Source organism: Gopherus evgoodei, chromosome 1 (assembly GCF_007399415.2).
Source record: "Gopherus evgoodei ecotype Sinaloan lineage chromosome 1, rGopEvg1_v1.p, whole genome shotgun sequence".
Lineage (NCBI taxonomy): Eukaryota > Metazoa > Chordata > Testudines > Testudinidae > Gopherus > Gopherus evgoodei.
The window spans coordinates 91,096,700-91,168,788 of record NC_044322.1 but is presented as its reverse complement, the minus strand read 5'-3'; positions in this window follow the sequence as shown (position 1 = coordinate 91,168,788).

Here is a 72,089-nt window from a genome sequence, read left to right as displayed (position 1 = left end):
GGTACTTTTAAGAACCTTCTCCTGCAACTTTTTTTTTTAACAAAGTGTGCTAGACATGCATCACAAGATTAAGTTACAGCGTAGCACATCTACAGACAAGAAAGTTCTGTGATGATTTTTTTTTCTCAATACTGGCTATGAGAAAAAGGAAATAGGAACAACTAGGGATAGGTGAACTGTTTTGATATGAAACAGTCCTGAACTCTTGCCAGTTTTGTAAACCCTGAATTGTTTCAATGTGCTTTTTATTTCCTATTGCGGTTTCCATCTGGGACCAGATCCAGAAGTGACAAAAATTATCATCAGAAAAGCTGTTCTTCTAGTATTTCCGCCAAGAACGGAAACAAAACTGCTAGAAAATTTAAAATATAACAAATTTACATCACATCCCCAGCCTTATTTTGGTGGGAGATGTTGAAGGAGTTCTGGTAAAGTTTAGATAAACGTTCAAACATTAGGATGTTTACTGTAACCAAATGAGTATGTGATACATTCTGCACCACAATCTGCTAGCTTAAAATATTGCACATGTGCAGCGTGCCATTAATTTCAGTAGGACTGTGCATGGACGCAGGGGTCCCATTGTGCTTCTATCATCTCTAGCTCAATGTGTGAACCAAGGGCTGGCAGGTTATCTTAATCCTCTCCCAGCTTTAACTGATGCATTTTCCAATGCCAAGACTCAGATCAGGTCTCTTAGTTTTCAGGGTCTAATACAAAGTCGATTATTTCTTCCAAGAGCAACATGACATATTAAAACAAATCCAAAATGAGCACAATTTTAAAATGAGTTTTAGTTGCTCAAGCATTGTCTTCATGGGGAAACAAATTGGATGCATAAAAATCACTGCAGGATGGATAAAAATCAATGTTTTTCTAAATTAAAACATAACATTTTTTAATTTAAAACTGATATTTATATAACAAATACAAAAGGAGTTTTTTAAAAACCTATTTAAAATTAAAATTGAAATTGATCTATGTTAAGGTCTAAGCTTATCATGATCTATTAAAATAATTGAAATTAAATAAAAAAGTAATATAATATAGTACATATTTGTTACCAAGTTTTAAAGAGAGACAAATCACTGAACTAGTGGAAGTCATTAGTTAAGAACTTGGAACCAGGTTTTGTTGAAATGCTAAGACATTAGTAGCCTCTCCTGCAGGTGAGGAGAGAATTTTTTTTTCTGTTCAGTTTATTCAATCCTTTCAGCTCAATGACTAATTCATTAAAAAGTTAAGAAACTGAGTAGAGTTGAAAAATCAGGAAAGTTGTTTTTCTGTTCCAATCTGTGAATAAAAATGTTGTGCGAAAGCATTAAATTGACTAATTCTAAAATACTGAAGGACATGTAGATCAGAAATAATCATTTCAATTCACTAATAATAATTAGTTAATTCCTTTGTTTAATAAATCAATTCATTTTAAATGCAAAACATGTTTTGATAAACTTTTTTTCTTATGTATCCAGCACATTTAAGGTAATTTTATTACAAAGAAGAACTGCTTTTGTAAATTTTAATTCAATTTGACTTTTCATCTAGATAAAACTTGACAAAAATCACAAGGGAAAAAAATTATCATCTAGTAAATAAGGAATGCATCATTCACTGTTTTCTAACATAATACAAATCTAAAATTGAAGCATCTGCATAAATGTATTCTTAAGTGATATAATTACTTACATTATGTTTATAAAGATGTGTTTATGATCCTGGTTAGCCAAAAAAAAAAACAGCACCAAATTTAGTGTAAAGGCTATATTTAGTTCCACATCAACATGTTTTCATGGTTACTGACCAATCAGAATAAACCTTTATTTAGGAAAATAATTAAAAAGTACAAATGCAATACACAATTAAAAACAATGATTTAAATCAAGGTTTCCTGCTTGCTGATTTAAATAATCATTAATACTGATGATTTAAACCAATTCATCCGCTATTCTGCAATAGCTGCTTCTTTGAACCCTTTCATTCTGCAGTGAGAGTGCTTTGTCCGGTGTAGCTCAATCCACTTTGGAAGTGGATTAAGCTAAACTACAGAAAGGGCACGTCTACACTACCACTTAAACTGATACAATTTACATTGCTCAGGGGTGTGTAACTGCCACCCCGTCTGTGCAACGCAAGTTACAGAAGCCTAAACACTGTCTATACCAGCGCTATGTCAGTGGGAGATGCTTTCACCTCAACATAGCTTCCTCCCCTAATTGAGGTGGAGTAATTATGCCAACAGGAGAGCTCACTTCCATGGGCATACAGCATATTCACCAAACACATTACAACGGCGCAGCTGCAGCTGCTCCGATGTAGCACTTTTAGTGTAGCCTAGCCCTTAGTATGGAGTGAGAGTCCACTGGGCAGCTGATGTAGAATAGATTTACATTGACACCCTAGTTAGTTTCAAAATAGCTTGCCTGTATTGATAAGTCATCAGTAACAAAAATGTAGTTATCTATCTCATTATTTATAACATTCATACCCATAAAAACAAGGCGATAAGTAGTAAATGAAGGACATGAAAGTTAAAGGCATGAGCAGGAAAACATTTAGCAGAAAGGTGAGACCTGACAGGCTGGAGAGGGGGGAATGATGATAATTAACTTCTTTCTCATTCTTATATTTAATATTCCCATTAGTTATTATTGTCACTTTACTATTGTATTGTGGTGTTGTAAAAATTTTTTATTTTGATAAAGTTTTGTGTGAGATTAGAGTTTACACTTGTAAATCTACTGTATCAGTGGAGGAGAGCAACCTGCTTAATAACATAGGAAGCTCTCAGGCCTGCTGGAAGGGATGGCTTAGGAAAACAGGGCAATTACCAATTTAATACCTCTTTGACTTTTTGTGCCAGCCAAAGTAAAAGGTCTTTTCGCTGAAGGAGAGAAAGCACTAAGTGATGCAGCCCCAAGCACATATAGAGTGGCTGCTTTGCATGCCCATTTGCACTTCTGCCTAATATATACACAAAATCGCAGCTAAATTTCATATTAGGAATTTTTTGCAGGTGCATGCAAAATAGCACATATGCAATTTTCTCATTAGCATGATTAACCATTCCTGTTTGCATTTACTATTTGTCTGGTACTCTGCCACAACGTCAGTGCAGAGGTTTTGCGTAACAGGGGACTGTACACTGATAGACTATAACTCCTTCTGGTTCTCATTTGATTCTCATTCCCGGAGAGGAACATGAGTACAGTCAAAACATAAGACAGATTGGGATAAGTATATTGTCAAGTAATTCTCTCATATTTTTTGTTGGTGAAATATATGGTGTGTGTTTTGTGTTATTCTGATAAACTACCTCCTAAATATGACATTCAGAAATTACTTTGTATAGTTGGGAACATAAGGATGGTGCCAGATCCCTGGATCCATCTCTGGTGCACACCTGTTGCCAGGCTCCTCTGGATAATGACTGTATCCACCATATACTACAGTGTATACATACAGTGGTTCCATTCTATGCATCCAAAGAAGTGAGCTGTAGCTCACGAAAGCTCATGCTGAAATAAATTTGTTAGTCTCTAAGGTGCCACAAGTACTCCTGTTCTTTTTACAGTGTATGTGTCTCTCAAGATCATCTGCTAATTTCTCACAGGGATTCAGGGTCGCTTGTGCCTTTCACTTGCACCTCTGCCAGACTTGCACTAGTGAGAAATAGACTCAGCTTATCTATAGTGTATAAATCCTGTTCTGGGGATAGAGTTTATATGGACTCCATTCATAGGAGGACCCATGACTCTCTGCCTCCTTTTCTCCATAATCTCAAAGCTTAAAGTTGACCCCAGTGTAAGATGGGAGTATGCTGCTTTTGTGGTGTAAAGAAGCCACCAGCTGCTGTCAAGAGACTGCTTATTTATCGTCTGTGTGTAATATGGCTGGTCTATAGAATCCATGCAGGGCAAGTGGTGTGGATTGGTCTCTTGGGGAGAGCATTGCAGGGTGCAATTTCTAGCACAAATGTTTGGGGCTACATTTCCCATTTATACTCACAGCCATCCCTTAAAAAACTTAATGCAAAGCTCATTTTCCAGGCCTAACTCACAACAAATTTATTTTAGTTGTAAATTTTGCTGGATGGAAACATGGTAGAACCCAGTTGTGCTGCTTTATTGTGTACACAAGTTGCTAGGACTGTGCTTTCTGCTCACTGTCATAGTCTTGTAGCTTAATATAAATGATTTGCTTTGCTTTTCCTTTTAAACTTAGTTTTCCTCCTTTTCCCTCTGTTGCTGTTGCTACAACTGTTTTTATTGTTGGGTGGTGGTGGTTAGTTTTTTGTTTGGCTAGAATTGCAACACTTCAGTTGAACTACATTCTTGACGATTATGTGCTTGTCTTTAGCATCTATAGCATCTTTTGGCACCACAAGGATAGTTTACAATTTTGCTGTGAAACACACACAGAGCTGTTCTCTGGAATATCTCCCCTGCAGTTCCAAAGCCTCTCTAGAGGCAGCATCCATTATAGCTGCAATCTCTACTGCTTTCTTAAATAGGAGCTCAGCTTCTGACAGTAGATATTTTTGGCTATGTTCGTTCCCTAAGCCACAAATGAATCTATCTCACTGTGAGTCTTGTAAAGTGTTTCTGAAATGAAAATGATCCAATAATTTGTCTTGACTCTCCCCTTTCCTCTGATCATGCACACAGAATCCAAATATGTCTGCAACCAAAGGTTTTAGGATTAGGTGAATTTCTAAATTGTTTTATGGTATCAGTAATTTCCCCCTTCCCTGAACTTTTAGTTTGCAAAGCAAACTGTATTTGCCCCTTAAACACAGCCTGATAGCACATATTTCCTTTCTGACCAAATCCTGATGCTCTGATTCAGGTCTTAGGTAAAATTCTCATTGAAATTACCAAACATCTCTCCCTTAGCTTTCTCCTTTTCTCTAGTCATACTTAGGAAAAGGAAAGATTTCAGATATTAGCAAACATGTAGGAGCTATTTTAGGTTGTTTTCCAAAACCTTCTTTGAATGTTTTTTTTCCTTTTGCTCATGAATACCCTGGAGAACTGAAGAGAAATGTTTTTATTCTCCCATTAGACCCTTATTATAAGTCACTTGTGTTACTTGTGCTTTTCTTTATGAAATTTGAACCTCAGAGGGAACCTACATGGGTTTGTTTATTTCCTAGTGTTGCACCCAAACTACAGGTCTTGCATAGTTTGACTACGTATGTCATAAACAGATGGTTTAGGGTTAATGCCTCTTTTACCTGTAGAGGGTTAAAAAGTTCACCTAGCCTAGCTAACACCTGACCAGAGGAACCAATGGGGGAACAAGATGTTTCAAAAGGAAGGAGGGAAGTTTTTCCTTGTTTAGAGTTTCAGTTTTCAGCTGGAGTGAAAAAGATCAAGGAACCAGCCTCTTATCAGAATAGTAAGTTTTAGAAAGGAATAAATAGGTTTATGTTTATTTCTTTGTAATCTGTTTTATGCAATTAGAGGTAGAATCAAATTTGGTGTTTGGGTATTTTTTTGTGTAACTAAATTTGTGCCCAGGGGAACATCCTCTGTGTTTGAATCTGTTGTCTGTGAGAGTAGCTGGTATGCTAATCTCTTCCAGAGGGTTTTCTTTTACCTTTCTTTTGTTTAATTAAAATTCTTAATACCTGATTGATTTTTTTCCTTGTTTTTAGATGCAAGGGGTTGGATCTGGATCCACCAGGGAATTGGTGAAGGAGTCTCTCAAGGCTACCCAGGGAGGGGAAGGTTTTTGGGGGAAAGGGAGTGATCCAGACACTGAAAATTCTGGATGGTGGCAGCGATACCAGATCTAAGCTAATAATTAAACTTAGAAGTGTCCATGCAGGTCCCCACATGTGTACCCTAAAGTTAAGAGTGCGGAAGAAACCTTGACAATGTATCTTTCTTTAAGGCCTAAGAGAGACAAAGCAGGTGAGGTAATAACTTCTGTTGGTGAGAGAGAAGAATTTTCTTTTATTCAGGTCAGGGAAAGGTATGCAGAGTGTTACAGCTAAATACAAAGTGGATCAGATTGTTTAGCATAAGTAATCCACATATATTCTTAGGGTATGTCTACACTGCAGCTAGACACTTGTAGCTGGTTGAGGCGGATGACTAGGGCTTATGGGACTCAGGCTAAGGGGATGTTTAATTCTGGTGTAGACGTTGCTCTGGGACCCTGTGTCATAAACAGATAGTTAAGGGTTAATGTCTCTTTTACTTGTAAAGGGTTAACAAACAGGGAACCAAAAACACCTGACCAGAGGACCAATCAGGAAACAAAATACTTTCAAATCTCGGTGGAGGGAAGCCTTTGTTTGTGTTTTTTGGGTTTTGCATTGTTCTCTCTGGGTCCTGAAAGGGACTAGACGTGCAACCAGGTTTCTTGCCAATCTTTTGATTGTTTTCTGTATTTGCAAATGTGTAGTTTTCTGGAAGTATTTTAAATTGTATTTTGCGGGGGGGGGTCTTCTCTCTAGTGTCTATAAGTTGAAAGATCCTATAACTTTTACCATCTAAATTACAGAGACAACTTTTACTAGTCTGTTAGCACAATTCTGTTAGCATGAACTGCACACTGAACACACTTTTAGCATTTGTGGTCAAAATCTCACAAGATTTCAGCACTACTTAACCTGAATCCTAACCCTATTTAATCATCAATTCCAGATACAAATTTATCATTGTCTGTATCCAGATCCATATGGTTCCCCTTAAAACCATCTCCAATCAGATTTTATTAAAAGTTTTGCTTTTTAAGACCTGTTTGACTTTTTCCCCTTGTTGAGGCTCAGGGAATTGAATCTGTACTTAACAGGGAAAGAGAAGGGAGGGGAGAAGGGTGAAATCCCTTTGTTTTAGATTCACGGAGCTTGAATCTGACTATCTCTCCAGGATAGCCCAGGGAGGGAAAGCCTGAGAAGGAGAGAGAAGGGGGAGAACAAAACCTGATTTCTCTGTGTTGTGATTCCAGGAGTTTGAATCACGGTGATCTCCTACTGTACTCAGGGTGGAAAGATCTGGGAGGAAGAAAGGAGAAGGGGGGGGGAAATGGTTTATTCCCCTTTGTTGTAAGACTCAAGGAATTTGGGTCTTGGGGTCCCCAGGGAAGGTTTTTGGGGGGACCAGAGTGCCCCAAAACACTATAATTTTTTTGGGTGGTGACAGCGTATCAAATCTAAGCAGATAATTAAGCTTAGAGGAATTCATGCTGGTACCCCAACTTTTGGACTTGAAGGTTCAGATTGAGGATAGTATAACATGACACCCTGCAAAGGGTGAGGCTCCCAGACCTTGGGCTTCAGCCCAAGCCCAAATGTCTACACCACAATTAAACAGGCTCTTAGCCCAAGTCCCACAACCCCGAGTCAGCTAGCACTGGCCAGTTGTAGGTTTTTAATTGCAGTGTAAACATACCGTCAAAGATCATTCAAGATGAAGAAGCCTGTTAAGACCTTTGCAGTCATAGGACACAAAAAGGGGCTTAGTGGGTTTAGACAGACTAGTGAGAATATGACAATCTTTTTTCTATTATAAAGGGCCAATTTGTGGTTGTACCCTGTGCAGATGCATCGTAGGTGGAAGGAACAAGGAAAGGTGACTACAATTGCATCAAGGATTTTTCAGAGCTAGTTCTCCCATGTGGTGGAACTGGTGGCAGCAGAGGGTAGTTGGGGCTATAAGTCAGCAGAAAAAAGAAGCACATCCTGCACCTTAATAAGGATGATGTAAAACTGGTGTTTAGTGACAACAACAAATAATTTTGAGTCTGCTGTTGTACACTAGAGTTAGACTGCATCAGACCATGAGTTTAAGCTTCATGAGTGGCTTCTCTATAGATAATGATCTGACAATGGCTCTAGAATTCTTGAAATTTTGTCAGGAATATAGACTGACCTATATATTCTTTGTTATGTATTTACAACAAAGGAATGTCCAACCTCTAAAATCATTCCTAGGATGTGAATGCTTAATCCAGGCCAGGAGTTTATGTGTCTCTCTGTCAAAACTGTAGAATTTTGAGCTTCACTGATAGCCTTCTTCCTCCAATTAAGTCACTAAGACTGTTTGGTCATTGAACACACAGAAGATTATTGGAAGTAGTAGAACCCTACTCTCCTGATCTCAAGTCCAGTGCCATTTCCTACTGGACCTGTGGTGGCTGTATATTTGTGTGTTGACTGTAAATAAAAATTAGTCATATTACATTATTTAGATAAACTGGGCCCCAACTGTGGCAAAGAGTTCCGTGGCACCTTATAGAATAACAAACGTATTGGAGCACGAGCTTTCGAGGGTGAATACCCACTTCATCGGGCATGCATCCGACAAAGTGGGTATTCACCCATGAAAGCTCATGCTCCAAAACATTTGTTAGTCTATAAGGTGCCACAGAACTCTGCTGCTTTTACAGATTCAGATTAATATGGCTACCCCTCTGATATTGGGCCTCAAATGTACTTTTAACATTATCACTTTTCAGTGCAACGGATCAAATAGATAAAATCTGATTGGAGATGGTTTTAAGGGGAACCATATGGATCTGGATACAGACAATGATAAATTTGTATCTGGAATTGATGATTAAATAGGGTTAGGATTCAGGTTAAGTAGTGCTGAAATCTTGTGAGATTTTGACCACAAATGCTAAAAGTGTGTTCAGTGTGCAGTTCATGCTAACAGAATTGTGCTAACAGGCTAGTTCTAATGTTAGATACAACCTTAGATGGGCGAGGGTCTAGGGACTGAAATTTTAAACATCTCCCACTCTTAAAATTGAGTGGCAGAATGGGAACATGGAAGTGAACTTGGATTTAAGGTTTTGCTTTTGGCCTTTTTCCAGATAAAATATAAACCACAATTAGCGCAAAACAAGGAAATTGATTAAAGGAAAAATATTTCTAGAAGAATATTAATCAGTGAATTAGTAGCCATTTTCTAAAAGCTGAGTCTGTTATTAGGATGCAAAGAGCAGCAAGGAAATGTGCAAATTTTCTAGTCTTGTCTTCCTTGCTCCCTTATGAATAGGATTGAAGTAGTTCTGGTAAAGAATAACAAACCTATAATTATTTTTTTCTCCCAGTCCATTATATCATACAAACAACTTTATATCTTATACACCAAATCTTTCCTTTTATACAACACAAAAATGATCATTAATCACACTCATATCTTTTTTCATGTGAATCTAAACTTAGCCTTATTCTTCCATAGGACAGTTGTATGGATATTGAATTATTTTTGTGTATCAAGAGCAAGTTCACCATTCCTCCAGTAAAAACATGAAATTGTGCAGATGAGGGTAGGCAGGAGGGGAAGCAGTGTTTTCCTTTCCCTTTCTTTCAACCATGTGGTGCAGGGGAATGAAATTCTTTTACATATTATTATGCAGCAAAGTTCTGAATAGCTGCTACAGAGTGTGACACATGCAGTATAATTCCATCAGCATTTGGTAGGGGCTTGTGAGACAGGAGAAGACAAAAAAAGAGTAACCTTGTGGTTTGGTCAGAGCTGGGCTAGTTTTGACTTGATCTAGATCATATTTAACTTTGTCTTATCTCTAATTTTTCATTTATTGTGTGAGTTCCTCTCTAAGTCTAATAACCCTAAACATCCACGACTAAGCACATTCAATCACACATTGTGCTTTAAAGCTGCTTTCTGAAAACTCTTCCGCACATCCAGGTACAATAACGTCCTTTATAGAAAGTCCTACAGAATGTAATGTAAGCCAATAGAGTTTTATAGAAATGTATTATAGTTCAATATAAATTACTCTAAAAGCCACAGAATTTAATGGAGAATGATGTTTTCTGCAGGGATGAATCACTTTATAGAATCTCCTAAGAAGGATATACGATTCTGTTAAATTTTGTAGAATGATTAAAAGGTGATCATGCTTGTTTAAATTCTATAGGAATATTTTTTTCTGAAAAATTCTTGTTATTATAATAAGCAAAATAATCATTAATTAATGTTAGTTTGTTATAATTGTCCTATAGTAGCTCCAGGTCATGGCTGTTCCTCTCATTTTTTGATTTTACTTGATTAATTGCCCTCACAATATCTGAGTATCACCCTGGCAACAACACTCCATGCCCTCTACAGCTTATATGTTTCTTTCTTGGAATGTGTTGGCACTTACACTTGCAATGGAATTTCTTCTGTATGGGTACCATTGACTCATCCAGTAATACATACATCCTCTCAAAGTCCAACCTTGTTTCAGAGTGAGGCAGGTGATCTGACAACATCCAGAAATTTTAGTTTGGATGGAATCTGATTAGGCAATAAAGTATTATACTGTCTGGTAGAATGCAGGAAGTCTATATTTACAAAATAAATACAGAAGATAATGAATCTCATCTCTTCTCTTTTACTCACACACAGTGCGGTCAGTGAGACAGAACAGACAGACTTTTCTCCAGAAAGTGTTCCCATAACAAATGACATGTACAAAGGATCTAATCTGTTCTAGTGGTTTTTCATCATATTTTATTGTTGAAATATTTGCTGTGAGTCATATAGTAAGAAAATCTTTAATGTGATTACAGTGTTAGCATAACAATAATAAGTTGTGATTGAACTTTTCTAATAGAATAGAAAGTTAATAATATAATATGATATGATGGATAGTCACAATTGTTCACATCTTATTCAACATAGCCAATCTAAATAACTAGCTATTGAAAGGGCATCATATCATGACATATATATGGTAATGCTTGTCTTAAACCCTTAAGACATGGTATAATGATCATTCAGCTGCTTTGCACTTGCTAGAAGCTGTTTATTTTTTCTTAAACTACTGCTACCATGTCATCCAAAACAAGTGAGGACATTTATATTTAGGATCTATACATTATATTTTTGAAGTTTGAAAACATAATTTTGCAAAACAGTAGCTCTGAAAATACATATTGCTTCAGGCAGAGCCTCTGACCATAAAATACCTTTGAAAGCCTTGTTAAACTTGTAACCAAATTTCAGCCTTAAATTTCTTCAGTTATACTAATATAAAATATAGATTTTATCTAACAATATAAATGATTTGCCAACTTAAACAAACTAGAAATTCTTATGCAAACTTATACAATAAGTGATAATTCAGTATGAGTCTTCGATCTTGGCTTGATTTCTAACTCAGTGAAACCTGGCGTGACAGCTAAGTTTGAAGAAAATTAGTTTTAGTAGTTTTAAAGTTACTGTATTAATATTTAATGTCATCAAACATGAGCTCAAACCCAGAGCAATTTAAAATGGTGTGTGGGGAGGGGGCGTTAAAGCACTTGTGCTTTATATTCAGTCAGTTGTAACCAGTAGGCGTCCCATTGTTATGTGTGCCTCACAGTTCAGAATCAGAAAACAAATCTAATGTTAGCAATTTTGAGTAGACCTGTAAAATAATTTTTGGGACAATCTAACCCAAAAGAAACAATGTCCTTCTTGATGACACAGGTATGCACAGGGTTGTCCTAAAGGTTTTGGGGGCTTTGAAATGGTGGAGGTCCATTCAAATTTAATGACTCATTTTATAATAAATCAGATATAAAGAGATTCTGAAACTGACTTGAAGAGACCATCAGGTTTTGAGCTCTGATGTGTTTTAGAATCTCAGCCCATGCTCATGAAAGTTTGGTGAATGTAGGCTGAAAGTGTTCACGTATCAAGAAAATCAATTAGCCTCCTTCCCAGCCACTGATACACCTACCTTTTCACCCACTAATCCCCACAATTTGGCAGAGAGAGAGAGAGAGAGAGAGAGAGAGCTTCAATGCCAACAACTCAGTGTCTGCCTAATTCTTTCTAGGTTTCAAGTATCAGGGGTAGCTGTGTTAGTGGACCACAAGCTAAATATGAGTGAACAGTGTGATACTGTTGCAAAAAAAGCAAACATGATTCTGGGATGCATTAACAGGTGTGTTGTAAACAAGACACGAGAAGTCATTCTTCCGCTTTACTCTGCGCTGGTTAGGCCTCAACTGGAGTATTGTGTCCAGTTCTGGGCACCGCATTTCAAGAAAGATGTGGAGAAATTGGAGAGGGTCCAGAGAAGAGCAACAAGAATGATTAAAGGTCTTGAGAACATGACCTATGAAGGAAGGCTGAAGGAACTGGGTTTGTTTAGTTTGGAAAAGAGAAGACTGAGAGGGGACCTGATAGCAGTTTTCAGGTATCTAAAAGGGTATCATCAGGAGGAGGGAGAAAACTTGTTCACCTTGGCCTCCAATGGTAGAACAAGAAGCAATGGACTTAAACTGCAGCAAGGGAGATTTAGGTTGGACATTAGGAAAAAGTTCCTAACTGTCAGGGTAGTTAAACACTGGAATAGATTGCCTAGGGAAGTTGTGGAATCTCCATCGCTGGAGATATTTAAGAGTAGGTTAGATAAATGTCTATCAGGGATGGTCTAGACAGTATTTGGTCCTGCCATGAGGGCAGGGGACCGGACTCGATGACCTCTCGAGGTCCCTTCCAGTCCTAGAGTCTATGAGTCTATGAGTTTGGATCTGTAAAAAGCAACAAAAGAGTCCTGTGGCATCTTACAGACTAACAGACATATTGGAGCATAAGCTTTCATGGGTGAATACTCACTTCGTCAGATGCATGTCTTCCTAGGTTTGTGATCTCACACATTTTCATTTAATGGAGGAGGGAGCAAGAGGAGAGATGACTTTTAAAAATTAAATTTAATTACTTACTACATTTTTCCTACTTAATAGTCCCTTGTTGTTATTCTTCATATCCTGTTCTAAAATGTTGTTTAGTCAGAGAATTAATTAGAAATACTTGGTGGGGATTTCTATTTTATCATATCATATCATGCAATTTGTTTAACCCAAAGTCTAAAAAGCAAAGAGAGAGAGAGAGAAAGGAAAAACAAACAAACAAAAAACCAGCCCTGACTCATTAGTCAGTTCCTCTGACCCCTATCCATTTTATTGTTCTTCTCTTGATCCCTCCACGCTATCTAGGTCATTTGGATACTGAGGTGCCAAGCATTTATGTTAGGATCCAGGTGCAGTCTCTCCAGAACAGTATAAAGGATCTACAACCACCTTCCCTCATGATGAATGCTTATGATTCAGTCCAAGATCAAATTGGCTATTTGTTGTTGTTAGATCACATAGCAAGCTCATCTGGCAGTGCTACTATCCAGGTGTCTTATGTCTATTGAATATCTGTGTAATGTTGTGATTTTCTGACCATATTTCTACCTTCTCTGGTTTCCTTTGTGGTACTCTTGTGCCCACATTGTTTTCAATGACCTCCCAACTTAGTATCATCTGCACCTAGATCATTAAAGTAAATGTTAAAAAAAACAGAATCTAACATAAGTCTGTGTGGCATCATGCTAGATAACTTTGCCTAAATCAGTGCACAAAGATATTCATAGATTATAAACACAGAAGGGACAATTGTAATAATCCAGTCTGACTTCCTGCATAACACAGGCTATAGGATAGGAATCAGCAACCTTTGGCACACGACCAATCAGAGTAATCCTCTGCTGGCTCCTGAGACATTTTGTTTACATTGACTGTCTGCAGGCACAGCCCCCCCGCAGCTCCCAGTGGCCACGGTTTGCCATTCCTGGCCAATGGAAGCTGTGGGGAGCAGCGACCAGCATGTCCTTATGGTCCGCTGCTTCCCGCTGCTCCCATTGGCCAAGAACAGCAAACCACGGCCACTGGAAGCTGTGGGGGGCCATGCCTGAAGATGGTCAATGTAAACAAAATGTTTTGCGGCCTGCCAGCAGATTACCCTGATGGGCTGTGTGCCTAAGGTTGCCGACCCCTACTATAGGACTTCCTTGAAGTAATTCCTGTTTGAACTACAGCATACCTTAGGAAAAAAAGCCAAACTTTACCGAAAAATGTCCAGTGACAGACAATCCACCACAACCCTGGGTAAATTGTTCCAATGGCTAATTACCAGTATAGTTACATATTTGCACCTTATTTCTAGTCTAAATTTGTCAAACTTCAACTTCCAGCCATCGTTTCTTGTTACGTCTAATTGACTGAAGAGCCTTCTGTGCTTTATATTATCATTATCCTTCATTTACAATCCAGTGACAGTATTTGTATGAATTTGTGAAGTTTGACTATGGAAGTGGCTGCTATTTTGTGATGGGGGGAAGTGATACCTACCTACATATTAAAGGCTAAATAAAGCTTACAGACCTTACTCTGGACTCAATGCATTATCTCTCTATGTGCACAAAAAGGAGCGTATGCTTGTAGAAGACTGGAGTTCTGCCACTATGCCATGCTCTCCCATTCCCCCAGTTCAAGTTGTCAACAGAAACCATACAGACTTCTGCTTTTTGGGGTTGGAGGATTGGGGAGGGTACAGGTAAGCTAGCTGGACTCCTCTGAATTCTCCTCCATCAAACCCCATGGCTTTTTTTTATACACAATATAAATGTTAAGCAGAAAATTAACATAGTTAGACTAATCAATGTGAAATATGTAGCTGGCCAAGCTCTATTTTTAATGATCAACATACTATGTAAGTAAGAGCATACATATGCAAAGTCTTTTGTCTTTTAGTGCCTCAAATTTCAGGAATGAAATTTCTCTCTCTCTCAGGTCGAGTCTTTTTGCTTTACAGGAATGGTTCCGAACTTATCTGAGGCACTTGTTCGTGGTCCATGGAAAGCAGTAAGATCACTCTGTCCTCTTTGGTTCCAACTGCACCTACAGGCATCCAGGCTCTGAAATGATTCTCTCCTCCACCTTCCTTAGAGATTTTTAAGGTCAGGCTTGACAAAGCCCTGGCTGGATGATTTAGTCGGGAACTGGTCCTGATTTGAGCAGGGAGTTGGACTAGATGACCTCCTGAGGTCCCTTCCTACTGTGATATACTATGATTCTATAATGCAAATGGGAGAGTAGGTTGTCCCTGAAATCACAAATGGGGACAAATGGGGACAATAGTCTGCCTGACTGTACTGTCTGGTCCAAGATATGGTCCAAGAATTGTAAGTTTGAGTCTTACAGAAAAATCTGGTTCCACTATTCTCTCCAGAGCCCCTTCACTCCTGTAACCAGTTAGCCATTTTGGCATATTTGTCGTACTTCAAATGATATTAAAAAAACAACAAAAGCATTATCTTCTTTGATTGTCATTCCAACTCATATTTACATAATATTAGTCTTCAAAATACATTTCTGAGCTGAACCTTAGTTCTCTCTAATGGCTCCTAGCACATCTTTGCTGATTCACATCTAAACAAGCTCATCAGGCAAATCATTGTGAGTGGTTTGTCTCAAAAACACCAGGGCAAGTTATATACATACACTGGTATATATCTATATACAGTTTCAGAAGATTAATACAAAGTTTCAATCACAGTTGGGATTTTCAAAGTTTCCTATGGGATTTGGATGCCCAATTTCTATTAATTTTAAATGTGTACTACATATGAATTCTTTAGACAGCTTTGAAAATCTAGTCCATATATCCAAATGTACTAGTATGCCTTTGATTCTCAGTATGCAATACTTTTCAAAAGTGACCATGAACAAGATTTTTAAACTTGTGTATCCAAGTTGTCATTATCTTTTGTTAAGAGATGATGCAAACAACTGACACAAAGGAATCCATTGCCAGTGAACAATAAGAACAAATTTTATTTGCTCTAGTAAAGCTATGAACAATGCTGCATGTTAACAAGAAAGTTCTATTGAAACATGATCTATTAACTAACTATTTACCTATATAACTGAGTCCTTTTTATAGGGCACTCTTACAATAGTTATCCCAAACGTGATTTATTATTAGTATTGCTGTCAAGGTATTATTCCCACTTTGAACTTTAGCGTCCAGAAAGTGGGGACCTGCATGTACCCCTCTAAACTTAATTCCTAGCTTAGATCTGATAGCGCTGTCACCAACCAGAAATTCCAGTGTCTGGTAGACTCCCTGTCTCCCCAAAATCTTCCCTGGGGGACCCAAGACCCAAACCCATTGGGTCTTAAAACATAGGGAAATAAACCATTCCCCCTCCTTCCCCATCCCAGACTTTCCCTGAGAGGTACACTGATCCAAACTCCTTGGATCCTAAAACAGAGAGGAATTAACCTTTCCCCGCCCCTTCCCCCACCACTCCCTGGTGAGCCCAGACCCAATCCCCTTGGGTCTTAAACAAGGAAAAAAATCAATCAGGTTCTTAAAAAAGAAAGCTTTTTAATTAAAGAAAGAAAAAAAGTAAAAATTATCTCTGTAAAATCAAGATGGGAAATGTTACAGGGTCTTCAGCTTATATAGACTAGAGGGATTCCCTCCCCCCCAGCCTAAGATGCAAGTTACAGCAAACAGAGGTAAAATATCCTTCCAGCAAAATACACATTTGCAAATTAAGAAAACAAACAAAAACTAATTCGTCTTTTCTAGCCAGTACTTAGTATTCTGAACATGAGAGACTGTTAGAAAGAATGGAGACAGATCTGGTTGCACGTCTGGTCCCTCTCATCCCCAAGAGCGAACAAAGAACAAAACAAACAGCACAAAACAAAGACTTCCCTCCACCAAGATTTGAAAGTATCTTGTCTCCCGATTGGTCCTTTGGTCAGGTGTCAGCCAGGTTCACTAAGCTTGTTAACCCTTTACAGATAAAAGAGACATTAACCCTTAACTATCTGTTTATGACAATTGCAAATTAAGCTTTTCAGTAAACAGATGCTAACTGATCATTCAGTTTCTCTTAAAGCAGGAAAATGCCATTTAATGCAACTTGTTTTCTTTCTTCTAAACTACAGTATGATTCTTGTTAACTTTGAATTTTCTTGAATGCACATCATATGTTCATACAAGAAAAAAATTCAGTCTGAAAAAAAAATCAGACATAAATAAATGCAATGATAAGTGACAAGATAACATCACTTAAATCCAATTTAATACACACAGTGGTAATAACTAACCGTGCGGAAACAAAATGAGCATATCCAAGTAAACATAAAATCCCTTTAGGTGAAGAATTCCACTTTTCAGGTAAAAACCACCAGAACTACTATAACATAAAAGGGAGAATAAAAGATGAATTTCTGGCCTAAGTGGCCTCAGTCTAGCAGGATAAAGGAATGCATACTTTGAGATCATATTTTCTATATATTTTGTCTATATTTTAATACCCATAAATGCCTGCTGACATGTAAGAATGAAGCTGTAATCTAGGTAAAAAGTTTTTTCAGCCCTGAAACTCAACTCAGATTTATAAGACAGTTTTTAAATTGTGCTGCTCTTCAACATTCTAACAGTTACACAATGTACAGTGTTTTGGTAGTGTTAGCCAACTAGCCTTCCTGAGGCTAGCCCAGTATGCGCAATATATTGTAACACATTATAAAGATGGAGTTCAAAATTATTCATAACTGCTGCTTTCATAATTGATGTAGGCCCTCTTCTTCTCCACAGATAAAGGTCTCTTACATCTCTTCGCCTTCTGGAACCCCTATTACATTACAACTTCTCATTGTTTGATTATGCTCTGTTAGAAACAGGAACAGCATTTTATCTAGAGAAATCATTTCCTCCAAGTCTTCATTTTTTCTCCTATCTCTTTCATTCTTGAACTAAAGCTTCCCTTTTTTTCTCCATTGCTACACAAAATGAGTCCACTCTTTTGTTAGTAGCTTCAAAATTCTTATTAAACCCTGATCATTAACATTTTAATTGTTCACTAACAAGCCCATTACCAAATCAAAACTTAGCTCCCCAGAGTCTGCTAATTCTGAGAGAGAAAGCTGACAGATCACTATTTTGGTTATCTATTATTATTTACTAGTATCTGTTTATCTTTCTAATGCATAACAAAAAGCTATCGAAAACCACTAGGCCTATGTACATAAATGAAATCACAGACAGTGTGAAGCAGCTGACAGAAGCATTAGCGACAAAAATTTAAGGACCAAAATCTGCTCTCATGCCAGTGTAAATCCAGAGTATTTGGGAGCAGAACATGGCACAGCAGGCCACATTTTCCCCTGACATCAGCCCATGTAAGTCCATTGAGTTAAAGAAATAGAATGAATTTCTCCCTAAATATTTAGCAGACACACAGACAAATCCAAAGGTGACCTAACAGCTGATGTAAATTACACAGTGGTTTTCACATCAAGAGGGTAGAAAGGTATGGTTGTAGATAGAAAGCAACAAATACGTGTTTTTATGAAGAAGTAAAATGGGGCAGAGGGAGGCTGCTCTGTCTTACATCTTCTTGCTCCCTTCCCCTAATTCCCCACCATTCAATTCACTTACTCATTCACACTGGCTTATCTATATGAAAGTTACCCCTTCATTTACTTCACCTTTCTATTTTGTCACGAGAGTTGGTTTAGCTTTTGGTATTGTATTGCCAAATTCTACCATTGATTTTAGAAAGAACCTAATGACTTAAATAGAACCTTCAGTTTAAAAACTGATATCACAATATGGCCATAGGGAAAGATGAAACAATTAGATACAATAAGAAGTGGAATGAAATTAACCTTTCATTAGGCTTAGAAAAGCTTAATTATTTTTTTCAAATTCTCATTTTCATGCACCTCTTCCATTTCTGGCTTTGGCTCAAAGTGGAAATGGAAGCACTGATGATACCATGTCAATATTGTGCTTTAATACAAAACCAAATGGAGTCAAGAAATTCTGGAAATGTTACAAGGGTGCTTGCTTTTAGGAAATTTCCTGTCCAAGTTTTTTTTTTTTAAGTAAGTTCAGGCAATCATCTAAACTTCTGAATGTTTGCCCAAAAGAAACCTTTTATACTTGTGAGATTCATTTTTATTGCTACTTGTCTCTTTATTCTTTAGGGCCCCAATCTTGTACTGCGAACCAAATGGACAGACCCTGAGCTTGTGCAGAGCCCGGGTGAAGTCAACTGAGTTTCACATGGGCAGGAGTTGTCCACTTTCACATTTCTCAGTGCATGATTTGGGCTTAAGTTCTTATCAGGTACCCATCACTAATTATAACTATCTTGGTTTCTCAGCAATTTCTACGCACATAGAAAAATGTATTCTAAACTATCTAATTGGATAAATAGCATCTCACTACAATCAATTTCTTATCGTGGTCCATCCCCATTAAGAGTACCTGTTACTAATAATATAAATATCTGGGGAAAATGAACTCATTAGAAAGTACATAATAGCAGCTTCTAAGGCATTTTCTAAACATTTGTATATGGTTTCCTTTTCAGTTCCAGTCAAAACCCTACGATGATGTAGATAAAAGTAGGTTAGCTCTAATTAAGTGGGCAAAGATAATTTCTTAATCTGGAAATCTCGGCTGCTGCCTAAAGAGACTATCAATAAGAAGAAGCCAATGAAATCTCCATGGAAATCCAAGCACTATGATGTTGAAAAAGTTTTGTTATGTTTAGTATGTTTTTAGGATATAAAATCTGCCTCTAGAAAATTGGGAATGCATTGAACTTGAATTTATTTTTCCTTATATTAAACTTTTATTTAAATATTTAGTTGTGAATAGAAGTAATACATTATTATAATGTACTCCCCTTTCAACTACAAATTCAATGTGCATTAAAAAAGTCTTAGAAGGTGAATCTATCAATCTTATTTTTCTCTCAAGTAACATAGTTTAATTTGGTTAATGTCTCAATGTCTCTCTATGTAAGTACTCCACAGTTGTATTATCTACTACATTTGGCACATAGGAGCGTAACAGAGACAGGCCAAGAGCCAGCGTGGCTACATAATTAAAATTAGGGGATAAATTTGGTATAAACTCATTTGTTATTTCAGTTGAAAATATTGCACAAGGCTGATTAAAGTATAATAATGTTATATATCTTGCACAAGAATGGCTACTCAATTGGAAGGTATAGAAAAATTTGTGAGGTTCCTCTTGCATACGCTTCTTTACAAGTTTTAACTCCCTTGAAAGAAACAGAGTTTGATTCCTGGAAAACAGTGGATTCTCCAAGATCCATGGAAATCTTTGTTATCCATCCAGGGTCACTCTCCCTAATAACTTCTGTCACCTCCTGCATTGGTTACTATACCAGTAATCTCAAAAATGGATTCATGCTACTGTGGAGATGGAAAAGCTAGGTAAATTAATGACGGCATTGTTAGCATTTATTTACCCATAAAAGTTCCATGGGCCTGGGTGGGAATGGGGTGGAGAGATATGCCACCTATATGGCTGTCCTGCCTGACCCACTCCCTCCCATGTGTGGATACTTAAACCTAAACAAATCCTTTCGGTGTAGCTGGGATTAGTGATCTCGAGAAATAGTATCTTCCCTCCCCTGCTTCCCATACAGATATTTACTGGATCCAAAAAATGTCAATTTTGCATATTATTTTATTTATTATTTTATTATTAAGTAATTTATAATCCAATATCACTAACAGTGTGCTAGGGGTTAAATTCTCACAAAGTGGAATGTTACAAATGGACACCTTATGGAGACTTGAACTCCTGTGCACCTTAGACATTTTTTATAAATGCGCTCAGAAGCACTCTATAAAAATCCTGCACTACAGATCATCATCAGAAATCTAATGTGGGGAGTTCAGAACCAAAGCACAGGCTCTACCATTTGGGCTAAAGAGAAACTAAAGAGTAGTAACATGTAGTAGTAAAAACAACCTCTTATTCTCTCCATAGACCACCCATGGGAGGGGGATATGATGTACTTAGTCATGAACACTATGAATTCAATCTAATGCTTACTGAATTTAAGGGTAGTCTTTCCACCAACTTTGATGGGTGTTGGATTGAGCCCTATATTGGATAAACAGTGTTTGTAGGTTAAGGACGCCTCTGAATTTGTACCTTAGATTTTATGCCAATAAGACAAATATTATAAAGCTCTGGGGGGAGCATGTGGGGGTTCGATTTCAGATACTGATATCAATTCCAGGGCTGTTCGATATGTTTCTGATATGGATAGCTGAATCTAAGACCTCATCTCTTTCCTTAGATCACAAGTCTCTCACAACTGCTTTTAATGTTCTACCTCCCGCTGAGGAGCTTTTGTCTCTGAGAATAAAAGATCAGTTGTGCTTATCCACTGCTGAAAATAACAAAAACCCATCTTGCAAGGTCAAAGGACAGATAACTATGATGTTAAAAAGTGTTAGTTGTTGGCGGTATAAAGAAGACTTCCCAGTCCTTAAGAAAGTTGAAGGCTCCTTGATACCAAGAACCCTACAAATTCAACATACTGATCTAGTGGGGGAGGTAAATCTTATTGTTTGTAAAACAGGCTGTGGTTAACCTATTCAGAAAAGAAACATAATCTATGCTGCACATCTCTCTTGCTTATAGTGGCTTTTTTCTGTATTAAATTTACATGAATCTTTCTTTATATGAAAACATATTCATCTAACTTTGACACTTGACAAAAAAAATCATGAATCTGCTAGTTCTATAAATTATTTTTATATATGTATGTCATTTCCAGATGTCTATTATTATTTCTCTACCTTAGGGAAATTAGAGAAGTTGTTTTGTTTTTGTTTTGTTACAAATTGACATAACCTATTCAATGTGCTCATCATACATTTTTAATCAGATTCAACTCTGTCTCTTTTGAAGCTGTTTATATGTTCCGTTTGCCCTGCTGTACATACTGCTAATGCGAATATTAATATTGCCATATTGTCACATCTTCAGTATTTGTAAATTAGGAAAGTTCCCATTTGACCTTCACATGAATTATTGAAATTATTATAAATGTCTAACTTGATAGTGAGTATAGATCCTTCTCCGTATAATACTTGCATACAGAACATGTGCACCATTCACGTGTCAACCCACATGAGACCTGCCGGGCAGTGGTAACTTAGTACTGTCACACATTCTTAATTGTTATGAAAGATGTTGTTTCTGATATTTAAAATGCACTTTATGCTACAACTATAAAAATGACAGGGCACCAGCTTCCCCAAGGCCTGAAATACAACTGTTTATATGACAGTTTCTGTAGATATTGATATGTTTCTGATACCTTTCTAATCAAATGGCCCAGTCTGTAATAATAAATCATAGGATTAAATTTACTTATGGCCAAACTGTGGTCTGCCAAGAACAGTAATGCATGACCACAAGACTTCCAAATTATCTCTTGAACAAGCTATCTTCATCACAGATATCAACATGAGAGGGGGAGCAACTTCTACAGAGCCGCTCCATCCCCCTCTTTCAGTGGTGGGCAGCAGAGGGCAGAATGAGGTGGGAACTGGGGAGAGCTTTGGTTCATTGCCCCCAACACACCAGCCAGCCAGCTGCATGGACACACTGAGGAACTTGCATTGCATTGGGTAGACATAATTTATTTCCTCCCTATATCAGTTGTGGCCCTGGGGGAAATTGTGACTGAGTCACAATCTCTTTCCTGTGGTGCTTCTGGGGTGGCACAATAAAGTGATGCCATTGACTCTGGGCTTATGTCAAAGGCACAATTGAATATTTAGATTACAAACTGTTTGGGATAGGGACCATCTTTTTGTTACACGTGAACCATACTTAGCACAATGGGGTTCTGATCCCACACTGGGGTCCCTCAGTTCAATTAATAAATAATAATAATTATAGTGAGATGTCCTGTCTTGAGAGGTGTTAGTTTTTACACAAACTTCATTATTCTTTTTGAGCACAAATTGTAGTATAGAATTCAAGGCAGAATTCTACAACATTGATTACATAGATATTACGTCACATTCTCTCTCTTTCTGTTTCTTTCTCTCTTTTTTCAGAATGAAATCCTTTAATTAGTTGATTTGTAATAGGAATGTAGCCAGATGCCAGGTTTGGGGATGATTTGATCCTGCAATAATTCATAATGCTTTAGCTCAGTAACTCCTGATGATTACAGTGTTGTAAGTAGGAAGTAAAAGTAAATTGTTAGTTGTGACATTAAACATTAACAGCAACAACAACAAAAGTAAGGCTTTGAAAAAATATTGGAAGGAAGGGGTCCACATTTTCTATGTAATTTTCTCCTTTGGATTTCCTTTTTGCCAAGATGAATGATGTTGCAGTGTATACAATACCTTGAAATCTCAGGTAGCCTGAATTTTTATTAAAAAACAGATAATTATTTTCCACAGTGAACTTTACAAACAAACAAACAAGCAAACAAACAAACAAACAAACCACCTTTAAATTTTGAAATTGAGGATTTTTTGCCACTTAGAAATCTAATCATTTAGGTGTTTGTAATAGACTCTCTCTCTCCCTCTCTCTCTCTCTCTCTCTCTGTCTTAGTACTCATGCTATCATATTCTCTTTGGAATGGGTAACTCCATCTGTCTGAGTGTTGCATGGAAACATATTATAAACCTTCTGACTATCTTAAACTGTTTAATCTAAATGAATTGGCAGAGATCACAAGAACCCATGTGGTAACTTTTCCCTCAACATCTAAAACATAAATCCCTCTCAGTGAAAGACAATCTGATATATAGAAGAATACAACAGCTCAGGCACACAATGATCCTACAGCAGATGCACATGCGCTCCCAGCTGACTAGCAAATGAGTCAAATCTGTACTGGATGATTGAACCAAAAACAACCACTCCATCCTATGCAGGGAAAAACACATTTTAGATCTTGGCATCTGCAATCCTCATCTGCCAAGTACAGCTGAAAGTGAAGGCTTTTAAATACCATGTGAGAAGAACTCATGCTATTCGTTTCGTAGCTCATAGACTTATAGACTTTAAGGTCAGAAGGGACCATTATGATTATCTAGTCTGACCTCCTGCACAATGCAAGCCACACAATCTCACTCATCCACTTCTATAACAAACCCCTAACCTATGTCTGAGTTATTGAAGTCCTCAAATTGTGGTTTGAAGACCTCAAGCTGCAGAGAATCCTCCAGCAAGTGACCCGTCCCCCATGTTGTAGAGGAAGGTGAAAAACCTTCAGGGCCTCTACCAATCTGCCTTGGCGGAAAATTCCTTCCTGACACCAAATATGGCAATCATGTGGGCAAGACTCACCAGCCAACACCCAGGAAAGAATTTTCTGTAACTCAGATCTCATCCCATCTAACATCCCATCACAGACCACTGAGCATACTTACCTGCTGATAATCAAAGATCAATTGCCCAATTAATTGCCAAATTAGGTTACCCCATCATATTATCCCCTCCATAAACTTATCAAGCTTAGTCTTAAAGCCAGATATGTCTTTTGCCTCCACTACTCCCCTTGGAAGGCTGTTCCAGAACTTCACTCCTCTAATGGTTAGAAACCTTCGTCTAATTTCAAGTCTAAACTTCCTAGTGTCCAGTTTATATCCATTTCTTCTTGTGTCCACACTGGTACTAAGCTTAAATAATTCCTCTCCCTCCCTAATATTAATTCCTCTGATATATTTATTAAGAGCAATCATATCCCCCCTCAACCTTCTTTTGGTTAGGCTAAACAAGCCAAGCTCCTTGAGTCTCCTTTTATAAGACAGGTTTTCCATTCCTCGAATCATCCTAGCAGCCCATCTCTGAACCTGTTCCAGTTTGAATTCATCCTTCTTAAACATGGGAGACCAGAACTGCACACAGTATTCCAGATGAGGTCTCACCAGTGCCTTGTATAATGGTACTAATACCTCCTTATCTTTGCTGGAAATACCTTGCCTAATGCATCCTAAAATTGCATTAGCTTTTTAAATGGCCATATGACATTGGCAGCTCATTGTCATCCTGTGATCAACCAATACTTCAAGGTCCTTCTTCTCCTCTGTTACTTCCAACTGATGTGTCCCCAGTTTATAACTAAAATTCTTGTTATTAATCCCTAAATGAATGATCTTGCACTTTTCACTATTAAATTTCATCCTATTACTATTACTCCCAGTTTACAAGGTCATCCAGATCTTCCTGTATGATATCCTGGTTCTTCTCTGTGTTAGCAATACCTCCAAGCTTTGTGTCATCCACAAACTTTATTAGCACATTCCAGTTTTTTGTGCCAAGGTCAGTAATAAAAAGGTTAAATAAGATTGACCCCAAAACTGATCCCTGAGGAACTCCACTAGTAACCTCCTTCCAGCCTGACAGTTCACCTTTCAGTACAACCCATTGTAGTCTCCCCTTTAACCAGTTCCTTATCCATCTTTCAATTTTCATATTGATCCTCCCTGAGCTGGGAGGATTGAGATGTGAAGATAACCTTCCCAGGCACTACTGGTCTAATCTTGAACATCTCTCTCCTTCATGGTGCTGAATATCTTCAATTTTAATTGACTTCAACACCCACTTTTATGGGATCTGAGCATGTTTATCACTTACAGGAAGCACTCAGTGCCTTTCTGGATTAGTTGGTATCAGAGTTCCTTCCCCACTCTGAATTCTGTTATATACAGGGGGGTTGTTTACCTTCCCTTTATAGTTATGACAGGCTGTATTACCATAAATGAAAGTGTTATCTAATAAAGCCTGCAGTATGAACACATAGGTAAACACCTCTTTCAATCTGCAAATGCGCTTGGAATCTTTCTATCTTTCATTAGAATAATCACAAGAACATTCTAGCCACAGGTTTTGCTCGCTTTAGGAACCTCTTTTAATATAAATACAATTAGTCATGGGGAACTGAGAAAGGTCTGGACTTTTATTCATTCTTATTTAAATTAATTGATTTCCTACTCTTCTCCTTTCTCTTCTTGCACATATATGTGTTCCTGACCTAACCCCTTTCCAACAGTAACACCTCACTCCCCAGTTGCTGTCCCTGTGATTGTTCTATCAGACCCTTAAAATTTCCTCCTTATTCACTTTTCTTACCACTGTTTTAATGGCATCTAGTGTTTACAATCTAACATCAGTTTACCCATTTCACTGAGTGCATAACATCTACATTAGATAAAACTAACAAGAAGAAAATAAATTTCACAGATTCAGAAACTTGGCCTAAAGATCACTACAGTTCTCACACATGAAACATATGCATTTGGTGAGGAATCATTAAGACTCTATCTATAAAAAAAGAGACAACATATGACAACATATTGCTTAAAATGTCATGTTTGGGAAACAACCTATGTTGTACAGAGAGATCTCAAGTGGAGAAGTGAGGATAAAATCAAACATCCAATGAATCAGGATACACATACCAGAGGGAAGTTGCTGAATGAACATAACAAAGCCTTTTTCCTCTCGAAAAATTCCAAATGAAAAGGTTTCAGTCTATTTTTTATTTATTTATCTTTCATTTTTGTTGAAATATTTCTTCAGAAAAAAATCTAACGTGCTTTAGCTGTAAGCATTTAAGTAAACATCTAGTCAGACAGTTACTATTATATTACCTTAGCATCTTTCATGATGAGTAATGTCTACAGTACTCTAAATGGATAGAAATGTAAAAGATACCAAAAAAAAAAGATTAACCAACTTATCTAGTACCTCTCCCTCAAAGCAGAATTGTTTTCTACACACGTAAATTATTTTGTTCTATCTAGTTTTAAATGTGCCAAACAATGGAGCTTCCACTATTTCACAACATAGTGTATTTCACTCTCAGTTACCTTTCCAAATAGCCAGCCTGATTTCCCCCTAAATTTGTCTACTTATTCTAATGTACCCTCCCTTATAGAACCTTCAAATATCCTCTCCTGCCTCTGTGTATACACTGCTATATTTCTCCTTAATCCTTTAACCAAGCTTTATACATTAATTTCTTTTAATATTTCCTCATAAATCAATCCCTCCAGTCCCTTGTTCAATTTTCTTGCCCTTCTCTGAACTCTCTTTAGTTTTTCAATCTCTTTCTGATAACAATTTACCTAGAAGTGAATATAATATTCCATATGCTGTAGCATGCAGAGAGCCACAAAGAGGGGGATTATGCTTCTTTGGTGTGTTACTGCTTTCTATTCAGCCCACTTAATTCTGGCCTTTGTATCTGCCACATATTGTAAACCCATTTCTAATTTGCTGTTTAATATCTCCTCTAAGACTCATCACACCACAGCTTACTGGTTTCTCCCAGCCACGGTATGTCTGTGTGAGATGAGATACACTACTAAGGATTCCATAGAAACCATAACTGAGCTAGAAGTGCCTTCTACTGTACCTGTCAAGAGCCACATGATGGCATTTCAACTTTTCAGGGTGCCAGGCTGCCAAGAGGGAGCATATAGGAGATGCGGAGTTCCACAAAATGCATAGGGGTAAAACTGGAAAAAAATGATTATTTAAGGAGCTATCAAACATATTATTGCACGATAAACATCTCCCTTTACCTGCAAACACTGTGCATATGTTGTTTCCTTACTGATCCTTGCCTCAAAAAATGTGCTGTGTTTATTATTCCCCTGCTTGTTTTTCAGGCTTCTTTTAACTGCAGTTCTCGGTCATTTAGCATTTGTCTCTCCTCCAAATCAGAGCTTTGGTCCTCTGGGTTTGACATTTCAATCTCTGCCTCTTTTAGTAGAGATAGGCTATATTTGATGGATGGCAGTAGTGAAATATACAACATGCTCTGAATATCTTACACACTTTAGACATGTAATATAGTACTGTGCCACTGGATTTAGCAGCACATCTAGCACACATTATTAAGATGCAACATGTCCATTCAGTGATTAATCTTAGTTTTAAAACTTGATTATAATTTTCCTCTGAGGAATTTAAGGACAAGGAACCTGAGTCATTATCCTCTTCTGCAAAGAATACATGCTGTCACCTAACCCATTAAAACATAACAGTTTAACTGTATATTGACCAATTTCTGTTAGAAACAATTATATTTGCCCTAGTACCATCCTTCCCCATTCAGCGCTATTTTAAATGGATATGACAAACCTGATTGTATATGTAAGAGTCATGGCCAAAAATTTCAGACTTATTTTGGAGTGCCTTGAGTTTTGATGCCCAAGTTCAGACATTTTAATGGGGCCTGAATTTTAGAAAATGCTAAACACCCACCCACTCACTCATCCCAAGTCCCTTTAATAACCAACACCACTCTTGGCCTATGACTCTATTATTATTATTTACTTATCTCCAGATGAGTGGCTGGCTTGTTATAGACTTCTGGGAAAGAATGATAACTGCATCAAAGACTATGCAATCTAAACTGTAGGCTGTGGCAGTGTCATAAACAGAGTATTAAGGGTTAATGTCTCTTATACCTGTAAAGGGTTACAAGCAGGAAACTGGACACCTGACCAGAAGACCAATCAGAAGACAAGATACTTTTAAATTCGGGTGAAGGGAAGTTTGGGTGTGAGTTCTTTGTTCTTTGTTCTTCTCTCGGAGGGTCTGAGAGAGACCAGACATTACTACAGGCTCTCTAAGTTTCTTTTCATATATTAAGTGAAACAGGCAGTTTAGGCTTTTTAATTGTTTTACACTATTTGCATTTGTGGATCTGGCTGGTTAACTTTTATATTTGTAGTTGCTGGGAATATTTTGATTTGTATTGATACTGAGGGGAAAGTCTCTTTCTGGTATCTGTAAGCTATAGGACCCTGTATATTGACATCTTGAAGTTACAGAGATAATTCTTTACTTTTTCCTTTCTTTTATTAAAAGATTTCTTTTTAGAGAACCTGATTGATTGTTTTTTCTCTATTTCCCTTGTTTTATCCCAGGGGATTGGGATAACTCACCAGGACAGGTGGGAAGATGGGAGGGGGAGAGATAAAATCTCTCTCTGTTTTCCCTGAATCTGTTTGCCTCTTTGTGGAAGAGAAGGGAGATGCTTCTCTGTATGGTGATTTAAGAGGTTAGATCAGTATCTCAGGATAGCCCAGGGAGGGAAGTTCTGAGAGGGGGAAGGTGGGGGAATGGTTTACTTCTCCTTGTTTTAAGAACTCAAGGGGTCTGGGTTCTTGGGGTCCCCAGGGAAGGTTGGGGAGGTCAGAGTGCCCCAAAACACTATATTTTTGGGTGGTGGCAGCCTATCAAATCTAAGCTGGTAATTAAGCTTAGGGAAATTCATGCTAGTATCTCATTCCTGGACTCTAAGGTTCAGATTTGAGAAAGAATGCTATGACAGGCAGGGTATCATCCTTTTGGATCATAGGGATGACTGGGAATATCCAAAACTGGAAGTTGAAGAACTCGTCCATTAGAAGGCAAGGGATAACAGACAGGGCTAGGTAAGAACAGAAGCTGTTTAGCCTATCTTGCAGCCTGCTTAATAAAGACTAAGTCAGTTGGAAGGCTCCTGGTAGGGGGAGGCAGTCCTGGGTGCCTTGGTTATGGTACCTTGGTTTCACCCATGCCAGTAAACTGTGTAAAGGCACCTTCTTTCTTTTTTTCTTGGAGGAGTGGAGGAGAGAGGGAGGTAAAGCTGTGTGCCATTTTGAGCCTGGAAAGGGCTTTCAAGATGGCCTTGAACAGAGAGGGTTTGAACTCTTATTTCTGCCTCACAAGAGGTTGCTACTTTGTTTCTCTGGGATACTTATATCCAAAGACTCTGGCTTAGCTTCAGTCCCACCTTTTTTGGGACCCATTCCTAAGGCATCAAAGACTTCAGGAGATTGGAAGAGGGAATGTGTTTTGCTCAAGGCCCAAGACCAAAACTCAAAAAAGAGAAGAGCATGAAAGTTCCCCATTTCCTTGGATGAAGGATCACCACCACCACAGGCATCTCTTTATATGTAATAGAAGAGGTGTGACTGAGACCTCCTTTGTGGTGAGAAGCTATCATGGAACACATCCTGCACTTGATGGAGCAGCAAAAGCAGTTCAGCACAATCAGACACAACAAAAGCACCAATGTGCTAACAGCTCAGAAACACTTGCAGCAGAGCCAGGCTGCCTTGTTGTGGATAGTAGCAAAGGATCGGATAACTCAAGCAAGATGAGCAACTGGTGCACCCAGGAAAGGAATTACCTGTTCCAAGAGTGCCTGCTGCAGCATGTCACTGACCTGCCCTGGATGGCAAATCCGTGAATCCTCATAAGAGGGTCCAAGCAGCCATAACCCTGTTCTACTTAACCTGGGCCCAGACAGCAACCAGCCGGCACTCCTAACCATGTTCAAGCAGATTGCTGCCACTGCCACCAGCCGCCAGGATTTCACCACAATTATTTTGGAAAAAGATATTAAACTCTCCTGCCTCAGGACATAAACCAAACTAGAAATGAGAGGTTAGGAAGCAACTATCGCTGGTGACAGATTATTTCATAACTGTGTAAAGCACAGTTTTCCTACCTTCCTTTGAAGCATCTGACCATTTTCAGAGACAGAATATTGGACCAGATGCACCACCAGTATAATCTGCTGCGGCCATTTGAAAGTTCCTGAGAAAATTTACTGTTAGTTCAATACTATAATCTCTCTAAATCTTGAACTCCCACTTACTTCAATGGCAGTTCCTCAGGAGAAGCACCTACAGGGCCTGATCTGTATTATTTGCCATATGTAAATATCATGCCTCATGTTACAAGAAGTTCTAGTTATCATTGGTGAGCATATCATTCAGAATCTTAGTCTCACATAGTATTCTATATATGTTTATCATCTTAAACATTAGTAATTTATTCTCTGGAGATTTTTCTGAAACCACCTTTGGCTCACTCCTCAAATCATCTCCTCTTTTTGCCTCCACTTTTCTTTCTATACAGGATCTTCAATTTCTCTCAAGATAAAAATGATAAAATACAATGTAATGTACATCCTCCCCTTCCCCCCACAATTCTCTCTTTTCTCTCATGTCACAGATCCAGAAGTTTCTCCTCCACTGTCCTCTTCTAACCCCTCCACTTGCTCCAATGATCCCATCCCAGCTCATCTTCTGATCCACCTGCTACTCATTCTCATTGCCTCCCTTATTCTTCTCCTTATCTTCTGGCTCTTTTTGACTCTTTCTCATCCCAATACAATCATACTTTAGTCTTACAAATTTTAAAAACTAAAATGCCTCTCCCACTGACTCCCCATCTCCTTTCTCCCATTCATCTCTAAGCTCATTGAATGAACTGCCTACAATTCTTCTCCTCCTATTCTATTCTTGACCATCTCTAATCTGACTTCTGCACTGGACTCCACTGAAATCATTCTTGTCAAAGTGTCTATGATCTCCCACCTACCAAATCTCAGAATCAGTATTCAATCCTCATGATCTTTGACTTGTCAGCCATCTTCTTTAATTCTCTTCTTCCTTGGCTTTTGTGACTGGTTCTCCTCCTACTTCTCTTACAGTTACTTCAGCATGTACTTAATAGGATCTCCTTATTTAACTACCATCTGTATGCTGATAACTCACAGATTTATTTCTATTTCTTTCTATTCTAGACCTGTCTCCTTCTGTCCAAACCAAAAGCTTATCTTGTCTCTTTGATGTCTCCTCATGGATGTCTGGCCATCAACTCAACATGGTTAAAATAGAACTCTAAACCATACCACTAAACCCTCCCCCCTCCACACACACCAACTTCTTTTTGCAGTCACTATGAACAACACCATCCTGCCTGCTACTCAGGCCTATAACCTAAATCTCATCTTCAATTGGAGATCTCTGTAAGTCCTCAAATGCAGGCTAAATTTCGCAGATTCTTTCTGTATAACATCTCTTAGAAAAGAGATTTCCAACGCATCTGCTCATGTCCAGCACCTCATATCTCAATGACTTTTTCCTTGGCCTTGACAAATTATGGCAGGTGAATCAATATCCCTTTTCTGGAAGAAACCCGTTTGTCAACTCTGCCTTAATATAGAATATAAGAACATACTTCCACTATATATACATAACATCTTATATAGTAGCAGTGCATACATTTTATTACAGTATTCACAACCAGTGTGACACTGGCTTTCATTTAAGACCTCACATGATATTCTTTATGGATAAATATTATGAAAGCAATGTACTAGTGAGTTTGTCAGGCCTGCTAGGAGTTGCTGTTGCAGAACAATTTTTCAAACCAAGGCCAGATACAGAATGGGGATAACCCCAGATCATGCCCGTCGGCGTTTCAGAACCCAAAAGTGGAAACCAGATGTGTCATTTCCCAAACACGCCTACTACTTTGGGAAATTTCTTGGGATGTGGAACCATAATTGGCGAAGGGTTGTTAGGATTGGCTGGAGCATGCTGCCCAGCCTGCGCTGAGTCCAGTTTATGTTTTCTTTCTTTTTATAAAGCTTTCTTTTTAAAAAGAAAGAAAAATACATTAAAATAGTCTCTGTATAAGGTGAAAATATACAGGGTCAATTGCTTAAGAAAAAAAAGTGAATAAACAGCCTTATCCAAAAAGAATACAATTCAAAACACTCCAGCAACTACACACATGTAAATACAAAAAAAAAACCAATATAAACCTATTGTCTTACTATCTTTGTACTTACAACTTGGAAACAGAAGATTAGAAAGCCTAGAGGTAGGAAAATCACTCTCAGAGCCGAGAGGGCACAGACACAAGACAAAGAACAAAGAACTCACACACAAACTTCCCTCCACCCAGATTTGAAAAAGTTTTGTTTCCTGATTGGTCCTCTGGTCAGGTGTTTCAGGTTACTGGTGTTACCCCTTTACAGGTAAAAGAACATTAACCCTAAGCTATCTGTTTATGACAATCAGGCCTGTTAGGAGTTGCTGTTGCAGAACAATGAACTCTTTAATAGCTGGCACCAGTGGACCCATGTTTCGCACAAATGCAATCTTGCTCTGCTTATATCTGTTCAGAATGCTGCTGTAAAGGTCATTTTCCTATCTTGTCACTTTGGCCATATCAGGCCTCTCTTTAAATGTCTTCTAGCTCCCTCTCCTCTATCACATCAAACATAAACACTTTCAAGGTACTTCACAATCTGTCCACACTCTACCCATCATCTTTGATTCACTAACAAGATGTTGAGTCCTGCATCTGAGTAGCCACTGAGGGCAGTTTCCATCACCCACTTGTTAAATTTTAAAACAAGCATCTTTGTGTTTTCTGCCAGGATCCCTTTTATTCTGGGGATGAAATACCTAAAAATGCCTCATTATCTTTCTCCAAAACCTCCTTAAAGCTTGCATTTACTGTGATGCCTACAAAAAAACCAAAAACAACAACAACGAAAAAAAGCAACTGACCATGATTAGGCTGCTGGTGTGCCAAAACCACTGTCTGACATACTGACCAATATTTTAATTTCTTTGTACTCCTCTATTGATCTGTATCCACAAGTTGCCTCTTGTTTTATAGATAGATTTTAAGCTTTTTGTAGGCAGGACCATCATTGTATTCTCAGTTTGTATACCAGCTAGCACAATAAGGTCCATGTCTGCGGCTCCTAGGCACAATGGAAATACATATAAATAAATAAACAAACACATACATACATACACACATAAATAAATAAATAAATAAAGTCAACATACACACATATTCCACATTCTGATAGATGTCATAATGAATATGCATATTATTTGTTGCATCTGCCTGACATTTTCCAGATTTTTCCACAAACTTCAAAGTAAGCCATATTTTTATAATAACCTGTTAAATAACATCCATAGGTCAAGTTCTCCTTGCCTTATTCTTGCAAGCAATTCTCTTGTCTTCTGTGGGATCACTCACATGAGTAAAATGAACAGGTCTTGGCATTATCTCCATCTCCAACAAGATATATATACACTCAATATGTAGCTATCAACTTAGTTATCACTGCGTACAGTGAATACATAGACATGAAAATGTATATGTTTGTAAAAAGACAAGCTATCTTGCTCTCAATAATGCCCATTTAGCTTTAAATTCTAGAATATTATTATAGGATTAAAATGGAATATTTGCTAGAATGCTGACATTATCCCAATTGTGTTAGTCACTTCTTTACATTAAAATCCTGATACCTGATCTTTCAAAGAATGGTGAATGGACTTGCTCCCCCCAGAGCCCATTGGCTCCCTGGGGTTCTGTCTGGAATCAGGATTTTAGTTACATGGAGATCACTGCAGGAACCAGGCCTTAAACAGTCCCTAGTGGATGAGAGGTGGAAAGCAAGACAATATGGGCAATGTTGATAATGAATACTTTTTGATTTATAAAATAAAGTTTTCTTTTCTTTTCTTTTTATGTATTTAATAAACATTTAAAATAATTCTTTGGTGATTACAAGAGTAGAAACTAGGTGCCGAGAAACCAAATCCTAAAACACAAAATAAAAATATGAAAACAAATAGAGCAATTTATAAATTACAATTGCCTAAATCTCCTATCTGATCCTCACAATGTCCACTGTTCTTTATGGAAAGTGCAATAGGATATTTCACTTACATATTTGGACTTATTTTTTCCAGTTTTAAAATCTCACTTAATTTCTTTCAAATATTTATATTTTGAAATTTCTGGCCTCAGTTTGCTTCATTTTCCCTGCCTAGTTGTATTCCCCTCCCATGGAAAATCCAGTCAGCTCATGCCTTGTTCAAATAGCATGAGAGAGCTGCTTTTTTTTATAATTTTCTTTTGCACTTATCACAGAAAATCTGACAGCCCAAGTAAGCTATTTTTATTGCACAATGTACAAATACACTTACCAATACCATGTGAACTGTCAAATCAAGAATGCCAGTTTTGTGTGTTATTTCCTCAGATAGCATGAAACACAGACAAAGACGGACACAAATCCTTTCCTTTTTCTAACCATCAGGATATGTATATTAGCCTTCCATATAAGCAGATTACAATAGAACAGGGGTCGGCAACCTCTGGCATGTGGCTCGCCAGGGTGTTTATCCTGGTGAGCCATGTGCCAGAGATTGCCAACCCTTGTAATAGAACCTCAGAGTTATGAACGTCTTGGGAATGGAGGTTGTTCATAACTCTGAAATGTTCATAACTCTGAACAGAACGTGGCTGTTCTTTCAAAAGTTTATGACTGAACATTGACTTAATATAGCTTTGAAGCTTTACTATGCAGAAGAAAAATATTGCTTTCTTTTTTTTTTAATAGTTTACTTTAATACCATACTGTACTGTATTTGCTGGGTTTTTCTGTTTTTTTTTTCTCTGCTACTGCCTGATTGTGTAACTCCAGTTCCAGATGTGGTTGACTGGTCAGTTCATAACTCTGATGTTAGTAACTCTGAGGTTCTACTGTATCCAATTGTCCTCAGGTAAAATTATAAAAAGCACCACAGTAGTTTAGGACACTATGCTCCATATTTAGATGTGATTTAGGCACTTGGGCCTAGATACTGAAAAGGATTGATTTATCTCAGGATTGGGCCTTAAAACCTTAAGTTGCACTGAAAGTCAATGACTCCTAAGCCACATAGGTATTTTTGAAAATTTTACTCATCATCTTCATTCTAGACCTTTTCCATTCTTTCTCTGTAATGTCCTCCTCTGTTATCCTGGTCTTTATGTAGACTGCAAGCCCTCATGGTAAGTAAATCTCCTGGTAATTTGTTATTTGTGGGTCTGCACAGGGAACAAACAATAAAAATAATAGTCTCCCTAATTCTTTAGCTCCCAAAGAAAACAGAGAACTCTGAGAAGAATCTTATTCATAGATTCCAAGCCAGAAGGGACCATTGTGATCATGAAGTCTGACCTCCAGTATAAAAAAGACCATGGAATGTCCCCAAAATAACCAAGAGAGCATATCTTTTAGAAAAAACATCCAAACTTGACTTTAAAATGCTCAGTGATGGAGAATCCACCATAACCATCGGTAAACTGTTCCGATAGTTAATTACTCTAACAATTAAAAAAATTGCCTTATTTCCAGTCTGAATTTATTTAGCTTAAGCTTCAAGTGATTGGATCATGTTATACCTTGATCTATTACATTATAGATTCATAAACTTTACGACCCGAAGGAACCATCATAAGAACATAAGAATGGCCATACTGGGTAAGACATATGGTACATATGGACATATGATATGACATGATACATTAAGCCCATGGCCCTGATTTCTGACTGTGACCAGTACCAGATGCTTCAGAGGGAATTAACAGAACAAGGCAATTATCAAGTAATATATACTGTGTCATACAGTCCCAGCATCTAGTAGTCAGAGGTTAATGGAAATCCAGAACTTAATTTCATTGGGTAACCCCTTGTTCTTGGTTATGTGAAGGGGTAAATAATATTTCCTTATTCATTTTCTCCACACCATTTATGATTTTATAAATCTCTATCATATTCCCCCCTTAGTAATTTCTTTTCTAAGGTCAGCAGTACCAATCTTTTTAATCTTTCCTCATATGGAAACTGTTCCATAATCCTAATAATTTTTGTTGCCCTTCTCTGTACTTTTTCAATTCAAGTATATCATTTTTTAGATGGAGGTGAACTAGAACTGTCTGCAGCAGTCAAGGGTGTGGGGATATTATGGATGTATATAGTGGCATTATGATATTCTCTGTCTTATTATCTATCCATTTCCAAATGGCTTCTAACATTCTGATAGCTTTTTAGAGCCCTGCTGCACACTGATCAGACATTTTGAGAGAACTATCCATGATGACTCCAAGATCTCTTTTTTAAATGATAACAGCTAATTTAGGCCCCATTATTTTGTAGGTATAGTTGAGAATATGTTTTCCAATGTGCATTACTTGGCATTTCTCAACATTGAATTTCATCTGCCATTTTGTTGCCCAGTCTCCCAGTTTTGTGAAATCCCTTTGTAAGTCTTGCAGTCAGCTTTGGATTTAACTATCTTGAATAATTTTATATTGTCTACAGACTTTGCCACCTCACTGTTTATCCAGGCCATGTCCTGGTTCAGGATCTTTCTCCTTACCTGGACAAAGGAAAGAAAGGCAATGAGGAGGGGGGGGAGCTGGTGAAAGTTGTAGTCCACTGCTTAGCCAATCCACCAGTAAAAGGTACATTTATACCAGAACAACTGCATCCACACAAGGGGCTATGCAACGGACACCGATTGCTGGTAATGTCACCTAGTGGTTAGGGTGTTAAGTGCCTGGTTGTTACATCTTTACTCTTTTCCACAGGCCACTTTCACACCTGGTATCAGTCTGACTTTTATTGGGTGTTACCTCAGCCCTCCATTCATGTTATCACAGTCCTATCTCTCCCTAGTGTGACAGGTTCCTAGGAAGATACGGGGATTGACTATCGATACCCACAAGTGCCTGATTCCAGTTGGGGGTTCCAACAGGTATTTGTCCTTTCCATCCTTCCCCCTGAGAGGGGATTCCTGAAGGTATGGGTTGTAATATCCTTCTTAATGGGGGTCGGGTTTAGTAGGAGACCCTGGGGCCTCCCACTCCACCAGGATCTGGACCAGAGGCCTGTAAAGATAACCAAATATCCAGCACCCAGGAGTGCCTTAAGGCTGCTTCCCTGAGCTGCTTCTTATGACCCACTCTCTTGTCAAATTGTGCAGTCTATTTAAGCTAGGGAGAAAAAAAAGATAAAAGCTGAACCTCATCCTGCACTGGGCTCAGCTGGCAGGCTCTTCCTCTCCAGGGGAAGGTTTCTGCCTTGCCCTTATTTAGAAGCTCTTCAGGAAAGTCCTTCTCCCTGCCTTGTCAGGCCTCTTCTGATTTTTGAAGCTCCACTTCCAGTTGCAGCATGCTCTGCAGGTGTGACTGCACAGGGTCACCTGGCCCAGAGTTGCTCCTTAACCCCCTCTGTTTGAGTGCTGGGTTTATACACCCAATCACAGGCTAGACTAGTATAGCTATATTGGTAAAAACATCACACTCTTAACTGACATAAGCAGCAAAGAATCCTGTGGCACCTTATAGACTAACAGACGTTTTGGAGCATGAGCTTTCGTGGGTGAATACCCACTTCCTCAGATGCATGTAATGGAAATATCCAGGGGCAGGTATATATATACCTGGATATTTCCATTACATGCATCTGAGGAAGTGGGTATTCACCCAAGAAAGCTCATGCTCCAAAACGTCTGTTAGTCTATAAGGTGCCACAGGATTCTTTGCTGCTTCTACAGATCCAGACTAACACGGCTACCCTCTGATACTTAACTGACATAGTCAGATACCATGTGTAGACCGGGCTTTAGTAAAACACCTTTGAAATATAAAAATAATTGGAGGGAAGAAGAATAACATACTGATTATATAATGATGGTACCAGAAACAGCTGACCAGAGCTAGAGAAACTTTGAGTACTTAATTTGTCATTTAGAATTTTAATATCCTGGTCCACAATGGGCTGGATTTTTTACACTGCTAAGAGCATTAATTAGTAGCTTCTGCATGTTTATCCCTCCCTCCCCCCCAGTAATTCATATAGGCACTTGGATTCCTTTTCTTTTCCTCCTCCTCCTTCCACTCTTATACTAAGTTTAAAGACTTTAGCTCTCTTTGATGCCAAGATATTCATTTTATGATTTAGCTGCAAACTATATCTTTTAATTAAAAGTTTTACAGAACAAGTGCCTAAGAATCCAAAACCACACACAAAAACCTCCTTTCTACTGTTTATACCTCTTCCTCCTAAAGATTTATTAATTATTATTATTATTATTATTTGTTCCCCAGTCAGGGGCTAGTGTCCTATTGTGCTAGGTGCTGTACAAACATGGAACAAAAAGACAAGCACTACCCAAAACAGTCATGTAAGTAAGGGGCTTATGATCTAAGACTTGTTCGTTCCTTTAGTCTTACAGAGCCAGATTTTCACTGATATCACCTATTTTCACATTCTCAAATTCTGACTTTCAGTGGGATTTAGGCATCTTTCTCCCTCAGAAATTCCTGGAAATCCTACCCACAGGCCAACATTTTCAAACCTGGGTGCTCAAAATTTGGATCCTAAAACAAATTTAGGCACTTCAGTGAAAGTATCCCAATTTTTAAGAGCTCTGACCTTCCTATAGCATGTGTAATAAGAATGCTTAGTACCTCTGAAAATAAAAGCCATGTATTTAGGTTAATGTAGCAGGGTGGAGGGGTGTATGGGGTGCCCAGGGAGGGGTAGTACCTCTGATGGGGGGACTTGTCATACCCCTTCGGGGGTGATCTGTTCACTTTGGTCCCCACCTGTCTCTCAGCTCTCACTTGTGGCTCCAAGTAGCTGCAGCATGCGCAGTGGCCACACCCCGGACAACGGCTTCTACAGGTGAGCTAAACCAGGTGAGTGTAACTGATGGGACTCAAACCCTCAGTGAACTAGGGATATGCCTACCCTGCATGCGATGTCAGCTCCAGCAGACTGGGTGAAAGAGATCACTAAGATCCAATGGCCAAGAAGGCGGTTCTGAAATGCTTTATGGACAGTGAAGGGCTTGACAAGGCATGAAAGACGTCAAGGCCGTCCACTGCAACCAAAGAAGTTACCAGTCGTGACGATTTTTCGTACCATTGGTGTCTGGCTTCTAAGGTCTAGAGAGTGGGATTGCTCCCATGCAACAGCTCTACCACTTAAAAGTTTTCACGCACAGGTCCTGTGCAAATCATCAAACATCATCATCATACCACTCAACTCCTGCGGTGATGGAGGAGGGGCAAAGCAACAGGTGGAGGTTACCACTGGGAGTCATAGTCCCAATCCTGCACGCAGGCAGCCTGTGGATAGCTGCTGCCGCAGCTCTGTATTTGGGCAGCAGAGTTTGCCCGGCAGCATCCCAGGTGTCTGAGCAGCGCTCTTCAGGACAGCACTGCTCACCATAGTAAGGGAGGGGCCTAGAAAAAGTGGCCTAAAAATTGCCTGCCCTACACAACTGGCCAGCAAGACGCTGCTGGCAGTTTATACCCAACCTGCGCCGAAACCAAAAGAAAAAGTTGAGTAAATGTATGGAATGTTCGTACACTCATGGATCGAGAAGCTGTTGCAAGAGCTGAGAGAAGGACAGTTCTCATTGCTCTAGAAACTAGCCCCTACAACATCGATATAGCGGCATTAAGTGAAACAAGATTGCCTGGGGAAGGTTCCTTGAGCTAACCAGGAAGTGGTTACTCCTTCTTCTGGAAGGGTAAGACTGAGACAGAGGACAGAATACATAGAGTTGGTCTGGCAATAAAAACCTCATTGATGAATCAACTCCCAGACCTTCCAGTGGGTATCAATGAAAGATTGCTGAAACTATGCTTCCCACTAAATGCCAAACGTCATGCCACCATCATCAGTGCATATGCACCCACTCTAACATGCTCTGACAACTCAAAGGAACAATACTATGAAGATCTCGACAGACTGATCAAGGCCACACCTGTAACAGACAAACTACCCCTACTTGGAGATTTCAATGCCTGAGTTGGGGCTGACAGCGAGAACTGGAAAGGAGTAACTGGGCCACATGGTGTAGGTAAAAAGAACAGCAATGGACTACTCCTTTTGAGCCTTTGTTCTGAAAATGACCTGACCATTACCAACACTCTGTTCCGACAAGCGGACAAATACAAAACAACGTGGATGCACCCTATGTTCAAACAGTGGCATCTGAGAGATTATGCCATTGTCAGAAGGCAAGACATCTGAGACGTAATGATCATCACAGTAATGCGAGGCGCAGAGTGCTGGACAGATCACAGATTAGTCAGAATGTCTCTTCAACTTCACATTGCTCCCTCTCGGCACAAATGCCCTAAGCATGTGTGACCTGCTTTCAACATATCCAAACTGAAGGATGCTCATTGTTTCAACAATTTCCAGAGGAGTCTTGATGACAAACAGACATCCCACGGACAATTGATCGGTACTGTAACTGAAAAGTGGGACCAGTTCAAGTAGATAGTGACTGACACAGCAATAACATCTCTTGGACCAAAGAAAAGAACACATCAGGATTGGTTTGATGAGAACCAAGAAGAAATATGCTCAGCACTGGAAGTAAAGAGAAAAGCCTTTATTGAATGGCAGAATGACCCCTCCTCAGTCTCTAAACGGGACCATTTCAAGTACCTTCAGGGCAAAACACAGAAGGACCTCCGTCAGATACAAGACAACTAGTGGGAGAGCAAAGCCAAAGAAATTGAGCACTATGCTGAGACTCACAACTCAAAGATGTTCTTCAGTGCTATTGAGTGTCTATGAACCTTCTAAACCAAAGACCACCTCATTGCTCTCATCAGACAGCACAACGCTGATTAAAGATAAAGAAGGCATCAACGAAAGATGGCGAGAACACTTTAGCAACCTTCTCAATAGACCATCAGCCGTGAATAATAATGTCCTCAATGAAATTCCACACCAACGTGCTCTGACAAATCTTGACTTTCTGCCCACTATAGATGAGATTAAGAAAGCTGTTAGCCAGATGAGTTCAGGAAAAGCTTCTGGAAAAGATGGGATACCAGCAGAGATATACAAAGCATCAGGTCCAGCAGCACTAGCAGCGTTCCACAGCATGACCATCAGAATCTGGGAGAATGAAAACATACCACAGGACCTCCATGACGCTACTATTGACTCTCTTTTCAAGAACAAAGGCAGCAAAGCAGAATGTGGAAACTATAGAGGCATATCCCTCCTCTCCGTTAGTGGGAAGATCATCGCCCGCATCATCTTGAACTGCCTAATAGCCAGTATTTCCAAGGCAAATCTACTTGAAAGTTAATGTGGTTTCTGACCTGGCTGGAGCACAGTCGACATGGTGTTTGCTGTCAGACAAATACAAGAGAAGTGCATTGAACAGAATATACACCTGTATGCTGCCTTCATAGATCTGACAAAGGCATTTGATATCATCAACAGGGAAGCCCTTTGGACCATTCTAACACAACTTGGCTGCCCAAGAAAATTTCTCCAGATTATACGCCTTTTTCATGACAGGCGAAGTATTGTCTGATGGAGCCATATCAGCCCCCTTCAACATCACCAATGGCTTGAAACAAGGATGTGTTCTCGCTCCTGTCCTATTTAACCTGTTCTTTGCATGCATCCTTAACCATGCAATGAAAGATCTGGACCAAGGTATATACTTGAAATACCGGCATAATAGTTCACTTTTTGACCTCCATCGTCTGAATGCAAAGACTGAGAGTGCAGAAACTCTTTCTTGAGGCATTCTTTCCCGACGACTGTGCCCTCATGGCTCACACTGAAAATGATCTTCAGCACATTGTCAACAAGTTTGCTGAGGCCTAGCAACTCTTCGGACTAACTATCAGCCTCAAAAAGACAGAAGTTCTTCATCAACCTGAACCTGGATCAAATGATTCTGTCCTGAGTATCTCCACTGACGGCACTCATCTTAAAGTAGTGGAGAACTTTAAATACCTGGGTAGTGTCATATCCAGTGATGGATCACTGGATAATGAGATCAACGCATGAATATCCAAAGCAAGCCAGGCACTTGGCTGTCTGCATGTCAAAGTTTTAAACCACCACAACATCCGGATGTCAACAAAACTACTTGTGTACAGAGCTGTTCTCTCATCTCTTTTGTATGGGTGCGTAACATGGACACTATATAGGTGTCACATCAAGCAGCTTGAAGCATTCCACATGCACTGCCTCCGCAACATCATGAAGATCCGCTGGCAAGACAAAGTGCCCAATCTTAAGGTCCTCAAGAAAGCCCAGATGACAAGCATCGAAATGATGATCATGAAGTCATCGCTACGTTGGACCGGTCATGTCAGCTGCATGGATGCCAACAGAATCCCCCGCCAGCTTCTGTATGGTGAGCTCTCCCAGGGCATCCGGCATATAGGTCATCCATGGAAATGTTACAAGGACACCATCAAAGCCAATCTGCAGTACAGCAGTATCAAACCTAGGGACCTTGAGGACACCGCCAGCTACAGAACACAGTGGCGTGCAACAGTTAGAAATACCTGCATCGCCTTTGAGGAAGACCGCTGCCAGCGTCTACAAGAGGCATGCGAACGACGTCACAGAGCATCAGCAGCGCACAATCCACTGACCGCGAACTTCCCATGCACCATCTGCAGCAAAATGTGCACCTCTAGAATTGGCTTGTACAGTTATCAGAGGGCACACCATGAAACCAACAATAGATGAGCTGCACAGATTTGTCATCATTGGATCGATGGACTACCAAGAAGCAGGGTGGACCCCTACTCCTGCCCTGAAGGGGTTAGAAACAGCCCTGGGAAGGGGCTATGGCTGGAGAAAGCAGCCTTTAGATTGGGGCAAGAAGCCTGGACTGATTGGGGAAAGTAGGCTCAGCTGTGGCCATGCTCTAATCAGGCCCAGCTGGCCCCTATAAGAGGCTGTGAGCCAGAAGCCAAGACTGTCTCTCTCTAGCTATAGAGGGAGAAGGTCCTGGCTGCAAGGCGCTAGACACAGGGTACCTGAGTGAATCAGGGCTGGAGAAAGGCAGAGGAGCTGGGGAGCTCTAGCCTGGAAAGCCCCAGACTGTGGCCTAGCATTGGGCTAATAGGTACTGGGGTTTGCAGAGGGCAGCCCAGGGGTAGACCAAGGCAGCAGGTCCAAACCCTCCTTGCCAGTGATGAGTAGGCTGATACTGCAGTTTGTCCCAAGGTGCGGGGCTAGACAATGACTGGCAGTAGCCATATACTGAGGCAAAGTGGGGATAGTGGGTGGGGGTTCCCCAGGGAGGGGAGACCCTAAGACTGAGGGGGTTACTGCCAGGGGCAGCAACCCATGTAAAATGGCACAAGGTCCAGGGAGGGACCTGGGGGCCAGAGGACAGGTGGATCACCAGCCTGCAGAGGGCACTCCAGAGCTGAATCGAGCTAATTCCTGGAAGTCACCAGCAGGAGGTGCCGCAGGGGTGAGTCTGGCTTGTCTACAGTTAATAAATATAGATTTAGGTACCTAAATTTAGTCACTCATATTTGAACATTCTGCCCATTGTTATTAATGCTAAACTTTAACATGAAAAGTAACAGTGAGTGAGATAGGCACTGTTGTATGGCACTGAATTGTATTTTGGAGAAATATGATCACACAAATAAAGACAATATATTATTGCATATGAACAAAGGACAGAATTAAGGCTTCATTCTTAACTCTAACATTTCCTGACTTTTGCCTGCTTAACTGTCCAGTCCTCATACTCTTTGAATACAGGGTTGTTTATTTGTGTGTGTTTATCATTGTCACTTCTAGTGTCTTTAATACAACTGTATCATAAAATACAACTAAACAAATTTTAGTCCATACATGCAAATCCAAGTCACATGTGTAGATTAAAATATATTATACAGATAGGATCTGTGCTGTGCTGATTTAATTGTGTAGTTTTAAAGACAAAGGGGTAAATTTTCCACACAACAAAATATATTTGGCATAGGTATGCTATGCAGTGAAATCATCTTAGGGAAAGCAAACCCCCACCATAAAAGGGGTTCAGACATGGAAGTCCAATTAATGCTTCTGAGGGTTGCATGGCTTAGTCATAACAACAATTCAAAGAGCACTGACAGTTCACTCTATTGCATTATGCTAAAACTGGCAGTAAAGTTCTATTCAATGATTGAGGGTGAGAAAAGAGAGATGTAGTGAAGATCAGAATTAAAGACAAATTTGTAAGGTTTATGGAGTTTATCAGAGGCTTTGAACTTAATGTGACTTTGAATAATTCAACACATCCTTAACTTTAACCACGAGAACAAATGGAGACAGGGTGTGCTTTTTATATGTCTTCTCTGGAGCTGAAATATGAATTAGCATACATCAGACTTTTACATTTAATTTTAAGTAAATGGAGGATACATTATCAGTTCTCCTGGGATATAAGATTGATTGCACTAATAAAGGTGATGCCCTGATACAGACTTTTTAAAGACTCACTAGTATACATGTAGCAAAAGAGCTGTTCACTGTGCTCAGAAAAATCCCATGCCTAGGCTTGAGGGAATATGAGAAAATCCACTTGTGAAGCATGTTTGATTTATTTTTACTCTCTGTTATTTAAATTCCACTTAGTCAAGAGTCTACAGGTAATTTATTTTTTAAAGTTCATTAACAAACCACCAAATCTCTTCCTTGATTATGAGGCAGATCCCTTTCCTATCTTGGCGCTTCCATATACCAAATGCTGCAAGGAGATCTGCAATGGCACACTTATACCTCCACATATCTGGTACTGGTGTCTCTGACTTTGAACTGGTAAGCTAGCCAGACTTAGTAGGTAGATTAGTCAACTACACTGGAGAAATATACAAAGAGAAAGAATATATGATAGTGTGATATGAAGGTTTTATCACATGGGTGCCTGCTGAACAAGCTAGGACACATTATGTAAGACATCCCAAATGAATGCCAGGAAAACACCATCCCACTGTCATGTAGTCTGTGCATATCATATATTCTATAGGAAAAACTACTGATGTTAGGAATTTTAAAAATGTTATTGTTATAATTCTTCTCTACCTTTGCCTATAAAGCCAGGCTCCCTTTAGTATCATAAATCTAACAGCACAATCCTTGCAGAAAGAGGAACATTATAATGAATACATAGTTTTAAACATTTAAAATGACCTAAAAAGCTTATCTTTAAGTAAGAAAGCTCCATGTTTCACTGTCAATATCTTAGGACTTTGCTGGGATGGCAAAAAATGCTTTGGATAGCTGGAAAACTCAGCTTTGCTCCACAAAGTGAACTTAGTCTTAGCTCTACAGTGTCTAATTTGTAGGAGCCCTCATGACAAAGGAAATTCATGGCCTTGAGTCAGGGTGTCTAGGCTCCCCATAAAATTCATGGGAAGGGTTAGACTCCTAAGAATGGGATTCACAGAAGCTAGCAACCTGAGCAGGGAGCGGCTTAAACTAGCCAGTAGGAAATGATGAAGAGAGGGGTGTGGCCTAAGCCTGACCTCTCAAAGACAGCTAGGTGCCTACCTCTGCTTAAGATTCATGCCTGCTGGGCACCTAAGCCTTTTCCTGTGAAAGAAACGAGGAAAGAGCCCCCTTCATAATCTTTAGCCCTATGGTTGAAGCATTAATCCAGGGTATCAGAGACCCAGGTTCACATCCCTTCTCTGTCTGATATGTAGAAAGGATTTGAACCTCCATCACCCTTTTCTAAGGTGAGTGAGTGAACCACAAGGCTGTGGAACAGGGCTTCTTCAGTCTCTCCTTTTGAAACTGTTCCACTTAATATAAACAATTAAGTAGTCATTGGACTAACAAAACAGTGCAAATGACTCTTTAGCAGAAGTTGGTTCATGGCTTGTTCAGGGTAACATCTGAGTATCCACAGATACAGCTGCTCTCAGCTCCCAGTGGCACAGGCTGAGGGATGTGCTGGCTGCTGCTTACTGCAGCCCCCATTGGCCTGAAGCAGTGAACTGCAGCCCGTGGGAGCTGCAATCGGCCGAATTTGCGGATGTGGAAGGTAAACAAACCAGCCTGGCCCGCCAGTGTGCTTATCCTGGTGAGTCATGTGTCAAAGGTTGCCGATCCCTGGTTTAGCATATCTGGCATGTAAATACCTTGCGATGCTGTCTACAAAAGTCCCATGCAAATGCCTGTTCTCACTTTATGGTGACATTGTAGAGAAAAAGTGGGCAACAGTATCTCCTATAAATTTAAACAAACTTGTTTTTCTTAGCAATAGGCTGAAGAAGAAGTAGGACAGAGTGGACCTGTAGGCTCTAAAGTTTTACAACGTTTTGGTTTTGAGTGCAGTTATGTGACAAAACAAAAAAAAGTCTACAATTGTAAGTTGCACTTTCATGATAAAGAGATCACATTACAGTACTTGTATGAGGTGAATGAAAAATACTATTTATTGTGTAATTATTTGTAATAAAATATTATAAAGTGAGCATTGTACATTTTGTATTCTGTGTTGTATTTGAAATATTATATATGAAAATGTAGAGAAACATCCAAAAATATTTAATAAATTTCAGTTGGTATTCTATTGTTTAACAGTGTGATTAAAATTGTGATTAATCATGATTAATATGTTTAATCATGATTAATTTTTTGAGTTAATTACATGAGTTAACTGCGATTAATCAACGCTCCTAGTATATATTTTACATCTATAAATGGTATAAAGGAAGGAATTTTTTTTGGCATCTGTTTGGTATGGTTGCCTTATGCAGACTGTATCAAACAATTGCCAGTAATATGTTTATGCCACAGCAGACTAAAGTGAATTATGGATGTTTGGATGTGTCACCTATGGGGGTTTTTCGGCAGAGGGATGACAAAAGAAAAAAACAAATCTTCCAACCATTTTACATTTATCTTACTAAGTTTTAATACTTTTATTCGGACTAGTTTGTTTTTCCCTTTACCTTTAAAGTCAAATGCTTGTTATCATAATTCCCAATGCATAGGGCTAATAAAAATCTGCATATAATCTAGAGTTGCATTTATATCCCTACTATATCACATCTGCCTTGTGTCCCAATGGGAGGTTGAACATCTCATCATGCTTGTTGTACAAAGCTTCTACTGCTAACCCTGCAATGCTTCAAGAGATCATACTTTAAACTTGTGACAAGAGCTTCCCCAGGACAGGATCTTGCCTATCCTTGGTCTTGTGGAGGGATATATCTATATTGCGGGACAGACTTGCCAGAAGGAGAGGAAATTGAACATTTGTGGGAAGATGGGGGGGCGGAATTATGTGGCAACTTGATTTAAAGAAAGCAAATTAGTTTGAAGCTGCTCAAGAGTTTCAAATGTCAAAATAAATTCCAGAGATTAGTGAGCAAAGAGCAATTAAGGCAATCAAAGGGCATGATACATTAATTTGTCACATAACATAGTTCTGAAATATATCACATGCCTATCATCCTCATCTATACTTATCGTATCCAGTGCATGGACAGACTAGATCCTCCCAATAAAGCATGGTAAGATTTTTTTAACATAGCAAAATGTTTTTTCCCTTATTTTATGCTTATAAATCTCTCACTTGTTTTAGCTGAAACTTAATAAAATAAAATTCCAGTCTGAGAAAGATGGAAATTATTGGCCCAAATGGTTAAAGTCTGGCAAAGTGTCAGGCAACCTCAACTGTAGGCATCAATACAAGCCGTGCCTATTTTATCTCTGTCTGCACACACACACGGAGAAGCCACATTTTCAGTATTTCCAACTCAAGTTTTCAAACATTACAAGGGGAGGGGTAGCTCTGTGGTTTGCACATTGGGCTGCTAAACCCAGGGTTGTAAATGCAATCCTTGAGGGTGGTCATTTAGGGACCTGGGGCACAACAAAAAAAAACCTATCAGGGAGAGTGCCAGGTCCTGCTAGTGAAGACAGGGGACTGAACTCCATGACCTTTTAAGGTCTCTTCCAGTTCTATGAGACAGGTATATCTCCGTATATTATTTTTATAAGCCCTCAAAATTGTGAAATTGACTTAAAATCATGAAATTTTAAAATATATTTTCAGTTCTTTTTCAGTTTATTTTTATTTTTTTTCAGTTCTTGACTCTTTTAGGCTTCATTCATGAGGCTAGAAACATATCTACCTTATCTTTTAATTGCAAGCTGAGTATCATGTAATAATCTATAACTCCAGAGACTGGGGCTTTAGAAAAATGTCCAAATATCATAAGTTTTGTGATAACTTTGCAAGTGATAGCAACAGTAATTTTTTTAAAAAAGAAATATGTATTGTTTAGAGAGAGTTTTAGTTCCATATTATTCTCCATTTCAAGTCCAGTTCTTGGCAGGAGGCCATTGTGTTTCTCATCTGGCTCTTGGTCTGTTGTTCTTAGCAGCCTAGAAGGCCATCCTTGCCTCAGGTGATCTTCTTTGAGAAATAAGATAATTCCTCTCAATAGGATGTTGTCATAAACAGATGGTTAAGGGTTAATGCTTCTTTTACCTGTAAAGGGTTAAGAAGTTCACCTAGCCTAGCTAACATCTGACCAGAGGGACCAATGGGGGAACAAGATGTTTCAAAAGGAAGGAGGGAAGTTTTTCCTTTGTTTAGAGTTTCAGTTTCAGCTGGAGTGAAAAAGATCAAGGAACCAGCCTCTTATCAGAGTAGTATGTTTTAGAAAGGAATAAATAGGTTTATGTTTATTTCTTTGTAACCTGTCATGCAATTAGAGGTAGAATCAAATTTGGTATTTGGGTATTTTTTTGTGTAACTAAATTTGTGCCCAGGGGAACATCCTCTGTGTTTTGAATCTGTTGTCTGTGAGAATAGCTGGTATGCTAATCTCTCCCAGAGGGTTTTCTTTTACCTTTCTTTTCTTTAATTAAAAGTCTTTTTCTTAATACTTGATTGATTTTTCCTTGTTTTAGATCCAAGGGGATTGGATCTGGACTCACCAGGGAATTGGTGAAGGAGTCTGTCATGGTATAATTCCCCACTCTGAACCTTAGCGTCCAAAAGATGGGGTACCAGCATGAATTCCTCTAAGCTTAATTACCAGCTTAGATCTGATAGGCTGCCACCACCCAAAAATATAGTGTTTTGGGACACTTTCTGGCCCCCCTAAAACCTTCCCAGGGGACCCCCAAGACCCAGATCCCCTGGATCTTAACACAAGGAAAGTAAACCCTTTCCCCCACCGTTGCCTCTCCCAGGCTATCCCTCCCTGGGTTACCCTGGAAGATCACTGTGATTCAAACTCCTTGAATCTAAAACAGAGAGGAATTCCACTTTCCCCCCTCCCTTCTCTCTCTCCCTTTCTCCCACCAATTCCCTGGTGAGTACAGACTCAATTCCCTTGAGCCTTAACAAGGGGAAAAAAATCAATCAAGTCTTTTAAAAAGAAAAGCTTTTAATAAAAGAAAGAAAAAGTAAAAAATTGTCTCTGTAAAATCAAGTTGGAAATTGTTACAGGGTCTTTCAGCTTATAAACACTGGGAATACCCTCCCAGCCTAAGTATACAAGTACAAATTAAAATCCTTTCAGCAAAATACACATTAAAAACTTACCAGCCAAATACACATTTGCAAATAAAACAAACAAACAAAAAAGACTAAACCGCCTTTCTTACTAAATTGAACAGAAGATTAGAGATCCTGTATGTACATCTGGTCACTCTCAGATCCCCAGAGAGAACAACAAAGAAAAACAAACAAAACAAAGACTTCCCTCCACCGAGATTTTAAAGTATCTTGTCTCCTGATTGGTCCTCTTGTCAGGTGTTCCAGGTTCACTGTTTGTTAACCCTTTACAGGTGAAAGAGACATTAACCCTTAACTATCTGTTTATGATGGAGTCTCTCAAGGCTACCCAGGAAGGGGAAGGTTTTTGGGGGAAAGAGAGTGAGCCAGACGCTGAAAATTCTGGATGGTGGCAGTGATACCAGATCTAAACTAGTAATTAAGCTTAGAAGTGTCCGTGCAGGTCCCCACATCTTTACCCTAAAGTTCAGAGTGGGGAAGGAACCTTGACATGGTGAGCAGCGGTGAGGGATTTTTTAGGAACCAAAAGCCAGATTTTTTTTTCCTTCTTTCAGATGCTGGGAAAGCAGTGAAGGAGAGATACTCTGAAGGCAAAGAGATAAAGGTTTTTCTAACAAGGCTTTGTTAGAAAGGATTTCCACTGGGCTTAGCTGGAGGGTAATTAACAGTTTGCAAAAGACAACTTACAAACCAGTTTTTCTGGTCTCTTCTCATTCTGAGAAGTCCAGTTAAAAGTTGTGGGTTTTTGTTTTTTTGTTTTTTGTTTTGCCTCGCAAACCAAGATAGCTTAGACAGAGCAGGGAAAAATGTCAGGCAAGGAGAAAAAAAACATACAGCAAAACAACTAGAATTGGCCAAACTCCAGGCTGAGGAGCGCCAAAAGGAACATGACAGACAGACGGCCAGAGAAGAGGCTGCCCACAAAAGAGCTATGGAGGCAAAAGAAAAAGAGATGGAGGTCCAGAGGGAGGCCCACAAGCAAGCCCTGGAATTAGCAAGGGCTAAGCAGGAGTTACCTGCCAACCCTAACAACCCTTCTCCAGGTACTGTTTCCCCTCCCAGAAAATTCCCCACCTACCAGGCCTTCTTAGAAAATTTCGAAAGGGCCTGCCATGGGTACAGCATCCCTACAGACCAGTACATGATAGAGCTGAGCTCAGTGGACCCTTAACAGAGGTGGCGGCTGAAATGCCTAAGGAACACATGAACGATTATAAACTTTTTCAAACCAAGGCCAGAATCAGAATGGGGCTAACACCTGAGCATGCCCGTCGGTGGTTCAGAGCCCTAAGGTAGAAACCACATGTGTCATTTATCTGACACGCCTACCATATTGGAAAGAATTGGGATGCCTGGATATCAGGAGCAAGTGCAAACTCTCTGGAAGAGCTGTGCTTCCTAATGCAAATGGAGTAGTTCTTATAGGGTGTTCCGGAGGAAATAGAAAGGTACATCCAAGATGGGAAGCTCAAAACTGTAACCGAGGCAGAGGAAATTGGAACCAGATGGGTGGAAGTGGCAGAAAAGAAAAAAGCTACTAGCAAGGGGAGTGAATATCACAGGAGGCAAACAGAAAATAAACCCCATCACCAAGAGCAACCGAAGACCCCACCTACAACCCAAGGAAAGCCCCAGACACCCTATTGTCCCACCTCACCAGTCTCCAGCAACCCACCTCAGCCCAGTGACCAGTCAGCTGGGTGATGTTTTAAATGTGATGAACTGGGACATACAAAGGCCAACTGCCCCAAGAACCCCAATCGAGTGCAGTTCATTACACCACCATCACACTAAAGATCCCCAGGCCCAGATGCCTCTCAAATACCTTCAGAGCGAAAGGAAACCTTGAGAGTGGGCGGAAAGAAGGTTATCGCGTGAAGAGACACAGAGGCATAAGTGTCATCTATCCACCAATCCTTAGTGGACCCCAAATTCATAAACCCAGAGGCCCAAGTGACAATTCACCCATTCATGTACACTTGCCTACAGCTGAGTTGCCTGTCCAGTACAAGGGCTGGTCAGTAATGTGGACTTTTGCAGTCTATGACAATTATCCCATCTCCATGCTACTGGGGGAAGACTTGGCCAACCATGTGAAGCTGGCCAAGAGGGTGGGAATGGTCACACGCAGCCAGGCCAAGCAAGCTTCCACACCCATCCTTGTTCCTGAGCCGTCCACCAGGGCCCCGTCTGTGTTGCCCGAGACCCAGACAGCCATAGTAAATCCAGTCCCAAAACCAGAACTGGCAAAGCAACCAGCACCAGAATCGTTGCCAGCACTGACTCCAGCGCTTGCAAACCCATCTACAACTCCAACGCCAGAGGGCAGCAGCGGGCCTGAACTGGCAGAACTAGCAGGCAACCCTACCCAAGAGGCTCAGCCAGAGCCTGAAATATCACATAGTGCACCAGTGGAAAGCGGTTCACAATCAACGAAAACATCCCCATCACCTACATCACTTCCAGAGGGACCAAGCCCAAGTCCACAGTCTAAGGAGGAACTGATGTCTCCAGCCTCAAGGGAACAGTTCCAGGCTTAGTAGGAAGCAGATGACAGCCTTCAGAAAGCTTTGGTGGCGGCATGGAACACCCAACTGCCTCTCAGCTCTTCAAACCGATCCTGGTTTGTTGTAGAACAAGGTCTTCTATACAAAGAGACTCTTTCTGGTGGGCACCACGAAGACTGGCATCCTCAAAGACAGTTCCAACTAAGTACCGGGTAAAGCTCTTGAGCTTATCCCATGATCATCCCAGTGGTCATTCCGGGGTGAACAGAACCAAGGACCAGTTGGGGAAGTCTTTCCACTGGGAGGGAATGGGCAAGCACGTTGCTAATTATGTCCAGTCTTGTGAGGTGTGCCAGTGAGTGGGGAAGCCCCAAGACCAGGTCAAAGCCCCTCTCCAGCCACTCCCCATAATAGAGGTCCTATTTCAGCAAGTGGCTGTGGATATTCTGGGTCCTTTCCCAAAAAATACCCCCAGAGGAAAGCAGTACATAATGACTTCCATGGATTTTGCTACCTGATGGCCAGAAGCAGTAGCTCTAAATAACACCAGGGCTAAAAATGTGTGCCAGGTTTTAGCAGACATTTTTGCCAGGGTAGGTTGGCCCTCCGACATCCTTACAGATTCGGGAACTAATTTCCTGGCAGGGACCATGAAAAGTCTGTGGGAAGCTCATGGCATGAATCACTTGGTTGCCATCCCTTACCACCATCAAACCAATGGCTTGGTGGAGAGGTTTAATGGAACTTTGGGGGCCATGATACGTAAATTCATAAATGAACCCTCCAATGATTGGGACCTAGTGTTGCAGCAGTTGCTTTTTACCTACAGGGCTGTTCCACATCCCATTTTAGTGTTTTCACCATTCGAACGTGTGTATGGCCACGAGGTTAAGGGGCCATTACAGTGGGTGAAGCAGCAATGGGAAGGGTTTACGCCTTCTCCAGGAACTAACATTCTAGACTTTGTAAGCAACCTACAAAGCACCCTCCAACACTCTTTAGCCCTTGCTAAGGAAAATCTAAAGGAAGCTCAAGAAGAGCAAAAGGTCTGGATGATAAACATACCAGAGAGTGTTCCTTCAAAGTAGGGGACCAGGTTATGATCTTGAAGTCGCAACAGGCCCATAATATGGAAGCATCATGGGAAGGGCCATACACGGTCCAAGAGTGCCTGGGAGCTGTTAACTATCTCATAGCATTCCCCACCTCAACCCTAAAGCCTAAGTGTACCATGTTAATTCTCTAAAGCCCTTTTATTCCAGAGAATTAAAGGTTTGTCAGTTTACAGAGAAGGGAGGAGATGACACTGAGTGGCCTGAAGGTGTCTACTACAAAAGAAAAAGTAACGGTGGCATGGAAGAGGTGAACCTTTCCACAACCCGGGAATGTCTGCAGCAGCAACAGATCAAGGAACTGTGCACTAGCTTCGCCCCGGTGTTCTCAGCCACTGCAGGACGGACTGAAAGGGCATACCACTCCATTGACACAAGTAATACTCACCCAATTAGAACCCCACCCTACCGGGTGTCTCCTCACGCCCAAGCTGCTATAGAACGGGAGATCCAAAACATTCTACAAATGGGTATAATCCGCCCCTCTAACAGTGCATGGGCATCTCCCGTGGTTCTAGTTCCCAAACCAGATGGGGAAATATGCTTTTGCTTGGACTACCGTAAGCTAAATGCTGTAACTTGTCCCGACAACTATCCAATGCCATGCACCGATGAGCTATTGGAGAAATTGGGACGTGCCCAGTTCATCTCTATATTAGACTTAACCAAGGGGTACTGGCAAGTACCGCTAGATGAACCCGCCAAGGAAAAGTCAGCCTTCATCACCCATGCAGGGGTGTATGAATTTAATGTGCTTCCCTTTGGGCTGCGAAATGCACCCGCCACCTTTCAAAGACTTGTAGATGGTCTCCTAGCAGGATTGGGAGACTCTGCAGTTGCCTACCTCGATGATGTGGCCATTTTTTCTGATTCATGGCCCGAATACCTTGAGCACCTGGAAAAAGTCTTCAAGCGCATCAGGCAGGCAGGACTAACTGTTAATGCCAAAAAGTGTCAAATAGGCCAAAACAGAGTGACTTACCTTGGACACCAGGTGTGTCAAGGAACAATAAATCCCCTACAAGCTAAGGTGGATGCTATCCAAAAGTGTCCTGTCCCAAAGTCAAAGAAACAGGTCCAATCCTTCTTAGGCTTGGCCGGATATTACAGGCGATTTGTACCACACTACAGTCAAATCGCTGCCCCACTAACAGACCTGACCAGAAAGACACAGCCAAATGCAGGTAAGTGGACTGATGAGTGTCAGAAGGCCTTTAACCAGCTTAAGGCAACACTCATGTGTGACCCTGTGCTAAGGACCCTAGACTTTGACAAAGCATTCCTAGTAACCACAGATGCATCTGAGCATGGTGTAGGAGCAGTTTCAATGCAGGAAAAACCGGATCAAGAATTTCATCCTGTCGTGTTTCTCAGTAAGAAACTGTCTGAGAGGGAAAGCCACTGGTCAATCAGTGAAAAAGAATACTACGCCATTGTGTATGCCCTGGAAAAGCTACGCCCATATGTTTGGGGACAGCGGTTCCAGCTACAAACCGAGCATGCTGCGCAAAAGTGGCTTCATACTTCCAAGGGAAACAACAAAAAACTGCTTCGATGGAGTTTAGCTCTCCAAGATTTTGATTTTGAAATTCAGCACAGTTCAAGAGCTTCTGACAAAGTAGCTGATGCACTCTCCCATGGAAGTTTCCCAGAGTTAACTGGTTAAATTGTCCTTGGAATGTGAAAAATCTTGTAGTTTTACATAATTAGTAGTATATGTAAAAGTGCATGTGTTTTATTAATCTGTTTATTCTAAAGTTCTGGAAGAAATCACCGCCAGTGTGGTTTCACACTGTCTGAGATTTGGGGGGGGTGTCAGAAACAAATGGTTAAGGGTTAATGCTTCTTTTACCTGTAAAGGGTTAAAAAGTTCACCTAGCCTAGCTAACACCTGACCAGAGGAACCAATGGGGGAACAAGATGTTTCAAAAGGAAGGAGGGAAGTTTTTCCTTTGTTTAGGGTTTCAGTTTCAGCCGGAGTGAAAAAGATCAAGGAACCAGCCTCTTATCAGAGTAGTAAGTTTTAGAAAGGAATAAATAGGTTTATGTTTATTTCTTTGTAACCTGCAATTAGAGGTAGAATCAAATTGGATACTTTTTTTGTGTAACTAAATTTGTGCCCAGGAGAACATCCTCTGTGTTTTGAATCTGTTGTCTGTGAGAGTAGCTGGCATGCTAATCTCTCCCAGAGGGTTTTCTTTTACCTTTCTTTTCTTTGATTAAAATTCTTAATACCTGATTGATTTTTCCTTGTTTTAGATCCAAGGGGATTGGATCTGGACTCACCAGGGATTGGTGGGAGAAAAGAGGGGGGATGGTTAATTTTTCCTTGTTTTAAGATCCAAGGGATTGGATCTGGACTCACCAGGGAATTGGTGAAGGAGTCTCTCAAGGCTACCCAGGGAGGTGAAGGTTTTTGGGGGAAAGGGAGTGATCCAGACACTGAAAATTCTGGATGGTGGCAGTGATACCAAGTCTAAGCTAGTAATTAAGCTTAGAAGTGTCCATGCAGGTCCCCACATCTGTACCCTAAAGTTCAGAGTGGGGAAGGAACCTTGACAGATGTGTTGTATTCTGGGTCTTAGTGGGTATATCTACATAGCCAACTGAATTGGACTCACGGGGCTTGGGCCGCAGGACTTTTTCATTGCTCCGCCCTGGAGCCTAAACTCTGGGACCCTCCCACCACACAACATTCTAGAGCCCGGGCTCCTAGCTTAAGCCCAGAAGTCTATACAGCAATGAAACAGCCCTACAGCCATAGCTCCACAAGTCATGGGTATCTAGTTGCTGCATGGACATACCCAGTCAGACCTCTTGCTTCAAGGAAAGAAAATGAAAGTAAATAAACAACTAAAAATTCCCAACAAATTAGCAATCCTTATATGAGCAACCTCACACACACATGCTCTTGCAGCATCGAAGGCCTTTGTGGCTCTGTACAGGGCATTCAGAGGCTCCAGAAAAAACTGGAACTGTGGTTGAGGCAAGGACCTGGTCTGCACAACAGCAACCACAAGCCTCCTGCCAGCTCTCTATAGCTTCCAATAGTGGCAATAAGATTTTTGCATTAATTTACCCAACTTCTATCCATAGTTATGTCCAGGACTAAGAGCATCCAGGAGGGGGTTGAAAAACTCCAGGCAGTCCCCAGCATACTGAGACTGTCAGAAAGAACACGTGTGTGAGATGAACAGAGAGAGAGCAGGCAGCAGGATACTTTTCTACAGGCATAGGTAGTGCAACACTAATTTTTGGTTCATCTGTTGGAGCTTCTGTCTAGTCTGTGTCCCCTGTGTAGAGAATATTAAGACACACACACACAATGGCACCAGCTGTCATACCAATGTACTCTTCTAATTGTTTAAGTGCTCTGTAGTATGTGGGCACCTGACACAAAATACAAATCTGATACGCTCCACACACTTCATATTGATTCTGTGAGGCTTACTATCAGTAGGCAATGTTTTGATCAGGAAGCAGATTTGACTCCTGATGATATTTTACAATAATTTCACTGCATTTCTCTAGCAAGCATTTCATGCTAATTCCACAGGTATTCTGGAAAGTTTCCCAAAGCCATAAAGAATGCATCCCTCCTGCCTCAGCCATCTTTTCCCTCTGCAACCTCAAAGGTCTTAAACTGAAGAGGTTGTGAATTTTTAAGGGTCTCCTACTCACTCTCTGCTTGGGAAAGAAGTGTAGCTCGGTGGGGAAGCATCACCTGAGCTGGTGGCACCTAGAAAATCCTGCACTGGGAGATGGTCTTGTCCCTCCAGCCTGAGTTCCTTCTCACAAATGGATTAGCATACAAGGTTATGGAGGCCTGCGCTTAGCACACAGAAGTCCTTTGCTCTCTTGCTTCTCTCCATCAAATCATATCCAATAAATCTTCATCAACAAACTTCTTTTCTAAATTACTATCATTTTCTTGTGCTCCAATATTACTGAATTTGTTTTCTACTCATTTAGTAGTCTCTGTCAGCTCCTATAACAAAAAAAAGTCAAAGAAAAAAACAAATCCCTCCTTCTCCATCTCTTCAATTCTCTGTGTCAGAAATGCTTTTGAGAAATATGCTTAGAAGTCCATGGATTCTTGATTTTTTTTTAATGGACATTAAAATGATGATCTGGAAGAGGGCATAAAGACTACAAATCAGGCTAATTGAATTTGCAGATGATACTAAATTTGAAGACCTCAATATATTAGGGACTTGGGTTGCAAATTAAATAACAAAACAAAATAAAACAAAACAAACAGAACCCCAAGATGCTGTTGTAGAGGCATAGAGACATTTTTCACCCTCTGATACTGACACAGTAAGATTTTTTTAACCAAAATCAATCATACTCTACCTAAGACTTCCTTCAAACACACACACAACCTTCTTCCTTCTTTATTTGCAGGTCATCTGTAATCCACAGTGACTTGTGAAGATGAAACTTGTGAAGAGAGGTTGCTGTGTCAGAGGTGAAGGACAAAAGATGGTTACATCTTTAAAACATCAGCAGGGTGATCTATTCTCCTATGTACATCAGCCAAACTGGACAGTTCCTACGTAAAAGGATAAATGGACACAAGTCAGATATTAGGAATGGCAATATACAAAAACCTGTAGGAGAACACTTCAGTCTCCCTGGACATACAATAGCAGATTTAAATGTATCCATCCTGCAGCAAAAAAACTTCAGGACCAGACTTCAAAGAGAAACTGCTGAGCTTCAGTTCCTTTGCAAATTGGACGCCATCAGCTGTGAATGGCTAGCCACTACAAAAGCAGTTTCTCCTCCCATGGTGTTCACACCTCAACTGCTAGAAGAGGGCCTCCTCCTCCCTGATTGAACTAACCTCGTTATCTCTTGTCTGATTCTTGCCTGCATATATATACCTGCCTCTGGAAATTTCCACTACATGCATCTAACAAAGAGAGTGTTCACCCATGAAAGCTTATGCTCCAATATGTCTGTTAGTCTATAAGGTGCCACAGGACTCTTTGTCTCTTTTAATTGGTAGAATGATATTCTTCCTGAGAGATCTCTGGAATCAATCACTCCTCAAAGTCAAACCATTAAATCAGGTCCTTGATCTGAGGAGCTACATGTTCCCTGACACAAACTGAAGGAGGCAAAGGCCAGCTCATGACAATGCCTATGAATGCACTTTTCCTAAGGATGGTTAAAAATAACTTGTGAGCCTTTTTTCTAGCAATCCTTATATGAGCAATCTCACACCCTTGTTTATCTTTTTCACCATGTCTGATTTTCTTCTACTTGTGTTCCAGTAAGATGACTGGGCTCTTGCTCTCCTTTTGACCCCATTTTCCTTTCCTCACCTTTTCTTTTTAGATGCGTTTTTCATCACAAACTTAATGGGCATCAGGTAAACAACAGTAGCTTTATGAGTTCTCAGGAGTTTTTTTCTAAAAGAGTTCACTGGTAGGACATGCAATTCACAGGCCTGGCCAATCTGTTTTACTAGCTCAAAAGAGGACATTGGAAACTGTGTAATTATTAGTAATTATTAGTTCAGCTCAACTAGGTTGCAAGGTGAGGATTTCTTCTTAAATAATATTTCTTGAAATAAATTAAGTGTTTTAATGAAAAAACAAACAAACTTTAAAAGACCTGAAAGTCACATACCCCATCTCTGTTATCTGTGATAAAAAATCATGTACAGAATAATGCCAGTGTGCTTTTATCTGTCTTCCTCTCTGCTTTTCTCACACAAGATGATAATACTTGAATCATTTCTGCCTGGGCCACTTGACCACGAGGGATATCCTAAAGGATTTCCATTTGCGTTTCTTTCTCTTGTTTTCAGAAAGCTTCACTTAATTTTGGAGATGGATCTGAAATCCTCACTTACTGCATTTGACAGCCTAATGGCTACAGTCATGACAGCTTTTCTGATCCAGAACTTTCTTGATAGTAGAAACTTCTCTACCCGCCCACACTTCCCTCTATACAATAAGAAATGTCATTGTATATTATGTCCACAGTTATGTTACCTTCAATTATTGGATAAAATGGTATTCCAGCTTTTACACACATCAAATATGGATGACATCTCTCCCTGGAGTTTAGGATTATCTTCAGAAGTGCTTTCCTGGAACTCAGTGTAATCATGATAGGATACCTCTGTCAGTACCTGTATTGAGCCATAAGTGGGAGTGATTATCTTGGTTTGTTGTCTCTTGCTGTTTGAGAGAGATAGCAATAATAGCTTCCGTTGAGTCAGGTTTATCATCTCCAAGAGGTTAGTTTCTACAATAAAGCAGTAGCAGTGCATTGTTATGTAGCACTTGATGTGCTTGTTGGCTATTCACATATCACCTAGACAGTCACAAAGCTAGCAGTGGAATAGCCCAACCAAGAAGGCTTTACATGACCAGTTCAGTTCTGCCAATGGGACCCCTGGGGTACTGGCCTGTTTAGAAGAATGGAAAATAAGCATAGTAGAAGTTCCATGAGATTTCAAAGTCTTCACTTATCTTTCAGAGTTGAATTGGGTACAAAATATGCCCTTCTTAGGATACTATTGATTACCAGGATATGCAGGAGGAGAATATACATATATGTCAGAGCAAGACAGATGAGTAGAACTTTTCTGTGTATTTATTTGGGGGTTTTCTGTAGTGTCCATGATAACTTAGTATCTAAGTGCCTTTGGTGCAGAAATCATTTGCTTACCTGAATGATCCCCGATACACCTGTCAAGCATGGTATGTATTCACTGATACACAAATATGTCATCCTTACACAGAAGCAAAAGCAGGCTTCACAAAGGCAAAAAAAGAGTGTGTATTTTCTATCAATATTATATGGCTGTAGAGAGTCAAAATAGTTCACACAAGATATTTTAATACAAAACCTTGAGAAACAGTGTCTGTGTACCAGGACAGTAAACCACAATATTAGTATAAAATTATTAAAATGTATTGTAATATTATAAAATCTATAAATTAACTAAAGCGTGTATTTTAGACTTATTTTTCATTTTAGTTGTAAATGTACTACTACTACTACTACATCATTACCACATTAATGTAAGAAAAAAACAACAACAGTTTTTTAGATCCATTCTGCTAATTGCTGCACATACACATAGTGTGATACAGTCCCTGCCCCAAAGAGCTTACAATTTAATTAGACAAGATAGACAAAGGATAAAAAGGGACACAGAATCACAGGGAGATGAAGTAGTTTACCCAAGCTAACAAAGAAGAAGAGTGTAGAGTTAGGCTTAATATCCAGGTCTCTTGACTCTCAATTCAAAACTCTATCCACTGGGTGAAGAGTAATATATAATAATGTTAAATAACTAACATTTTATTACACTTGCTATATTATTAATAAAAACACTATAGCTTTACAACTATACATACTTTTCTTCCTGTACACATTTATAATTTAACTACATTTAATGTACAGTAATGCTACTTTGTTTATACCAAAAATAATTAGAATCAGAATCAATGCTCCTATCCATAAGCTTTGGAATAAGTTTTAGTTACACACAAAGGAACATGGAGGTATACAAATTGGATTGTATTTTCATAAGCACCCTTATTTCTGCAAGGAAGATATCAAAATCTTTTTTAAAGAACAAAATACTTTATTATTCCAAGTAAAATAACATAGTGAAATCTACTGAACGTTTCTTGAAGAAATAAGCATATTAATTTAAAAGGATATTGAACATTTTTTTGTTCATCTAAGTGATATGTGTGTTATAGATGGTTTTTTCTGCTGTCTTGAGTTACTTGAGGTAAGAGTAAATTGAATAGAAAAGTGCTAAAGTGTCATTTATATACTTGTGCTTACAAATTGCATCTTTGATGCTACATTTAACTATTACTGCTTATTCCCCTAGTTATATTCTCCAGACCATAAGTATAAACTTACAATCAATCTGAGAAAAAATTCCAAGGATGATGAGTGTGTCATATTTATCTTACACCTTGAGAAAAAGGAAGTTTGTAATAGGAACCTTTTTTTTTTTGTTATGAATGTATAATTTAAAAGTATGTGTACACATATATAAATGTATTCATATATGTAGTAATATACTTTTGTAACATTTAATAGAATAATCTAATTTTGACTTTCATGAATAAAAATACAATTTAAACATAATTTTTCTTCAGCTAAATGATCAGTATTTTTTGAAACTTAATGAAACTGCACCCTTATGTTCATGTTATGATTAATGCGTATCTTAATTTTAAAATATTAAATAAACTATGTGTGTATATTTATGCGCTAGGAAGTCCTTAGCTTTTTGCCAGCCAAAGGTATTTTTAAGATAATACAGCTAAGTGAACAAAAGGGTTAATTATACACACAGAGGTATATATCTAGATTCAATTCAGAATGAATGTTAAGTATCAGATGGGTAGCCATGATAAACTGTATCCACGAAAACAACGAGGAGTCCAATACACTTTAAAGACTAACAGATTTATTCGGGCATAAGCTTTCGTGGGTAAAAAAACAACACTTCTTCAGATGCATGGAGTGAAAATTACAGATACGGGCATAAATATATATGGGCACATGAATAGAAGGGAGTTACCTTACAAGTGGAGACCCAATGTTGATAAGGTCCATTCAGTCAGGGTGGATGATGTCCAATCCCAATAATTGGTGAGAAGGTGTCAATAACAAGTGAGGGAAAATTGCTTTTGTAGTGAGCCAGCCACTCCCACTCCCTATTCAAGCCCAAATTAATGGTGGTAAATTTGCAAATGAATTGTAGCTCTAAAGTATCTCTTTGAAGTCTGTTTTGGAAGTTTTTTGTTCAAGTATGGCTACTTTTAAATCTGTTATTGAATGTCCAGGGACACTGAAGTGTTCTTCTACTGGCCTTTGTATGTTACCATTCCTGATGTCTGATTTGTTTCCATTTATTCTTTTACGTAGAGACTGTCAGGTTTGGCCAATGTACATAGCAGAGGGGCATTGCTGGCACATGATGACATATATCACATTAGTAGATGTGCAGGTGAATGAGCCCCTGATGGTGTGGCTGATGTTGTTGGGTCTTTGAATGGTGTCACTAGAGTAGATATGGGGACAAAGTAATCAACGGGGTTTGTTACAGGGATTGGTTCCTGGGTTAGTCTTTCTGTGGTGTAGTGTATAGTTGCTGGTGAGCAATTTTCACTCTCTTGGTATTGATACCTCCTCATCAATTACTAGGAGTGGACCACATCCACCCTGACTGAAATGGCCTTGTCAACACTCGTAACGTAACTCTCTTCTCTTCATGTGCCAATACATATATTCCTGTATCTGTAATTTTCACTCCATGCATCTGAAGAAGTGGATGTTTTACCCACGAAAGCTTATGCCCAAATAAATGTTAGTCTTTAAGGTGACACAGGACTCCTCTTTTTTTTTCAGAATGAATGTATGCACAACTGAGTGGATGCATTTTTCTTGATTAAATCTCTGTTATGCCACAGGCTATGTCTACATGGTCGTGTATACTTGAGTATTGGATCATGTACATGCACATGCATGCTTCCCGTACTAGCACATATGCTGTGCTGGAATGGATACACACATATAGCCATGCCCAGAATGCCATTGCTGTTATGCAGTTTTAACACTACCATTTCAGGGGTGTTATCCAGGGATCTGTGTGGACAAGGAGACACCCCAGGAACTGCTTTGCTATCTGTTTGTGCTGTACCTTGCTTTACAGATTCATAGATTCATAGACTCTAGGACTGGAATGGACCTTGAGAGGTCATCGAGTCCAGTCCCCTGCCCTCATGGAAGGACCAAATATTGTCTAGACCATCCCTAATAGACATTTATCTAACCTACTCTTAAATATCTCCAGAGATGGAGATTCCACAACTTCCCTAGGCAATCTATTCCAGTGTTTAACTACCCTGACAGTTAGAAACTTTTTCCTAATGTCCAACCTAAATCTCCCTTGCTGCAGTTTAAGCCCATTGCTTCTTGTTCTATCATTGGAGGCTAAGGTGAACAAGTTTCCTCCCTCCTCCTGATGACACCGTTTTAGATACCTGAAAACTGCTATCATGTCCCCTCTCAGTCTTCTCTTTTCCAAACTAAACAAACCCAATTCCTTCAGCCTTCCTTCATAGGTCATGTTCTCAAGACCTTTAATCATTCTTGTTGCTCTTCTCTAGACCCTCTCCAATTTCTCCACATCTTTTTTGAAATGCAGTGCCCAGAACTGAACACAATACTCCAGCTGAGGCCTGACCAGCGCAGAGTAAAGCGGAAGAATGACTTCTCGTGTCTTGTTTACAACACACCTGTTAATGCATCCCAGAATCACATTTGCTTTTTTTGCAACAGTATCACACTGTTGACTCATATTAAGCTTGTGGTCTACTTAATATGAGTCAACAGTGTGATACTGTTGCAAACATTTGCTGATTACAGTTCCTGATCACATCACAACTTCACTGTTATTCCCTGCCAAACTGTGTGGACAACATAAAGCAATGGCGTGATGATGTGGTTCTTCTCCTTCTCCTTAGCAAGGAACAGATTATAATGCAGTGGTGTAGGAAATTGCTGTGTGGAAATTGCTGTGTGGAATTTGGGAAGAACTTTCTGAAATGTTGAAGATGGCTGACCTTGAGGGTTAATGACAACACATTCAATTCACATAGTACAAATATGGTGAATGCCAATAATGCCACTGGCATGGACCATCACTTCTGCTGCAGGAAAACCAGCACAGTGTGGAGGGATCATGTCATTCTGGAAACCTGGAATGATCAGCAGTAGTTTCAGAACTTCAGAGTAAAGAAACAGAACTTCATGGAGCTGAGTGAGATGCTTGCACCAAATTTAGGGAAGCCAAATTGGTACATAAGCAAGTGGCTATTGCCCTGTGATAGCTGGCAACACCTGAGAGCTATAGATCTTTTGAAAACTACTTTGGGGTTAGAAAGTCCACTCCCAGGGGTGGGCAGATTTGCAAGGCAATTTAGACTATGATCTACCCACAGGTGGTTACCATAAGAAAAGTTCCAGAAATAATAGCTGGTTTCGTGCAGGGGCCATCATTGGCGCTTCTGTCCCAAAACTTTGCACACCAAAAGTGGCAAGTGAGTACTGTGATCTACAAAGGTTTCTGTTCACTTGCCCCACAAGGCTTAGTGGACCAGAGAGGCAGATTTATAAGTAAAAACATGAGAAGCACTGGAAAGACTGATGATACCAGGCTGCTGAGGAGATGATGATTGTATTTCAAAGAGGAGGACAAGACTTTATTGTCCAGAAATAACATTTTTCTATACAGTGTATCTGTGCCAACTGTTATTTTGAGGGACTCCACATACCTGCTCCTAACTTGGCTCATGAAACAGTGCCCCGAGATTAATTATTCCAGAAAAAAGAGAATTCAGTTGCAAGCTCAGTAGCTGCAGAATGGTCTTGCATTGCACATTTGATAGGCTGAAATCTACACACCCATTTAGATGCCAGTGTGGCCAACACCATTCATATAGTCACTTGCTGCATTCTCCAAGATGCTTGTGAGGGTAGGGTTACCTTATTTCAAGTTCACAAAAAGAGGACATGGTAGGGGAAGAAGAGACATGGGGTGGCAAGGGTGAGGATAAACTGAATGGTGAGTACAGTTGAGAGTCCTACAGGGGGTACCTGCTGCAGGGGTACACTCTAGAGGTAGGGAGCAGTGTTGCTCCATGTCATGGTAGCAGGGTACCTGGCACAAGCCCAGGATAGCCTTCATTCAGTGCCTCTCTGCAGGACCCCATTCCCAGATCTGAGTGGATAAGATCCAGCAGCTGTGGTTTCAGGGGAATGGACCAATCAGCTGCTGATGCAGGGGCGGGACCAATCAGGAAACAGACCATTTTAGGCTCTTTATGAGCTGCATCAGCTGCTTTTCAAAACTCCAGAACATTTCCTGTTAATTAAAAAATCTTCCCAGATAGAGGAGGCAGGCACACAAAAGAGGCAATGCCATGGAAAACCCAGACATATGGCAACCCTATCTGAGGGTGAATGGGTGTGCTTCTGTCCATAGTGGGCTCAGGACAAGTCTGATTTACAATCTCTGTAAGGAAGTTGGATCTCACCCACATGCACACTGGTCCTGGTTCCCAGCTGGCAGGGAAAACCAGGAATGTCGTCTGTGCAGACATATTAGTACAGCAGGGAAGGTAGAGGATGGCATCCAAGGATAGCAGTTCTTCAAAGATGTAATACTAGAGCAGTGGTGGACAACCTGTGACCCATCTGGGTAATCTACTGGTGGGCCACGAGATAGTTTGTTTACATTGACCATCTGCAGGCACAGCTGCCTGCACTTTCCAGCAGCCGTGGTTTGCCATTCCCAGCCAATGGGAGCTGCGGGAAGTGGTGGCCACCATGTCCCTGTGGCCTGCTCTGCAATGGAAGGAGAGGCATGTCACCAAGGAAGTAAACATGGGAATAGCACAAGCACGTAGAGACAAAACCAGGAAAGCCAAAGCAATGAATGAGTTACAGCTGGCAAGAAATGTTAGTGACAACAAGAAGGAGTTCTTCAAATATGTCACACAAGAAAGAGAGATCAGGGACACTATGAGTCTGGTACTGAGAAAGTGAGCTGGTAACAGAAAATGATAGGAAGGTAAAGCTGCTCAAGGATACTTTGTTTCGGTCTTCTCACGTGTGATCAGATGACTAGCAAAGTTAACATAGCCAGCAAAGAGGAAGGAATGCAAATCAGAATAAATACTTATCTTCTGACCAGTTTGAATGAATTCAAATCAGCAGGGATGGATGCTATTCATCCAAGGGTACTGAAGGAATCAGCTGAAGAAATCTTGGAGCCACTGGCAATAATATTTACAAACTCATGGATGACAGTAGAGGTCCCAGAAGACTGGAGAAGGGGTAACATAGTGTCAATTTTCAAAAAGTTGGAAAAGGAGGAGCTAGGTAACTTTAGACCAGTCAGCTGACTTTGATACCCGGGAAGCTACTAGATGCAATGTGTAAAACATTCAATTTGCAAATTCCTGGAGGATGAAGGGGTAATCACTAGTAGCCAGCATGGATTTACTCAAAACAAATCATGCTAAACCAGCTTGATTTCCTTTTTTTGGCATGGTAACTCATTTGGTGGATGGGGGAATGTGGTGAACATAATATATCTGAACTTCATCAAGGCTATTGACACAGTCCCACATGACATTTTGATAGGTAAGTTGGAGAAATGTAGGCTCAACAGAACTACCAGTAAATTGACATATGATTGGTTAACAACTGCAAACAAAGAGTAACTATTAATGTAATGACGTTGGATTAGGGGAGGTCACAAGTGGGGTTGCGCAGGGATCTGTTCTGGGTTGGAGTTGTTTAACATCTTTATTAATGACATGGATATAGAGAATATACTGATCAAGTTAGCAGATGACACAATGCTAGGGGGTTTTGCAAATACTTTGGAGGATAGAGCTAACTTTCAGAGGAATTTTGATAAATTGGAGAACTGGGCTATAGACAACAAAATGAAATTCAACAAAGACAAATGTAAAGTGCTACACATAGGGAAGAAAAAAATGTGCAAAAACACATTGGAAAAAATGTCTTGTTAGAAGCACTGCTGAGAAGGATCACACCCTCAACATGAGTCAGTAATGTAATGCTGTTGGAAAAAAAAGCAAATGCAATTTTAGATTGAATTAACTGAGGCAAAGCATGCAGATCATGAGTAGTGATAGTATTGCTTTACTCTGTGCTGGTTAGGCCTCAGATGGAGTGCTGTGTTGAGTTTTGGACACCAATATATAGAAAGGATGTCGAGAAACTGGAAAGACTCCAGAGATGAGTAACAAAGATGGTCAAAGGTATGGAATGCAACCCCTATGAGCAAAGGCATGAGGAACTGGGTATGTTTAGTGTGGAAAGAGGAGATTAAGGGGGCATATGATGGTCTTCAGATAATTTAAAGGCTGCCATAAAAAAGATGGAGAAAAGTTGTTTTCATTTGCCACAGAGGACAAGACAAGAGCTAATGGTTTAAACTACAGCATAGCAGATTTAGACTGAATTTTAGGAAAAGATTCCTAATGATAAGAACTGTAGGACAGTGGAATAGACTGCCTAGGAGGCTGAGGAAATGTCTTTACTGGAGGTTTTCAAAAGGAGGCTGGACAGTCCTCTGTCTTGGATGGTTTACACCAGGGGTTGGCAATCTCTGGCACGTGGTTTGCCAGGGTAAGCACCCTGGCAGGCCGGGCCAGTTTGTATACCTGCCGCATCTGCAGGTTTGGCTGATCATGGGTCCCAATGGCTGCAGTTCACCGTCCCAGGCCAATGGGGGTGGCAGGAAGCCCCAGCCAGAACATCCCTCGGCCCGCACCATCTCATGCAGCCCTCATTGGCCTGGGACAGTGAACCACGGCCAGTGGGAGCCAGGGTCGGCTGAACCTGCCGACGAGGCACGTAAACAAACTGGCCTGGCCCACCAGGATGCTTACCCTGGCAAGCCGTGTGCCAGAGGTTGCTGACCCCTGTTTTAGACACAACAAATCCTGACCTTGTGTTCCTTTCTAACCCTATGATTCTATGGCACCTTCACATCCATTTCAGCTACTGGACACAACACATGAGAAATCTATGGCACATATTATATAATTCTGTGAGCATTTTGTTCCCACGTAAGCAAAGATCATTCACCATTAATTCATGTGACAATGTACATGTTAAAGGCAATTATAATAGGGCACCTCCACTGGGTTGTCAACTTTGAGGTTGGGTTTGTTCTGTGGAAGGTAAGAGCAGAGTTGTGAGGAGGTCATTGTGCAGTGTCAGGATCACTCAGTCTCTCTTAATTACCTTATCAACACTTGCTTTGGGAGAGAGTGGGTCCACTCATTCTTTTTGTTTTTTAACCATTCTTTGTCAGTGATGCTAAGTGCACTTAATGGCTTTTATGAAACACAAATCCCTGCTAAGGCCACGTCCACACTAGGGTATTAAAATCGATTTTAGATACGCAACTTCAGCTATGTGAATAACGTAGCTGAAGTCGAATTTCTAAAATCGAGGTACTCACCCGTCTGGACGGCACGGCATCGATGTCCGCGGCTCTCCGTGTTGATTCCGGAACTCCGTTCGGGTTGATGGAGTTCCGGAATCGATGTAAGCGCGCTTGGGGATTGATACATCGCGTCCAGACTAGACGCGATATATCGATCCCCGAGCAATCGATTTTAACCCGCCGATGCCGTGGGTTAGTCTGGACATGGGCTTAGACTGAAACTGGTCAGTAGGATGAGGGGAGAGAGGCAAAACCATTTTATCCCAGGCTAGTGGCCAATGCTGTCTTTCCCTGTACAGTTACTGGAATTTTCTGCATATGAACTGAAGCATAAGTTTATCTTCCCATTTCCTGTGTTCTGAAACTAATTTAATTTCAAACTAACAGTACTTTTTGCAAGCACATAACATTAACTTCACTTTCCCCATCCCTCCTATATATCCTTGTGACTTTGGATAGAAAAGTGTTTGCAGTATGACGGCACCAACATTTACACCATACCAATTGTGCTGAGAATCATGAGGACTAATCCCGAATCTAAAAATATCTTATGGCTATCATACTGTACCTAGGAAGGACGGTCCACATAAAAGTAAAGAAAATGTAAACATTTATTAAAAATACTATAGTGTATGTATAATTCAAATATTTTAAACAAAATGAAAACAGCAATATTCAAAACATAAAAGGACTGAATCTGTGAACTCTAGCCAAATGTTACTTTCCCTGCACCTGTCTCTTTGTACTCCCTGTGACAAGGGAGGGATGATGCGGGAGAGGGGGAATTGATCTTCGGGACATCTCCTGTGTGCAGTTTGGGAGAAAGGAACTTGGTGGGGTTCAGGGCCTCCTGCAGGCTTGTTGTTTTAATATGGTCTACCACAGTATTCTTGCCAGCAAGTTAAAGAAGTATGGGCTGGATGAATGGACTATAAGGTGGATAGAAAGCTGACTAGATCATCAAGCTCAACAGATAGTGATCAATGGATCCATATCTAGTTGGCAGCTGGTATGAAGCGCAGTGCCCCAAGGGTCGGTCCTGGGGCCAGTTTTGTTCAATATCTTCATTAATTATCTGGAGGATGGGGTGGACTGCATCCTCAGCAAGTTTGCAGATGACACAAAACTGGGAGGAGTGGTAGATACTCTGGAGGGTAGGGATAGGATACGGAGGGACCTAGACAAATTAGAGGGTTGGGCCAAAAGAAATCTGGTCAAGTTCAGCAAGGACAAGTGCAGAGTCTTGCACTTAGGATGGAAGAATCTCATGCACAGCTACAGACTAGGGACTGAATGGCTAGGAAGCAGTTCTGTAGAAAAGGACCTAGGAGTTATGGATATGAGAAGCTGGATATGAGTCAACAGTGTGCCCTTGTTGCCAAGAAGACTAACAGCATTTTGGGCTGTATAAGTAGGGGCATTGCCAGCAGATTAAGGGACATGATCATTCCCCTCTATTCAACATTTATGAGGGCCTCACCTGGAGTACTTGTCCAGTTTTGGGCCCCACACTACAAAAAGGATATGGAAAAATTAGAAAGAGTCCAGCCGAGGGCAACAAAAATGATTAGAGGGTTGGAGCACATGACTTATGAGGAGACGCTAAGGGAACTGGGATTGTTTAGTCTGCAGAAGAGAAGAATGAAGGGGGATTTGATAGCTGCTTTCAACTACCTAAAAGGGGGCTCCAAAGAGGATGGATCTAGACTGTTCTCAGTAGTAGCAGATGACAGAACAAGGGGTAATGGTCTCAAGTTGCAGTGGGGGAGGTTAGGTTGGATATTAGGAAAATCTTTGTCGCTAGGAAGGTGGTGAAGCACTGGAATGGGTTACCTAGGGAGGTAGTGGAATCTCCTTCCCTAGAGGTTTTAAGGTCAGGCTTGACAAAGCCCTGGCTGGGATGATTTAGTTGGGAATTGGTCCTGCTTCGAGCAGGGGGCTGGATTAGATGACCTCCTGAGGTCCCTTCCAACCCTGATTTTCTATGATTGTTCGCCTTCTGGATATTCAGGAGGTTCTTTTGTGAGGGATTTCAGGTGCTGATGTAGGTATGCCACTCAGACTACATGTTCTTCTGATCAGTCAAGACATTTGGTCTTCTAGCTCAGCAGCAGACTGGGTGGCACCTTAAGGAGGAAGAGGAGGAGATGGCAATTCACAGACAGGTGCATTGGTCACAGCAGCAGGTGAACCCCAAACTCATTCAGCTACCAGTTCTACGAGGGAATTCTCCTGTTCCTTATGACATGTGTCCTGCTCCTTGAACCATTGTCTCAATATTTCTTCCTTCTAAAGAGTTCCTTTCATGTCTTGTGGAACTCAAATTTCTCCTGTTTCCTCCTATTCATGCCAATGAGCAGGTCCTCCAATGTCCTTCACTGTCTGCCTCTGCTGTCTTTTGGATAATGCTCCTGCCCTCCTGCCAGAATGGTTTCCCTCTTGGGAGCTGAAGGCCCTGGCAATTCAAAGACATAGATAGCATTATATAGTTTTTTTCTCCTTTTGAATAAGCTGAGAAATCCCCCCACGTAACATAACACTCCTGTAAAGGGCAATTTTGATATTTTTTTGTAACATTCCAGGAATGTGATTACATTATAATTGGTTCTCAGACAACTTTTGATGCCCATTAGGAAGACACGGAGTCTACTAATGGTAAGATAATTGCACTAGAATTTTTTTTGCAAATTTAAAATGTTCATAGTGCCTCAAGGGGTGGTGTGGGTGGCAGTTCTTTCCAAGGGCCCTGTTACCACTCACCATTTCTTTTTCAAAGGGTAGCCAGCATTTAGAGAAAATTGCAGTTTTCAGGGTACCAGAGTGAGAGATGGCTTTTCACCAAGGAGGAGATCCAATCATCTATGCCAGAGAGATATTTCTACTAATGGTCATCCCTCTATATATTGCTGAATGGAGGGGTTTGGTCAGCTATGAAGGGGGACCAAGCAGGTGTACCCTGTTTTCCCTATCTGGTGTAGCATAGCTCTGTAAAGGGAGAGGCCACACAACTAGGAAATAGCAGAAGTGTTAAATTACCTTTTTGTTTTGTTTTTCACCAAAGACGTTAGTGATGATTGGATGGCTAACATGATGAATGCCAGTGAAAATGAGGTAGGATAAGAGGCTAAAATAAGGAAAGAACAGGGACTGGCAACCTTTGGCAAGCGGCCCACCTGGGAAAGCACCCTGGGGGGCTGGGACGGTTTGTTTACCTGCCATGTCCACAAGTTCAGCCGATCGCGGCTCCCAGTGGTTGCAATTCACCATCCCAGGCCAGTGGAGGCTGCGGGAAGCGGCGTGGGCCAAGGAATGTGCTGACTGTCACTTCCTGCCATCCCCATTGGCCTGGAGCAGTGAACTGAGGCCAGTGGGAGCCGTGATCAGCTGAACCTGCAGATGTGACAGGTGAACAAACAACCCTGGCTTACTCTGGTGGGCCATGTGCCAAAGGTTGCAGATCCCTGCATTAATGATTATCTTCAAAAAGTCATGGAAGACGGGATAGATTCCAGATGACTGGAAAAGGGCAAATATAGTACCGATCTATGAAAAGGGAAATATGGAGAACCTGGAGAATTAGAGACCAATCATTTTAATTTCAGCACCTGGAAAGATGATGCAAATAATTAAGCAATCAATTTGCAAACACCTAGAAGATAATAAAGTGGTAAGTAACAGCATGGATTTGTCAACAAAAAGTCATGTCAAACCAACCAGATAGCTTTCCTGGACAGGGTAACAAGCCTTGTGAAGGGAGGGAAGGGCTAGGTGTGGTAAAGCTTGAATTCAGTAAG